Source organism: Lepidothrix coronata, unplaced genomic scaffold (assembly GCF_001604755.1).
Source record: "Lepidothrix coronata isolate B3197 unplaced genomic scaffold, Lepidothrix_coronata-1.0 Scaffold51, whole genome shotgun sequence".
Classification (NCBI taxonomy): Eukaryota; Metazoa; Chordata; class Aves; order Passeriformes; family Pipridae; genus Lepidothrix; species Lepidothrix coronata.
Window position 1 is genome coordinate 409,121 of NW_016690231.1, and position 60,948 is coordinate 470,068.

At 43.2% G+C, this 60,948-nt stretch overlaps 2 protein-coding genes across 6 annotated transcripts; one reads left to right on the top strand and one right to left on the bottom strand.

Annotated features, from left to right (window-relative positions):
• Window positions 1-16,171: 16,171 nt before the first annotated feature.
• CLDN5 (claudin 5) lies at window positions 16,172-17,039 on the bottom strand. Its single transcript, XM_017815620.1, has one exon. The coding sequence runs from the start codon at window positions 16,981-16,983 to the stop codon at window positions 16,333-16,335; it is 651 nt and encodes a 216-aa protein (XP_017671109.1). The 5' UTR covers window positions 16,984-17,039; the 3' UTR covers window positions 16,172-16,332.
• An 8,061-nt stretch (window positions 17,040-25,100) lies between these two features.
• LOC108497673 (septin-2) lies at window positions 25,101-60,689 on the top strand. Of its 5 annotated transcripts, none has more exons than XM_017815516.1 (13): window positions 25,101-25,208; window positions 30,980-31,031; window positions 32,085-32,184; window positions 33,644-33,730; window positions 34,319-34,442; window positions 38,627-38,761; window positions 39,226-39,343; window positions 43,515-43,616; window positions 44,406-44,551; window positions 45,548-45,631; window positions 46,555-46,612; window positions 52,699-52,792; window positions 59,750-60,689. In XM_017815516.1, exons 2-12 carry the CDS (start codon window positions 31,005-31,007, stop codon window positions 52,765-52,767), a joined length of 1,050 nt encoding a protein of 349 aa, XP_017671005.1. In that variant the 5' UTR covers window positions 25,101-25,208; window positions 30,980-31,004; the 3' UTR covers window positions 52,768-52,792; window positions 59,750-60,689. The 5 variants fall into 5 exon arrangements, with proteins under 5 accessions (XP_017671005.1, XP_017671007.1, XP_017671004.1 ...); XM_017815518.1 differs by lacking the exon at window positions 25,101-25,208 and adding an exon at window positions 25,669-25,692; XM_017815515.1 differs by lacking the exon at window positions 25,101-25,208 and adding an exon at window positions 25,838-25,937.
• The last annotated feature ends 259 nt before the right edge of the window (window positions 60,690-60,948 follow it).

Below are 60,948 nucleotides of genomic sequence, written 5' to 3' on the forward strand. Positions count from 1 at the left end.
ATTATTTTTCCCAAACAGAAAATGTGGCTCTAACAAGTCATTTTAAAAGAAACAGAGCACTAAGAAATCAACTTAGCCTCTAAATGTACAGTGATATTCCACCTGTAGCCGTGTCTGAATGCAGATAGAAACATTCCCTGAGGATTGTATTGAAGCTGCAGAAACTCCTTCTTTCACTGTATTTGCTTGCTGTAATTGTAGCCTCCTAATCAGCTCTTCAAATTATTTCTGCACTGCTAATCTGCTTTAGAGACCAATAAAAGTATGAAACAAATCCTTTGAAAGGTTTTAGGTTTTTTTAGCAAAATAAAATAATGAAAATCTTTAAATACCAAAGTACTGAAGTAGCTGAATAAGCTGATTTATACCATTCCTGCTCAGTGATTCTTGGCAGTTTTCTTTATGGGGTGATAAATTTAAACATAATTGAAATTGCACAGTAAGGACCTCATTTGATTGGAATTAAAGTGAATCACTCCACAAAAGAATTGTAGTGACTTACTTACCTTGTCATGGTTGCATAGTGGGTAAGAATTAATTCTTACCTCCTTTGCTATTTCTCTTTAGGAAAAAACCAGAAAAATTAAAGGATATTAGAAGTTTCTTGTCTGAAAGAGCCCCTGGGTCTGTGCCACTTGAACCATGGCAGTAACAGCCATGGGGGGAGGCCAGTGGGCCACTTAGTGCTGCCTCTCTAATGTCAAAAGCAGGTGCTGGGGAAGTGTATGGAAACAAAGCAGCTGCACGTGCTGCTTCCTTCCAGAGACAAACAAGAGCTCTCCCAGTCCTTGTGCTCAAGGACATCCTGGGCCAGGTGTGCTTTCTGTGGGTTTGGGAGCTGTCAGTGGTTGTCTGGGAATCTGAATGACTTCCTCCCAGATCCTTGCACAACTCTGGCCTGTGCAATATCTTTAGTGAGTACATCTGCAGCCTGGCCAGAAACTGGGGGAAAAACTACAACTTTTTAGTGCTTTTTCCACCCTGCCAGCTGCTGACTTACTTGATGCTCTGTAGTTTCTACCCCTCTGTGTACTCATCACTCTGTAACACCACTGTGTATTCCCCAGTCATCTCTAGCCAGTCTGAAGAATCACATCCTCGTTTCTCCTTTTACAGGAGCTGTTCTGTGTCTTGATTAACGTTGTTGCTCTTCTCAATCATTTTCAGACAGGGGAGAACAAAAACTGCAGACAATATTCAAGGTGTGAGTGTTCAAGCCTATGAACAGCAAACAGTGTTGACTGTTCTCAGTCCCTGTGTTTAATAATTCTCAACACCCACCTTGCCCCTTTGGCAGCTCCTGTGCCCCGGTCTGGCAGTGCCACTGCCCTGGCTGGAGCGACACCAGCACCTCGCTCATGGCTGTCAATGCTCCAGAGAGTTGCTGGTTTGGGGTTGTTTTTGCCACATGCATCACTTTACACTCAGCAATGCAGGAAGTAATCTGTTCCCTGGTGGTTATTTTTCCAAGTCAAAGCAAGAGCACAATTAGTCTGCTGCACGGAAAGACTGGTGGTAAAAAAAACATGTGAGAAAAAGAAATCTGCATCACTGAATGATACAGAAGTGTATGGAAGAGTAAATTCTGATCATTTGGTGACATAAGATGGCAAAAACATTGAAAGAACTTAATGGTAATATAAGAATTAATAAATTTTGTTTACAATTTTAGAACTGATATTTTTCTGGGAAAATTATTGTTTATATTTTCTGTGTTCTTGTTAATGGAAGTTAAAATCTCTACAATGATTTTTAAGCAAATTAATTTGCAAATGTTCACTATTTTTACTTGCTACTGTAAAACTTGTTATAAAGGACAGAAAATACTCCTGTGTTGAATATTTAGAGATATTAGGGAGTTTTCCCTTGATCTAGAGGAGTATTTATGTCTATCCTCAGACTGTCTTCTATGTGAAAACGTGGTTTATACAACAACATGGGCTCTAGTTGATGAACCAGATAGAATTTAGCTACAGTATCTGCTATCCTTTCTCACTATTCACTCTGACTACTCCCTCAGAGCCTTCTGCTCTTCTTTTCTGGCAGAAGCAGTACATCAGGGATGTTTCAGTCTGATGTTTTATCAGCTCTGTCATCAGTTTGAGTTGATGTTAGTAGATAGCAAATCATCACTTACAAACCTGACAGGACCCCAGGGAGCCGCTGCAGCCTTGAAATGCTGACTGGCCTCTGTGAGAGCTCGTTGGTTTGGTAAAATCCAACATCCCCAAGGGAGTGCCGGCAGGAAAAGGGCCTTAGGAGTGCCATGGTTGGATCTGTGATCCCAATGTCTTAAATATAAAGGGAAAACTAACTAATGTTCCAAGACATCTTTCATTCTTCGGCTTTTTTCCCTCATGTTTTCAGGACAGCATTTCCAGTCCTCTCTTGTCCATAAATACAAAAGAAATAAAACGTCACATCTCTCCAGGAGAGATCACTAATCACTAGTCTGGAGTGCCTCAGTTGTAAGGTCTGAAAGAGGAAGTTTTAAAATCAAGTCTCTTTTGTAGGGCAATTCTTTGAAGATGGCTTTGAGTTGAATTGGCCACTCAGGGTGTGCTAACTTGTGAAGATGGGAGTAGTGCAGAGCAGGATTTACTAAAAGGGAAGTGGAGTAGGAATCAGAACATAAAACCCCAGGACTGTTCTCAGAGCAGTAAACAACCTCATTTGATTGTTGATTTTATGTGTAACCTGTCAATCACCATGGTTTTGATTCTCTCATAGAAGGAATATTCTTGAAAACATTCCTTTGAAAGTTCCTTTGTGAGTAAGTCTGGCTTGTCAGAGGGAAAGAAAGCAGTGAAATGTTTGTTTCTTTAAATGGAAAAATTGAAGTCCCTCTTGGCTCTTGTGTACCATTGTTGGCTTCAAGGTGGTACTGAAAGTTCCCTTTGGATCAGATTCAAGGACTAAAAAAATGCTACCCAGGGTGGAGCTCAAAAGTGCCACCTTTATGCTCAAGCATTTGGGTTATAAACACTTTCTCAGCAGGAAATACTGCAGAACATTCACTAGGGAAAGCAAATTATATGAACTTTTATTTCAGACTGGACTCTCCTTCTCTTCCAGCAATTGCATTTTGATTTTTGTCATTCAGAAGGTGGCAGAATTAGAGAAGCAACACAAAGGTCAAACACATACAAAGCAAGCAAGGGATCCTTTACTCAACTGTCTGCAAACTGCTGCCATCCCCAAGTCTGACAGAGTGTGGGGTTCCCAGTCACTGCTGCTGGGTGACAACAATTCTGACTCCCTCTGCCCCCCGAGGCAGCTGTGGCTGCTGGGGAGCTCTCCTGGCACGTTACCTTGACATGCTGCCTGTTCCTGCCCTGTGTGTCTGGGCAATCCACTGAGATCTCAATAATGAGAGACAGAGTGCTCTGGTAACCTGAGATCACAGCAAGCATTTAGCACTCACTGCTCTGGGCTGTTCACAGGGACCTGAAGGCTCAGGAGGCTTCCTCAAACCAGAGACAGCTTCCCAGAGGAATCTGGGCAAGCCTAATCAGACCTCCTGATCCCAAGTAAAATGTATGCACTGGCTTTATCAAAACATGGTTCCTCTCAGTGCTGGATCTGGGTTTATTGTATGAAGAGATCTGGGGATTTTTTTATTCCCAGTTCAACAGCACTCTTCTCTGAAGTCTTTGTCACTCCTTTAACAACTGTAGATAACTTCTTAGGATATTCCTTCATGTTAATAACTAGATTTGCCTGTGTTAGACAAGCACTGTGATATTCTCAGTCCTTTGTGGTTTTTTTCCAGGCCAGTTTTAATTGAGATTATACCTTCCTGGCCTTGCTCCCTTACGACAGGGGCTGCTGTCTTTTTAACTGGGTGAAGCACTTAGAGTCATCTCTTCTCATTGCTGTAGCTTGTCTGTGCTCTCGGTCTCTGTGGTGTTGGTGTCTCTTTCCACTGTTTAGCTCAGTGGAATTTACTTTCATTTAATCATTCATTTGCAGCATGTCAGTGGAAAATCGGAGGTACCTGCCACTGAATTGGAAAGAATTCACAGGGACAGTCAGCTCTTGGTGTGTTTTTAGTTGCTGAAAGAAGTCACCAAGGGGCTCTTGAAATAAGTATGCCATTAATAATGACCTGCTGTCTGATCTGAGAGTCTGGCTGGATCAGGAATGGAAATGTAAAATGGTATTTTCTTTAAGCATTGTTGTGGTCAGTGTAGTAATTCAGGACTCAAATAACAAGACTGTAGGATACATGTCAGGTTCTTACACTGTCTTATGGCAACTGTCTGCCATAGCAGTCTGCCTGAATATTTGAAGTTGTAGCTCTTTTCAAAGGATTGGTGCATTCCTTAGTATTTCTGTATTATGTTACACATAGCATTGCAGAACTGGAAGGAAAAATGACCTTTGTCTCTAAATAAGTTCATTTTCAAATTGATACAGTCTAGGATAAGTGGAGGTAGAGAGAGGGGTATGACTCCCTTCTGTGGCTTGGGAAAAGCTCCTCTTTGGTGGGTTATAGCCTCCTTTTTGGTGGTATTTCAGAAGAGGGGAATAAACAGGACTTGATTATTTAAGTCATTCCTCTAAGAGACCTGGTCTGTATTTTTAAAATACTGCCAAAGTAGGTCTAATCAGCATGGCATATTTTTAATATTAGGAGGTAGGAAATAATCTTATAATACTGTATGAATACCTACAATTATTCTGCTTCAAGGGATGATGTTGAGAAACCATTGGTACTTTTAGGATCGTGTTGGTTTGTGTCTGCTATTGCAGTTGTCACAAACAGATCACCTGAAAAGTCACAGGATTTGGGCTGGGGCAGTTGGCAGGACAAAGCTCTAAAGAGATGGTAAAGAATCTTCCTTTAAAAAGGGTAACATTCTTGATCTGTGCAAGGCCATGTGCCTTATGCCCCCAGAACAGACTCTGTGAACAGCAGCTCTGGGGCTGAGCATGCTCTGAGCTCTGAGCTGACCTTGGACCCCTCCCATGTTCCTCTGCTCAGACACAGGCACTGACCAAAATTTCCTCTCCTTGTTGTACAGGATGACATTCATCTTTAAGAAAATTAGCATTGTAAGTGTTTTCCTGAGGCTGCTGTGTTTCCTTCGGGGAAGTCTCTTTTAACTGGAAGTGTTATATTATATGGAAGCTGTTAAAATTAATAAATTAAATAAATAAAAAGAGATGCTCTCCAAACAGTTTTCTTCTGAGCTTTCCCGATGGTGAACTGTCAAGTTCCAAGAAACTCAAGAGAGCCTTGGGCTGTGTCTGGCTGATCCCTCATGGTGGGGAGGTGTCTGGGGAGCTTTCCTTTACCCACTGGCAGATCTGGGATGCTGCTGCCCTGCAGTCTCCTGAGCCAAGCCTGCTCTCCAGGCTGTTCAGGGTGTCCTGCAAACCCTAGAGCATGGAGAAGAATTCACAAGTAAATGGAAACAAGATCTCAACCCTGACAGTTGCAGAACTAGTGCTGTAATACAATTCTGCAACCCGATGCTTTAGCTGAGAATTCTGGGATGAGGTTTGGTGGGTGCCACACTGCACACACTGCACTGCTCAGAGAAATGCCTTCTAAACAGAGCTGGAGGTTGTTCAGTGCATTTACACTGCCCATGTCTGACTGCCTCAGTTAGGAGTTCATTGCTTACTAGGTTAGATCAATATTCAGGTTTAATTTAATCTAAAATCAATGGTTCAGATAACTAGTGCTAGACTAGTTCAACACTCAGTGCTCACAGTGGTGTCTTCCTTGGGAAGTTTAAGTCACTAAAGGCAGCATCTGCCATCTCAAGCTTCACTTTCTCATTTGCCAAAATCTTCATGGCTGAAAATGTTTCCTACTCTAACCACAAAAACCCCAGTAGGTTCTTCATTATTTATAGTTGTTGTCATTAAAATGCATTACTCTTTAGGTTAGTGGCACTGCAAGTGTGTGCTGTCAGAGCAGCACCACTCCTGGACTGTGTAAAAGTTACATTTTGAAAAATTGGGCACAGTCCTTTCAAGACCCTTATGCACATGTCTGTTCTAGGGAGGGAAAGAGTGTCCCCCTAAAACACCCTGAGGACAAGCCAAACCAGTCTCCCTCTGCCTGCCTGTTTCCTCTCCTCCTGAGGTTTTTCTGCCCGTGTTATCTGCCTCTAATGTTTTGCTGAACTACCTTCCATTCTTCCTACCAAAGGGCTGAATCTCCCTCAGTGTTTAGGTTTCTTTTCCTGTTATTTGGCAGTAGTTTGTTCACACCCAGAAAACCAGCATTTGCTCATGCAGGGCTGTTGGATAGGGTTACCTGCTTTGCAAATCCAGTCTGTGCTGCTTCAGGAACATGAAGAAGGGGAAGAGTATTGTTGTTTCAGCTGGTTCCACTTGCAGTGGAGCTGTGTGAGTAGATTAGCTGATATCAGTGTTAAGGACAGAGTAGTTAGAACAATAACTTAATGAACACATCCTCTTTATGAGACTTTTTCCTTGCAAAGGCTACTGAATTCTGACTCATTTTTCTGACTCACACTGAATTGCTGGCTCCTACTGTAGAATATCCCCTCAGCCAACCCCCTGAGCACAGCACATTGTCAAAGAGACAGAGCTTTCCAACTGTTGCATACAAAACTGAGAAGGGAACCTGAAAAGGGCTGAAAATGACAGGGTGAAGTGCAAAAATAGAAAATAAAGAACTAACAGGAAAAGAGGGACTGAGTAACAATAGAGGGCCAGCAGTAAATCCGGTTTGCCTTTCTAGCTCAGGAAGGTGTCTTGGAAGCTGTATTTCAGGGCACCCCCTGGGTGGTCAGCAGAGCTCTTTGAGTGTGTGAAATGAAATGGAAAACAATAGCTCAGCAGCAATTGCTTTTTTCCCTCTGATGAGGTGTTCCTTGAATTGCCAGCACGACTCCTGCCTGATTTAGCAGTGAATACAGCCAGGCATTTCCTGAGATGACAGCACTACATGGCTGTTAGAAATGCTAAGTGAAAGGTTCTGCTGTGAATAACCAAGGAAAGGGAATGGGATATGGGACTGTGTCCCACTAAACTGCCTCTGCAACAAAAGGGGAATGAAATGTAGCACGGGGACCATCCAGCCAGTCTGAAAACCCCCATCTCTTTGCACAAATGGATGATAGGAGCCAACAAGATCTTTTTGGAAGAGATATATCTTTTCTGGAATGGTTAAAAGCTGATGCCAGCATTGTTTGTCTTAATTGCTTGTCTTTTTTTTTCTCATATTATCTAATAAACTCTCAACTCTCTTCTTCATGGGGAATTTTTGCCAGCAAACATAGGTGTTGTTTGTGCTCTTGGCCAATGTCCCATTCTGACAAGTCTCCACATATGAATCTATCTGCTCACTCATCTGTTCCACTATCTCCAAATAAGCAATAAATTATTCCTTTTTAGAAAGGGTATCTTGTCTGAGCCTTTCCAAGACAGCAATACAGTGTGTGGCTCCAAGAGTACTGCACTGACTTGGCAGAAACTATTTAGGAATTGCTGCTACTCCTCCTCCTCCCTGATTACAGCCCTTAGGAAAAAAATGTGATGACCCCTCATTTTTCCTTATTCAGCACATATTTGTGGTCTTTTATTTCATTAAACCTCAAACTGCTTTTGCTTCCTCTTTGCCTCACCTTCTTCCTTCATCAGGGAGGATGTTAGAGAGAGCCTCACTCAAAGGGACAGGGACCCAAAAGGACATGACTGTGACAGATCAATTAGTAATTAGCTAAGCAGTATCAAGTCTCATGTCATGCCATCTGTATTTAGGAACTTGTGCTGGGTTTTATCTGGTGTCCAATCACTCATATTAGTTCTATCCTTTTGTTTTTAGAACAAAAAACATGTATGTTGCTGAAATCAGTCTTAAGGCCCTCTCCCTGTCCAGGACACTCACCACCTTACCCACACACTGTCCTATGTACTGCTTTCTAGTCTGTTAAAAACCCTTTCTTATTGTACCTTCAACTTGGATACGGTTCTGAAACAGATCAATTTTAGTTCTACGTTTGCATTTTAAGTTAATTGAGCTCTTTAGTTTTTGCCTCTACCCTGGAAACACTCCTCTCCATTGCCAGACTCATTCCTGTTACCATTTGTCAGGGTGCAGTGTCTGTATTTTCCTGTCTCCCCGGGCACTCAGTTTGGTGCCTACAGCAGGATCGTGTCTTACCCCACTTTTGCTCATTATAAAGCACTTTCATTACAACTTTTCTTTTTATTCCTCTGCATTAAGACCCTTCTGTTTGATTCAAACTCACTTTGAGGTCGTGCAGTGAAATTCCCCAGCAGTTGAAACGCTCCTGTGTTTGTTGTCCTGCCTGCCCGTGTTGCTGTGTGGAATGCTCAGAGGGTGGGCAGACAGAGAAAACCACTGCTTATTCTTCTGTGGGTTTGCTCTCAGCCAGCTGGTGTCCTTAACCAGTGCCCTCCTTGCAGCAAATGTGCCAGTGCAAGGGAGGGGACAGACTGTGGCTGGTCCATGACTGATCCTGTGGGATCTGTTCCCTTGGGTTTCATCACTGCTGTTCTTTGCTTGCTGTCACATCTTTTCTGAGACGATGGTCCTTCAGTTCTGTCTGGAGCCTTCTCTGTAGCTTTGTTATTCTTGTGATTCTAGACTTTGCCAGGGTGGCTGAGGTGTCTGGTCTGCAGGTGTTTGATATGCCCATCCCCATCCTTTCCTTACAGAAGGGACAAAATGCAGTGTTGGGTCAGGACAGGCCCAAGACATTTTGGTTCAGGAGAAGAATTTCAGTTTGCCCTTTTCTTCATAGTACAAATTCCTGGGTAGCAACAGATACTAAAACTGAAATTCTCAATTCCATATTGTGACGTGACTCAGACTTCAGTAACTACTGAGGGTGAAAAACTTTGTCTTACAATTTACTGCCCCCTCCCACCCTGCCTTTGATGTGGACTTGTTTTCTACACCAGTGGAGCTCAATACTTGCAATCTACCAAAAGCCATTTCTGCAAGGCTGTGAATGCATTTTGCAGACAGCAAGCCAAGAAATCTACCACCTTGTGAGAGAGGCAGGAGACAGAGGGACTGTTCTTCCCAGCACTGATGATCAGCCTTTGTGGCAGATGGCAGCATGGAATGAGCCCAGACAGTGTCCAGGTGCGAAGGCAGGATTGCTGGGCTGAACTAAAAGTGCACGTTACAAAGAATGTAATCAGCTCTGGAGGAATCTGGGCAGGATGCCATGGATAAGAGCTTTCCTTTAGGAGGGACACTGTAATGATGATATGGATGACTTGGATAGTTGTGGTCATTAATAACCCCGAGTAGACAAGGGGTCTCTTTTAATATTATCCAAACAACAGCATTTTACCCCTACCCTTTTAGTATGATTTTGGCTTCTGGGAAAATCCAGTATCTATTTAGTAGTGCCTTTGGTTTCTTCCAAAACCACCCAGTGCAAATAGTTCTTTCTCTACACTGCTGCTCAATCCACCTAGTTACAGACAGACAAAGATTACATAGAGAAATTATTTCCATATATCTGAAAAAAGACATCAGTGTGTCTTATATCTTTTTAAACAACAAAAACCTCTCTTCCGTGGCACAATCTGTGGGAGTTAGGACTTTTAAAAAATTGGCAGGTATTTGGGCATATAGATATTCTCAACTGGACAGGACAAAAGAATCAGGAGAAAATGGGACAGCTGAAAAGTAAGTCGAGGTTCCAAGAACCTAATGGATTCAAGTAGATGCTAAATTTTTAAAGCTTCAGCCTTACATGTCAACATTTTAAAATGCCAGCAGTATAACAAAAATAAAGTAAATGTAAACAGTGAAATGTATTATGTTGCTTGGATCTTGGCAGTCATCTCCAATGAAATAATAGCAGGAAATTATAGAGGAAAAAAATGGTGAAATCATTCTGCAGTCATTGGGTATTCTGGTGAGTCTTCTGTGTGGAGATAACATTTGGGTTTATTTGCATTATAGAATGAAAGATTGCTGTTATAATTGGAAACTGTTAAAGGTTTTGTAGCTCGGGCTAAAGGTTATCCAGGCTGCTGCAGCAGATATCCTAATTCTGACAAAAGATACACAATAAGGACAGAACATTAAAACTGGAAGAGTAATCTAAAAATACACACAGTGCAGGAATTCTGCCGTGCTAGGCACTTGTTAGCCCCGATAAGAACTGTGATTGTTGGTTTTTTCCCCAATCCCTCGAATATGTGAAGCTGTATTGAAAGTGAATCGGACCATTTTGAGATTTCACATATGCTCTTGTCAAGAAGTGCCTATTTTTCTTTCCTGAATGATCTTTTGTGCCCAAGCCTAAATTCTCTAGGGGTTTAACCTTCTGTGGAAGTGTTCTGATAACAAATACAGTTGATGCTAATGAGTTGTGTGTCAGTGTAACAGAGAGGGATGGATTCAGCTCAGAATGTGTTTGAGAGTGGGAATGGAGCCCACAGGTACCCACGTGTGGTTAGAATAGCTGTCACAGTACCTGGTGAGAGACCAAGAGGAATGTCACTCTGAGCTCTGTCGGATAACCTGCTTGGCTGAAACTTCAGAACATAGGTAGCTGAAATCCAAAGTGCATTTAACATTCCAAACTACTTTTGCTACCAGACTAAAATTGTTGTTGAAGGATCTGGTTTGGTGCATCTCTTAGCTTTTAGTGCATTTGTTAGACCCATGGGAATCTTCTGCTCATCTTAAAAAAAATGTTCATTGTGGCACAGCTGGTGCTGGAATGTGTAAGACCTAACCTGTGCCCCGTGGAACGTTTGCAGGATGTGGCCAGTGATGCACAGGGTGTTACAGCTGGCACCGAGTTCACAGCTTGCTCTCTGGATCTCAGTCACTTTTGAAAGGGTTTATCTGCTGTTTGCCTGGAAAAATCAGCTGTTTTAAACATTTACTTTTGTTCTCCTCTGTAAATAAACATGAGCTGGCTTGGTCTCCTTTGCTGTGTTTGTGCACACCAGAGCAAACTCCGCCGGGCTGGAGCAGCCTGGAGGGTCCACCCGGAGGGAACTTCCCTGGCTTTGGAGCTGAGGTGTAGCAAGGGATGGATCCACCACTATTGCTGTCCATAATAGCACTGAGGCACTTCAGCCTGCCTAAACTAAGCCTTTTTTCCCCAAAAGAAATAATAACTTGTGTGAATGACATGTCAGCTGGGCTTCAGGAACACCTGGTACCTGCTTTGAATTCCCTGCCAGCTGCTGCCAGGGCTTGAGTCAATGGGAGCATCCCTTGCCATTCGAGATGCTCTGAGGAGTACCAAAGTACAAAATGCAGCTTATTTTATTTTCTGCCTGGTTTTCTAGTTAATCAAAGTCCTTTTGTACTGTTCTATACTGGGTATTGGAGGTGGTCTTGCTATTTACTCTCCATTATTAATGTAATGAGATTTGTATGCCTTGTTGAAAAGACTGTAGGTTGTGGAGTTAGGTGTGTTTTTCATTTTTGTCCTTTTGTAAACTGAATCCAAAACAGCTAGATAGTGGTTTCAAAGCCTGTTCTTTGCTTTAATTAGTGCTGTAGGTACAGTTCCCCATGCTGTATGATCTCACTGTTCTCAAATCAAGTAGCTAAAGGCAGTACTTCAGTAAATGTATCAGTTAACTCTATTCAGGATGTTTAACATCCAAGCTCATTCATATATTCACTTTTTTATGTAACTCTTAAGCCAGACTGTGATGCTGATGAGTATTTTCACGTTATAAGTGGTAAAGTTTGCGTGATGTGCTCCCCCATTATCCTCAGCTTGTTTAAACAGGGTGGTCAGCACCCAAAGTGCAGGCAGAGCTCTGCCTCAGGGCAGTGGACGAGCGGCCAGGGTGCAGGGAGAGGACTGGCACGAGCCCTGGGCAGGTGCCCTCAGCATCACATTGTGCTTCCATGATGAGTCCTGCTACTCACCACCTTTCCCTGCCAGACTGTGGCTCGAAGCTACATGGTGAGCTTTGGAAGGAGGGGGAAGCTCGGGGCTGTAAACAAAATCCCAAAATGCCCCAGGCAAAAGACACTTAAATTGATTCATGATGTCTCAATCTGTGTCTCAGGAAAGGAAAAGGTGATGCAAGGCTTGTGTATCCAAGCAACTGCAGAGCCCCTGCTGTTGCCATGGGAGGTTTTATCAGTGAGGCAGTGGTTGAAATTGTCCTTTTCTTATAACTGAAGATTGCAGGGGGAAGGAGGGGTTTTCTAGACAGAGAGACTGTTCCTGCAGAGAGTCAGCAAGGAACAGTCTGGAGCAGTCACACACACAGACACACACAAAGGTCTGATCTGAACAAGAGTGACAGAACTCAGTTATTTCCAAAATATAAATATGAGACCCTCCTGAGGCTCTGCTTTTGGACTGATTTGTCCTACCACAATCAGGCTACAGACAACAAAGGCAGTATTTGTCCTGAATTCATCCGCTCTCTCCCAATTAATCTAATACAGCAGGAATATTTGCTGTGTCTTACCAAGCAGACTTATAAAAGCAAGGGTAAAATGTTGCAGTATGTCCTAAAGAGCAGATGCCCCACAAACATCTTTGTGCAGGAAAAGGAAACATTTCCTTAAACATCCTGCAGCAAACGTGACTGATTGAGCTTCCTTTTCCCTCTGCCTGTTGCATTTCCCTTCTTTGCACAGACAGGATCTAACCAGATTTGCAGGGTATGAACTGCAGGTTACTTTCAAATTCATAACTATGAAATGGTTCGTTTAGCAGGACAAAGGCCAAGCTGACAGACACCCTTTTTCCAGCTCAGCATGTGCACAGCAATGGGAGGGTGGCAAGGAGCTTTTGTTAATCTCAACCCAGCTGGCAAGAATGCTGCGAAATCAAGGCTTTGAAGACGTTTTTTCTTCATTTTTAAAGGTACAGTCTGTTAGAAAAGCTTGAAAATCTTGCAAAAAAAGTAATCTGCAAAATACTGAAAGTCCTCCCTGGCAGTCATGTGACTTAGGCAAATTTCTCCACTTGCAATTAGCCTGGACAGTTTCCTTTACCAGTCATTATTTTTGCAGGTTCTATTCTGCTGCATCTGTGAAAATGTTTTTCCCCAGCTTGAATACACTTTTGAAAAAAAATAAATGGTTGGCAGAAAGGATTAGGGTATTGGTCAGGTTGAGGCTGATCCAAGCAGCAGCAGGATTTTTTTGCCTTTTAGTTTAAACGTGTAGGAATTGAAAGCTTAAAAAGCTTCAAGCTTAGAGCTGTTCTGAAAATAGCTGGGGCTCACACTCCACTTCCTAATGTGCTCACATCACAAGACCAACTGCTGCTACTTGCTCTCTTTTGTCTGGGGTTCAGTGGAGAGCTGACGTGCTGCCTGCTCTGGAGGGAGCAGTCCTTTCTTCTCCCCCAGAGGTGGCCCAGCTCTGCCCTCAAAGGTAGCCCAGGGCAAGGCTGCCCTTTGGGCACCAATGTCACACCCATCTTCCTGAGCCCAAACAATCCAGTGTCTTCCACGAAAAAACAGCATCTCTGCTCAGGGATTGGTTTACATGTTTTTATTTTTATGAGAAACATAAATACAAAATAAAAATAGTAAACAAGTGCTGTAGGCTTTTTGTTGGGGTGAGGTTCAGGCCTGATCCTGAGCAGTTCCAAGCTTTTAAGTTCAGGTCCAGGTCTTTGCTCTTAGAAAACAAATCATAGGGCAAACCAGCTGACTTTTACCTCGAAGCCAGTGCTATTGGTAACAGTAACATCTGGGTTATCTTGTAAAGCACAGCGACAACTAAGAAGGATGAGATTAAATATAAAAACATTTTCAAAGATGGGCCCCACTTCCTGCAGTATTGTTGGGTGCTGCCCCACTGACCTCAGCAAAACCTTGTTCCACCAGCAGTGAGTTATTCTGCCAGGATGATGCTGTGTCTGGCAGCACATGCACAGGTAGCACTGGCTTCTTCCAAGAGCTTTTGTGTAATTGGTTCAGATTTTGGTTACAAGAGGATCCAGCCCTGCCATGACACAAAGAAATGTATCAAGAAGTTTGACTTGTTGAAGAAAATTCCCTTCTAAGGTGTGGGTTTCCCTCCCTCTACCACAGACACCAGTTTTGGTTTGATTTGAAATTCTAGTGCAGCACTGCCCAGAAAGATCTAATCTTTCAGACAGACCCCAAATTCTGCAGCACTTCTGAAGGCTCTGCTCTACAGAGACGTGCAGACACGTCTGTCAGGGGGGTTTAGTTCTTTAACTGGAGACCAAAGAGCGAGGTCCAGGATTTGGGCTGATATCTGTTGGACATCAGAGAGCTCTGAGTGAAGGTGTAGTGTGTCTATGGGCTGGGTGACAAATACAGTTGGACATTATCATTTAAAGTAAAAAATAATCATGAAACAAATAAAGGCACCAAACCACATAGCAAGCCAACTTTGGTAGATTTCTTGCAAAATATATGCATTTAAGTACATTTTTACAAGGTTTACAAGGTTACACTGTTTAAAAAAGTTGAAATGATGAAATATGGAATATTTCATTCTTGTACCAAAACTACATATCACATCATAACAAAAATATTACAGCTTTTATTTAAATGCAGACAATATAAGAACTGCACCTCTTTATAGAAAAAACCTAATTGTAGACATATTGCTCTGCTTTTGTGTTCTCTGATGGGCTCAGACCCTGCTATTTATGTCTTAAAAAACTGAAATCAGTTATCTTTAAAAGGGTAAATCATGTGCTCAATATTCAACATCACAATTTGCAGGGGCAAGGCTTTAGTCTCTCATTCTGGTCTGTGATCATGTTGATACCCCCGGGGTTTTAAGTTTGCTAAGCAAGGCAGGAACACAGTCCATGTCAATCTGTCACAGCCCCACAGTTATGATTAGTCCACCAGTCTTGGAGATATCAGAAAGATAAGAGTTAATGCTCAGGTCAGGTGTGCACTGTACTGCTACACGACTGTGAGGGACCCATGAGGTTGTAGTGTTGTGTTCTGAGGAACATAAACAGCACATTTCCTCACTGGCTCTTGGCAGAAATCTCCTTATGGCAATGCAGAGGCTGCCACGGGCGGGAGCAGGATCCTGTGCTGATGCACAAGTAACTCCTGTGGAGGAGTTTCACACATCCCCCTAGCCCCTCCCTTGAAAAAACGTTTGTCTCTGCAGTGTAAAATGGAGAAGTGTAAGCTGGTATTCCAGGCTGTGGCAAATTTCTGCAGGTGTTGAGCTCAGAAAATTAGAGTTATGTTGCCCGACGTATCTTCCTTCCAGTCTGCAGTGTGTTACTGGGCAAGGCACAGGAGCTGAGAGCTGTGAGAGCCAGGACTTCACATCTCCTGATCAGCTGACATAAAATCTCAGTCAAGATATTTTTGGTAAAATTCTTCTAGCAATTTTTTGCTTGATTTGGTAAATGAAGGAAAGCACGTGTTAACAAAATCGTCGTGGGGAGCCAACCAAGTGCACGTCCAACTGAGCACACAATTCAAAATTGGCAGCAAGCGGGGCTTGGCAAGAAGGCCACAAAAGCATCATCCCCCCAACCATCAGTATCTGGGGCAATTTTTATGCTTCCAATCTCCTGTAGTGCAGATGAGAGGAGCAGAGGCCCTGCTGGAGCCAGGACATAGAGTGATCTCCCAGATCTCTGAATCTAGGCCTCGGATAATTCTGGCAATGAGTTCATATTCAAGTAAAAACAGAGCATAAGCTGATGGAGGAAAGGGGATGAAGACCCTCAAGGGGTAACCTGGTATAATCTGGTTTGTACTCCACTAAAGGACAGCAACCACCTGAAATCTCTTTCAAGGTCTCAAAGACACACAGACCAACTCACTTCTCTGAGGGACTGAAACAAATGAAGAAAGTCAAATACCTTTCTCCAAACAACCAGCGGGATTAAGGATCAAGGTTAGTGACATGCTTTGGACAGGATCCCTAGTTTAGTTGCCCAAACAGAAGATCAAAACCCCCCTACTCAGTTAAAGCCGCAGCGGGAGCCGCCAGACGCGGGCTTTCAGGAGGGAGAACGCGGATGGGAATCTCCTCCTGGGCGACAGCGCACACCCGACGCCGGTCCCAGCAGCCGAGAGGCACCGGCGGCGAGAGCGGGCGGCGAAGTACTCACGGGTCTCGGGGCATCGCCGGGGCACGGCCGGGAGCGGGAGCCGGGCGGGCGGCGGAGCCCGGCCGGGATGTCCCGGTGCTGCCCCGCGGCTGCCGCGCCGCTCGGTCACCCCGGCCGGGGACGCGCTGCCCGCAGCGGAGCGGCCGGACCCGCCGGGCGCTGCCCTGCCCGGGGCCGCCGCTTCACGGGGTGCCCGTTCGCAAGAGCCTCCGGGCAGGGGAGCGCTGGCGCTCCCGGCCCGCGGCCGTGTGTCCGTGTCCCCGCGGGGCCGAGAGCGGCGCGGCCCCGCTCAGACGTAGTTCTTCTTGTCGTACTCGCCGTTGGACGTGGGCCGCCGCGGCGCCGAGTACTTGACGGGGAAGGAGGTCTCGTCGCGCTGGGAGCAGGAGCAGCAGCAGATGAGGCAGCCCCCGAAGAGCAGCAGGGCCGTGGCCGCCCAGCCGATGTAGAGCGCGGCCCCCATCTCCCGCTTCTTGGACGGCGGCACGGTGGGGTCGTAGAAGTCGCTGATGACGATGTTGGCGAACCAGCAGAGCGGGACGAGCACCAGGACCCCGCAGAGGATGTAGATGGCTCCGCCGGCGATCACGATGCGGGACTTCATCTTGCCGGGCCGGATGCAGTTGGTGCACTGCGCGCCCACCACGGTCACCATCAGCGCCACCAGCCCCAGCAGCGCCACGACGACGGTGAGCGCCCGGCCCGCCTGCACCTCGGGCGGCAGCGCCAGGATGGAGTCGTACACCTTGCACTGCATCTGCCCCGTGCTCTGCACCACGCAGTTCATCCACAGCCCTTCCCAGATGGTCTGCGCCACCACGATGTTCACGTCGATGAAGGCCGACACCTGCCACATGGGCAGCCCGCAGGCCAGGATCACCCCCACCCAGCCCAGGATGCCCAGCCCCAGCCCCAGGATCTCCAGCGCCGCCGAGGTCATGCTGCCGTCCCGGGGGCTCCGCGGGCAGGACGGGGCGGGTGCGCTGCGCTCCCCGCGCTGCCGAGCCGGCTCTGAGCGCCGCGGCCGCGGGCAGCGCTATTTGAGGGGCCGCGGGGCGCCCGCCCTCCGCCCCCGGCCCTGCCCTGCCGGGCAGCACCGCCCGCCCCGGGGCACGGGCAGGGCCGGGGGGGCGTGCGGGGCTCCCTCCTGCCCGGGGGGTCCCGCCGGAGCCGGGAACGCGTCCCTCTGCTCCGGGAGGAGCTCGCGGCGACGCTGCCCGCTCCCAGTTCAGCGCGGGGCTGCAGGCGTCTCTTCGCGGAGTTCATCTGCTCGAATTCCTTTCGGTGCCGTTATCTGTGTGTTTCCTATTTACTGATAAAGTCCGCAGCCAGACCTTCGGAGAGGTCTTGCCCCAACGCAGGCACCCAGCAGTGTGGAAGTCCTGCTTATCAGAGTCTAATTGATCATTTCCCAGAACACTAAGCGTGCTGACTGACCTGCACAGCTTTCTCCTGCACACTCTGACAGGCAAAAATAAAAAAGCACGACCAAACAGATTTCACAGATTATTCTGAGTTTGAAGGGACCCACAAGGATCATCAAGTCCAACTCTTAAGTGAATAGCCCATACAGGGATTGAACCCACAACCATGGTACTATCAGATGTCTGTACTTGAAGACAGACAAGCCCCACTAATTCTGACAGAAAAAATACCTTCAAAATACATTTTTTAACTAATTAGTCTCATATTCTCTACTTAAGTGAGATTAAAATAGATAACTAAAATACTGTGGCATTTACCTACACGTTTGCTCATATTTCTAATGTTGCTCTTCCAGAATAAAATATTCACTTACAGTGCTTAGGAACTACCCTGAAAATGGAAGAGCTTTGAACGTGGGATCTGCAGGTCACCTGTCAGTACCAGTAGACAAATTCTCAGTTTGGTCCAGGAAGAATAATTGCTCTTAGCTCACACCGAGTGTGAAACTTTTTTTTCTGATACTGGAGCCAAGAGCAAAGCATACCATTTAAATATGTCACCACAAAGATCCCAAACTTGACTTTACTCTTTTAATAGTTCGAGTACATTTTGAATCTTTATGGTTTGTTGATCAGTTACGTGCCCATATCAAAAAGGGTGTATTTACAAGAGGTTTCATTGTCAGGCCATGCAGACATTGTAATTGCTACAGTCTCTTCACGGCCCACTAGTGTTTTGGATTGCTCTTGCAAAGCAGCCTTGGTTCAGTCCCTGCAGGCAGCAGCAGCTCACAGCCTCCGAGGCTGGCAGGGAGTGCTCGTGGTGGGAATGCTGTGTTACAGTTAGAGAAAGAGAACCGACCCCACCAGCTGCTCACAGCACTCACAGCGAGCTGTGCCCCAGGGGCTTTCCACCGGCTGCCCTGAAAAGGCTTGTTTTGATTGCAATAAGTTTAAATGTTTTAGACAAAACTGAAAGTTATGTTCACACTGACTTTAGAATTGGTTTGGCTTTTTGTGGATTTAGTTTTAACTAGCCCAAGGTATCCTAGCGTAGAGGAGATTGCAGAGTTTGAAAATAACACATTTCCTGCCCCTACATAAGTGGTTTTCTCTGTTGCACAGTAACTTACAGCATGTTTTGTGGCATGCAGAGGTTTGTGATGGAAATCTTGAGGCTGATATGAGTGCAGCATGAATGGAAAAGTCCACATGAGAAGCAGAAGCAGCAGAAGGAAGGATAAGCAAAGGTTACAGGAATCACATGGATTGCCAGCTGGGGATGTGCCTGCTGAGGTGACACGGGGCAGCGCCCCGAGTACATCCTGAGTGGTGACTCTTCTGCAGAAGACCCTGGCATACTAACAGGAGGATGACAACAAGGTCACAGTACACTGGATGTGGCCTTTCACTTCTTTTTTTTTTTCCCAGCCAGGAGACAAGCTTTTAGCCACAAGACACCCAAAAAAAGGAAACCAAAGAACATCAGCAGCTTTGTGGACTGCGGTGTAGGACATGCTGACACATGACGACTGCAGCCTTCCATTGATTATCTCTGCAGGAGGAGCTGTAAACATTTCTGGCATGGAAAATGTCTTCCTAACAAAGACTGCCTGGCAAATGGAGTTCAGAGGATTTATCTCCTCTTCGAGCTGTATATGAAATACATACAGTTTACTTCAATTATTCAAAACTGCAGATTCCAGTGTGCAAGTTCAGGAGGAATGTGTGACTGGGGCTGTGCAGTCTGTCAAACTGAGGCTGCTTACAATCACTCAGAAGAGTCCCTGGTGTCAGGGAGGGGAGAATGTGCAAAAGAACCATCCACAGAGACAGAGATATCTCAGAGGTGAACAGGAAGAAACCCAGAGCACAGACTGAAACGGAATAACATCTGTATTTATGATGATAATAACGATTATATAGAAAACGGCACAGAAGAACAATCAAGAAAGGGGGGAGAAATGCCAGTTATCTTAGCCCACAAGCACAGGAAAGCCCCACCCTTGCCACTCGCCCGGGAGCACGGAACTCTGAATTTCCTCCGATAAATGGCCTGTGCCGCGGGAGGCACTGACGGGGCCGGGGCAGCTGCCCGGGCCCTGGGGCTGAGAAGGGAAACCACTGCAAGGCTTGTTTTACCTCTGCAGCCCTCACCCCACCTTTCCTTGCTACCTGTAACCCAGCAACTGATTCCTACAAATCACTTAATCCAAGGCAATTATTTCTCTGGGGAAATGCACGCTTAATAATCACACTGGACCTTTCTGCTTACAGGCATTTCCCGTGCTGGTATTTCACCTTTGTCTGTTTGTTCCTTTTCCTTACCCCAGATACTAGCTTTTATCCTGGTTACTGGCAACAACCTCCATTTTCAATTTCTCCATTCCCTGATCCCAAAGGTCTGTTGCACAGACTACCTTCGATGAGCCCAGGGTGCAAGGTGCTCCCCCTCTGCTCACTTCACTTACTGCTACCTTGACTGACTCAGGCTGGGGGGCCTGAGGACCCCACCAGCTCCAGCACAGCTGCTTTCTGATGGGTGTTAGTGTCACAACACTGAAAATTAAACTCTCAGAAATGAAAGGGTTCTATTTGTTAAAAGGAAACACACATCAGCATGATGTTTTCCTTGGGATGTTAAGTAAAGAAAATCACCACTTATAAGTTAAATCCTTGCTGCAAAAGTCTGGATTCCTTTAAACTCCAAAGCACAATGTTCTTGCAGCAAAATAACTCTAACAAATGACCATTCATGTAATTCCATCTATTTCTGCTCCAGCTGTGTATTAATTAAATTATTCTGGGGGGATGCTTAGAGGGGCTTTACAGCCCGTGAAAATGGGCGGAAGTGGTATTCAAGCTGGGAACAATTGCACAGGAGCCATGCTATAGCAAGAGGGGCTTTGGGATTAGAGGTGATTGTGTTCTTGCTCTTTTCCTGACATAATCAGGACAAACACCAGGCTCAGAGTAACTAGGAGGGCTGCTAAGGGGGGTCCAGGCTCTCCCCACATTGCTTGTCCTGGGGTGTGACCCCTGTCCCATGGCACAGAAGTGCTGTGCCCTCCAGCCTTGCCAGGGCTGTGCTCAGCCCCAAGGCATCTCACCAGCAATGCTGGCATTGATTTGCCTTTGGGCACCTGAAATGTAGTCTGCAGAGCACACTTGGTTTATAACTTTTGGAGTGTCCCTTACCCAAGTGTTTCTGCTCCTTCTCATCCCTAAAATATTAAGCATCTAGAAGACAGAGAGGAAAATGACATTTAGGATCAATCTTATGCACAAACCTAGTATTGTTTGTGTGAATAAGATGGAGTGTGAGTCAAAGGATTAATTGAAAGCCCAGTGATCTCGAGAGAGCTTACCATAACTTTTGGATCAGACATAAGCAAAGGTGAAGAATTAGGAATCCTATTAGAGATTGATTTTGTGCCATATTTTGTATTCTAATTAGTGCTGGAATAAAGGCAAAGAGATTTACAAGTACAGAGTGGTTAGGCAAGGGCTGTTCTTTATTTAGAAAGCTTGAGGTTTCTCAGTGAAGATTACTCCTTTCTGAATTATCCTTTAAACTCTAACTCTTTTCCTAAGAGAAGAGATTTAGTTAGAGTTTGAGTGCACATTCCACAGTAAGATAGGGCTTCAGGAAGTCCTTGCATGTCAGCAGTGCCAACGTGTCTTCAGACCAGTGTTACACATCAGAAGACTGGCACACAGGAATGAGTCCTTGTCAAATGAGCAGGTTATTACAAAATGAAAGTGCACAATTTCACCAGAGTACTTATTTAAAGATCATTTATTTTGGAAACAAGCAGAAGTGGTTTACATGAAATTGTTACTTCCTCTCTTAGATCATCTTTTGAGCAAAGAGAAACAGTGATTTAAAAGTCAGCCAGAATTTTGCAAGAGGAACCAGTAGTGCTCAATGACTGGTGCTAATGATGAAGAATCCAACACTTTTTTTAGTACAAGTGTTGCTGCTGCCCTTCGGGATTGAGAAGTGGGTACCCACGCTGCTGTTCCCCCTCAGTGGTGATGTGACAAGGCTCAGGTAAAAGAAGGAAACAGATATATAGTTGGGACAGTAGTGAAAGAGGTGATAAAGGCTTCCAGCCTTCATATATTTGCTTTATATCCCTTTCCAAACAGTTGCCCCAGCCCTGCTTTACACACCCCCTCTGCCTGGAGGCAGCAGGAGCCTGGGTCTGGCTGGGCCACACACGGTGGGAACACTGAGACAGTGTTACAGCACTTTCCTCACACAACGAGGGAATTAATTGGGCTAAACCATCATCAGAACTAAGTTCCACATCTTCCTACTTGAATTCCTTTACACGCAAACTTCTTGATCAGCATTTGAAGCTTCCCAGTGCTGGAATTATCTCCGTGTCTGTGTTCTAAGAGCAGGCCCTGATGGGAACGTTTCTGTCACCCCGGTCAGGACCAGCTGGGCTGCACTGTGAGGAGCTGTGCACACACCTCTTCAGCTCCTTGTTTCCTGAGTTTGGCTTTCCAGAGAACACTGCAGTGTCACTGGACACCATAACTGTGTCAAGGGTGTTCAGGACAGTTGATGTGGTGAATGAGAGCCCTTTCCCAAAGCCTGGAATGTCACATCTGCAGGTGAGCAGAAAAGGTTTGATCATCCTGCTCACCAAAAGATCACACTGCACATGCTGAGGCCATGCCACTCATATGGTTCTCTTTAATGCCATGGACAGATCCTGGGAATGTGTTAAAGCCTGGCTAGGCAGGGTGGGGGCTGTAGGAAATACACATTGTTTCATGCCTAATGCTCCATCCTACTGCACGTTTCCTTCAGGAGAACTGCAGGCTGATTCTGTCCTCTCCAGGGTCTGCCTCCTTCCACAGATGGTGGTGTACCAGGATCCTGGCAGATCTCTCTCCCATGGAATTTTTGGGAAATCACATGGTGATTGACAGACAGATGTCAGTCTGTAAACAACAGTCAGCAAGGACAAATGCCATTGTTTTAAATACACATTGCAAATGTTGAAAGTAATCGGTAAAGACATGACCATGAAATTACTGAAACCCATTCAGGGTTAGTGATGGGAAAGGTACTACATTTCTCTTGTGTCCCAGGAAATCTGCATTCCTGAGCACACCTGGGAGGTTTGGCACATCTCCTCTCATTGTGAGTGATTACTGCTCAGCAGTGCTGATCTATTCTTCACAAGACATGTCTGAGTCAAGCCCTGGTTTTGGGAAAAACATGCAAAGTAGCTTGTGTCAAGAGATCCTGGTGCATCCACAGATAGGGGCTTCCTGTTTGTGCCCTGCCAGAGCTCCAGCTTTGAGCTGAGGGCTTCAAAAGGGCTCAGCAGAGACCAGCTTTCTGTGGGCCTGATACTTCTGATTGCTGACACAGCACATCTGTAAAAATACAGAAAATGTGAGATGTTAGAGTGGTTCTCCCTGTTAGTGATTCCAGATAAAGCCCACAGAAGAGCATTTTGATCAAATCAGCAGTTTACCAAAGATGAACAGACAGTGGGAAGTTTGCCCTTAAATTTCTGCCTATCAGCACACCCAAATCCTAAAATTAACCCAGGGAATATCTAAGTTACTGTTTCTGACATCCACTACTTTTTTCTCTGGTAATCCTTTAACAGAGGATGTCACCTACAGTGTGCAGCTCTTGAGTATTTATTTCTAAAAGGCTTGGACCTGGAGCCATGTACTGTAACTTGGCAAAGCACACACAAATATTCTGAATCAAACACCGACTGAAATCTTATGGAAATGAAAAGAATTTATGCATATGGATAAGAATAAGTAGTTTAATCTGGACTTGAGTAACTTTATCTCCAGGGAGGATTGGGAGAGTTCAAGATGCTCAGTGTCTTACAGTAGTGGGCCAATAGCTTCATGAATTGCTTTTGTAGTGCAGCCATCAAAGCAATCACACAAAATTTAGGCTCAACTTTCAAACATCCAGCTATGTGAGGAACAGACTGAATTAAAAGATAATCAAGTTAAAAGGGATCCTAAAACTGAAAAAAGACAGTTTTATTTTGTCTAAGCAGCATAACTTTTTTTTTCTTCAATGTAAAAGAAATAATGCCAAGGAATGTGGAGTTGTTTTATCTGTTAAAACTCAATTTAGCTTTCAGTTATATGGTTGTATTTATTTTATTATAATCAGTAAGACACCATTTTCTCTGGTAAGGACCAGAACAAAAGACACATAATGTCTTTTGCTGAATGGATGAGGTATTTCTAATGTGCTAAGATGTGACTCCACACAAAGTTAATATTTGAATTCAAGGAAGGACTTTAATTGTGCTTTTGAAAATGTAAACCCAGATGTATCAGGAACTTTTATAAAAGGCATTGGAACTTCCAAGGGAAGAATTAAACAAAATTCTTTCAGAAATAATAATTCTGGGAATGAGTGACTCACAGTCACTGCTGTTCACAGCATGAACTTTTCTAGACTATTTAACCATTTAGGAAGAACAGTCTCCAATAGAACCATTTCTTCCGTTTGGACTCACCCCTAATACTGAGGTGAGAAGCAAGGAACATGCAGGATGTGTTTTGTGGGCCTGCATTTGCTGTAGGTGTCTGCAGTTCTCAGCACTTCTTAGCCACACACCCCAAATAGTTCCAGTTCTGCTGCCGGGAGTTCCTACAACTGTGGGTTCATAGGAGTCTCGTAACAGGTTACAAAATAACAAAAGCACATTTTCTCCAAGTTCATAACACTCTGTAACACTGTCACAGGATGCTCTGCAATGCCAGAAGTTGAGATGGGTTCAAAAAGCAAGAAGAAAAATTCATGGAAGAGGGAACCACCAAGATAAAACCCCTGGCTCAGGAAGCTGCCGAGCTCCAGAGTGCAGGGAGGAAACAGGCACGGAGCTGCTTTTATCTGTTCCTCAGCATCTGCTCCTGGGCCCTGCAGAGCCTGTAGCTGACCTCTGCTCTTACCCCAGCTGCCCCTCCCTACATCACTGTCTGGCACAGTGGCACTTTTGGGGAGGACTGGGACTCCCCTGAAGGTTCTGTGTGACAGTTGGTCAGTGATCTGATCCAGCCATGACCTGGGAACACCACCCCTATTGCCTCAATAACGGGCTTTTGGAACCACCGGGGGCTGCTTCACCCCTTGCACTAAATCCTGCCACAGGAAAGGAGTGACAGGCATGGGAAAGCGCAGACTTCCACTTGACTCTGGGTCAATGGCAGTCTGTGGTTTGGCATTGTCTGTGTTAATATCTTATAATTTCTTCAAATGGGAGTTATTTGTAATAGCAGTGCATGTGTGCAAAACATTGTGTCCATCACAGTGTTCTAACTTAGTGAAAGAAAAAAACTGCCCTGGTTGTTCCTCTGGTGATAGTACAAAACACCTGTATGGAAATCCATGGAGTAATTTTAAATCATACCTTAATTTCTAAAGAAGACCGAAATTCCGTCTTTTAACTCCTCCAAGGATGTACTGTGTAACAGAACTTGGTGTTACAACATTACACTCTGTCCCAGGAAATGGGACTTGGTTGTGCTTTCGTTGGCTTTTATCTGGTTCTGACTCAGATTACATCAATGCACAGTTGATAATATGAGCACAATGTGAATTAGCAAATAATGCCAGTCTGCCTTCAGCAGCATTTGTTTCACTTCCACATTTTCCTGTTGTGAGCTGCAACCCTGTTTGCTTTATGGATGGAAATGCAGAAAGAACAGAAATGTGCTGTTGGTGTTCAGAATTGTAAGTCAAAGGATTTCCTGCGGGGTCACACATACAAACTGCCCTCTGCAAAACGTGTGGATGGACTGCCAGGAACTTTCCTGGACATAGTTCTTGCAGGTAGAAGGCTGGAAAAAGCCTTTCCTGAACTTCAGCCGACAGTGTTTTAGCTTGGACAGTGTTGAGTGTTTGAGCTGTGTGACAGTTTCCCCGTGAGGAAGTGATTTATTCCTGTACGCTGACTGCGGGTATCGCTGACAGCCCAGGTGGTTCTGCTGGAGTCCCCCCAGCCCCTTGGGCGGTGACACCGTCCCTGAGCCCGAGGGAATGCCGCGAGGAAAGGCCACAGTGCAGTAAAACAAGGACACTGGAACTTCTGCACAGTGCTTGGGAGAGAAATTTGCTCCCTGTGCTGTGAATGAGCAGCTGAAAACCAACCAGCTGATGTTCCCCACGGCGTGACAGCCAAAAGCTGGATTTCCCCGTGGCTATTCTCCTACCCCAGGTCGGGGCCCTGCTGCGGGTGGATGAGACGGGCCCGGTCCGCCAGGGCCGGGCAGGGGCCGCTCTGTCCCTCCTCTCGCTGCTCCCGCGCCCGGCCCGGACCATAGAGCGGCGCGGGGTAGGCGGGCGCTCGGCCGCGGTGGCGTGTGGGACGCGGGCGGATCGCGGCCTGGCGGGGCGGCGGCGGAGCGGCCGCGGGCGGAGGGCTCGGGGCTGAGGGCTCAGCACTAAGGGCTCAGCGCTCAGGTGAGAGCGGGGAACGGGCCCGGCCCGGCCGGCGCGGCCTCCGCCCGCACAGCGCCCCGGGGCTCGGCCCGGGCGGGGCTGGGTCGGTGCCGCCGGTGTGGGGAGGGAGGACCCCCGAGCCGCGGCCCGCGCACCCCTCGGGCCGGAGCTACCCTGAGGTGCGGGCACGGCCTCGGCCGGGGATGGAGCGGGCAGTGCCGGCCCCGCGGGCGTTCCCGGGGTGCCTCGGACCCGCCAGGATGGAGCGGGCGGTGCTGCCGGAGGGCACAGCGCGGGGCCGGGGGCGGCCACAGACCCAGCACGGCTTCGCTGCTTGGGTTTGGTTTTGTTTAGCCAAACCATTATTGTTCACGTGCAGGTCGGAGACTTCGTCGTGTCACGGGACTTAAGCGTGATTTGGAAGTGGTTTAAAATACCAGCTTATCAGTTCGCTATGCGTTGCCAGCATGTACACAATTGTACCTAAATTCTGTGGGTGTGAGGCAGAGCTACCTGTGTCCTGATGAGTGATTGTGGCTAATGTGTTTGGCTTTTTCGTTTGAAAAAGCCCCTGCTTTTCACGTTTTCAGATCTGTTACCCAATAATTTTCTGACACAGTAACTGCAAAAATACAGTCCAAAGCTGCCTGCATAGGAAGCACATCATTCCTAAAGCTGGTCGTTTATGAGAACAGTATCACTGCCTCCTTTGTGCTTTTTAAGTCACCGTGTTCACTGATATAACAGTAAGGAAAGAAGGTGTCTAGAGTAAAATGTTACTGTTGAAATGGAACTTTAAATAAAGTATTTGGGATCAGAGCTTTAGATTCACACATTGCTTTTTCTTGACCAGTGCTCACACAGGTGGGTCCCCCTAACTTGCCCAGTCCTTGCTCCTTTTGCTGTACATGTGTTCTGGGAAGTCACAGGCATGTTCCAGGTTTTGATGCATTCCCAGTAATAATCTGTGTGGAGTGTCCTTGGTTCAAATCCAGCACCAGAGTGAAGTCTGTGGGACTCACGAGCACTGAGCTCCAGTGCAGAGCCAGAGCAGTGGCTCATGCTTGGAGTGGTCTGTCTGCAGAGGTCACAGCTGGGTGGTGGCATTTGCTGTGAATTCTGTGCTGGGGGAAGTGATACAGTCATTTTCCTGAGTGAGAGTGATGCAGAATTGCTAATGTTTAAAAGAGAATTCCTTCAATTGGTAACACCTGTTTCTGATGAGGAAAATGAAATCATCTGTGATTGTTGATCTAGGGGCAGTGATGGGGGGTTTCCCCCCTCAGAGATGAGGATGTGGCAGGAACAAAGCACGGCACACAGAACAGGCTCTGCTGGACACACTTGTTTGATAGAATTCAGTGATTCACACAACTTGGAATGAGTAAGCTACCAAAAAAAAAATTAACTGCCTTGTATTTGTATCCCTGTATCCAGCTTGGAATACAGTGAAAAAATGTCTAATTTTCAAGTAACTTCTTTGTTTCTCTATGTATAAGACACTTGGCAAAGTTATATTTTTTTTTTCATTCTTATTGATGTGCTTCAGTGCTTGACTCTGACATTTCTTCCTGGGGTTTTGTAGAGAAACCACAAATACTGGTATTTCACTGGCATATTCCTGGTGTTTCTCTGTCTGCTTTGAGTCTGAAAAGTGACTTTAGAATGCTGATGTTTTTGAGACCATTTCCAGCCCTGGGAAACCTGTTAAAGTCTTTACTGCTTTTTGTGGTTCCTTGTTAGGTTATTAAATACTTCTGAAAAAGTATCAGAGTTGTATAATCTCAGATGGAAAGAAAAACCTCATTTGAGAAATCAGGAGGGCTGTTCTGCTTGTAGAGATGGTTGTAAGGTCGCTCTAAAGTGATGATTTAAAAATGTTGTTTGATATCCTTATATGGAAACACTCTTTGTACATGTTTCGTGGCACTTTCTTTGTGTGGTTCTTATTAAGAAGCTCCCAGTCTGCCTGTTCCTAACAGTTTACTTCTTGCATCCTGACAGGAACAAAGGAAATGACCCATTTTCCTTCCCCTCTCTTTCTCTCTCACTGGAATACTGTTCTCAGCAGAAGAGGGAGGGATGGCACGTTCCAGGGCTCTGTGTTTGCAGAGGAGGAGCTGGAACTGAACCTAGTGGCAGTTTGCTCCCTTTGGTTGCCAGACATCACATTGTTCAGGGTAGGAATTTGTTGGGATCCGAAATGAAACTTTGCTACATTATGCCCCATTGGAAGACAGATCTGGACATTGCTCTACTGGAGCACAGTGTCCTTTTCTCCTTCTAGGCCTGCTAGATAGGGCCCAGAATTATTTACAGATAAAGTTTCTCTGCTTTTTGCAAGTTATTGCAGTTGCATCTTAACTATTCCTTTCTCTGTGTACTATTTTGCGTGTGCTGCTTGGCTTATCTTGTACTGATTGAAACAGGACTCAGAAAACCTAAAGAGAACAGAACAGGCTCTGGTTTGCCTTAGTTATGTTTTTTGTATGTTTTATTCTGGAAAATTGATGAGAAATGAAATATTCCAATTTCCGGTTGAGGGCCTGCCCAGAGTGTAGTCAGAGGCTCAGCTCCCCGTGGTTTTGCAGTTTGCCTCAGCTGTGTGCAGGCAGTTCTGGATTCCAGGGCTCGCTGATGCCCAGCATGGGCTGGGTCAGCAGCACGTTCTCACTTGGAGCGGCGCCGCCGATGCTGCGCTTGTTTGGTGCTGGAAGGAGATTTAACATGAGGCGTTTTGCTAGCGATAAACTTTTGATTTGTGCTGTATGGGAAAGCCTCGGGAGGACAGCACGTGGTCATCCGGGGAGGGTGGTTGGTTGAATGATTTTCGAGCAAACCTCACGAGGGCAGTATTAGGAACTGCAAAGTGTGTCGTGGCTGAGTAGCTGAGCTCCCAACTGAACCCCGGTGCCTTATTAAGTGTTGTGGAACAGCAGGTGTTTTCTGTGGGTGGGGGTTTTTTGTGTGTTTGTTTTTATGGTTGAGGTAACTTTTAGTTAGAATATTTCTGTTCTAACATAATACAGTGGAAATGACCAACTGGCTGCCTGTGGCTGCAGTCATGATGTGATCAGAGCAGCTGTGCTGCAGCTTTGGCTGCAGAAACTTTTTGGTCAGAGGAAGACACAACGTGAATATGGTTTGCCCTGTAGGAAGCAGGTTTTGTAAGTTATATTTATGGAACAAATTATTGTAAATTTAGCTTCTTGTGAGAGACTGATTTTGAAGCCAAACGTGTCATAGTCAACTGACAATGATTTTGACTCTTCTGCTTCTTAATAAAGTAACTTGGGTGATGCCATAATGGATGTGACTCTCCTGTCAGCTTAAAGCAGAAGCAGTTAGACAATTTGCCATACATATTGAAACCTGAATTGTTCCCCCTCCTATCTACAGGCAGCTGGTTTGGGGGTTTCTCATCTGGCATCACTGTGGGAGATAGGCCAGGTCTATCTACATTAGCACTCAGTGGCTTTTTATGAGCTTTTCTAAACTCTTGAATTATGTTACTGATTTTATAGACAAAGTGACAGCAGAGGTTTGCAAACTTAGAAACAAGATGTGGCCAGAGCAATGGGTTACATCTGTCAGTGAGACTGTGACTGTCTTTAAGGATCTGGAGCAGTGGTTGGCTGGAGGCTGGAATGAGCCCTTGCATATTGGTCAAAGAAAAATAAGCTCTCTTTTTTCAAAACCATTCCTAAGGGCTTCTTAACAGTTTCCCAGACTGTTTTGAGGAATACCTAATTAGGGGCTGCCAGAAGATGGTTAGGATCAGGACCTCCCTATTTTCCAGGCAGTGGATGTTTTATTAGGCTTTCATAGCAAGGAACCGAGCTGGGTTTGGGGGAAAAGTAGGCCTTGTTTTCTTCCAGGGTGGCTGGCATCTGCACAGCTGCCAGGACTTTAAATGTCTGCTGCAGGGCAAATGAAATGCTGTGGGAGCTGAAAACATGTTTTCTTTAAAACTCCAAGTGGTAATTATGCTAACTTTGCTTTTGCTCAGTCCAGAGTGTGTCTCTGCTAGGATTGGACTGTCAAAATGCCAGTCTCAGAAAGTGTCCTGTATCCTGCTGAAAGGGCTCCTGCTACCCCCCAGGAAGGTGTTTGTGTCTGAGCACACAGGTGCCTGTACTGGTCACTGCAGCCCAGGAGCTGCACTGCCAACAGACCAGGCTGGGAAGTGCTCCTGCCACTTGTGCACTTCCTGCCCTGCTCAGGGGCTGCTCTGGGTGAAGGGGCCTCTCTACTGCCCTGAGAACTCACCTACAGCTCAGCTGTAAATAGAGAAGGGCTTGCCAAAACCCTTCTTCGGGGTGTCTGAAGCCAGAGAACAAAGCTTTTGGAGAGTTCTTCACCTCAGGGTGAGTTTCCGTGTCCAGAATTGGTCAGCCAAGTGTGTCCTTTTCAGCAACAGGACTTTGAAGTGACTGGGAATAATGTTATGTTCTGACCCTTACCTGGGAATCACGAGTGTCCTGTTCTCATGGGAATTACTGTGTAATTTTTAGACAACAGTTACATTACGTTCACTGGTTTGTAAACCATATTTAAGAGAAATATAAGTCAAAAGGGTAAAAATTGAAAGAAAAATGACCTCCTTAGTGCTGCTATATCCCAACCGTGGTTGGGAACAGAGAATATTTGAATTTTGGGTTTCATTAGCTAAGTGCAGAATCAGAGAATTAAAAAAGCATTTTGTCAGGAGTGCCATGCGTACTCAGCATTAGCTCTCAGTAGACAATTTTCCTTCTTTAAAGACAGGATGGATGAAAGTTTGTTATGATACTAAATTTTAGTATTTTGCATTCTAAAGGAATATCTTTGTTTCAAAACTTTTAAGTATTGAAATGAAGTATTCTGGTTTTGATAATCCTGTGTAACTTCTTTCAGAAGCAAACATTTTGATTGTGGCCTCTTTATTGTGGTAATCCTTGAGTATGTGACATTTCATTCTACTAGAATAAAATGTGATTTTTATAAGCAGATGATCAGTTCAGAATTAAAATCAGTGTAATCTTCAAGTCAGCTAACATGCACTATGGCTTTGTTTTCCACAGTGTCTGAAACTTGGAGTGACGAAACATGTCTCAGTCAGGTGAAAAAGTGAAGGTAAAGAGATGGCTGCATAGCCAAAATTTTGTTTAGAATCTGTTCAACTTCTGAAAATACTCATAGTTTTAATGAAGTGGTAAAATTGTGAATAAATGATACCTTATTGCTGCAGATGTGTTCCTTAAAAGGAACCGTTTAGTAGAAACAGAGCTTGCATGTGATTCTCGTAATAGGCTTCCTGGTGTTTGCCTGAGTTTGCTTACACAGTTAAATTGGTACTTTTACCTCAGGAAACTTCATTTGACAAACCTTCATTTCTAATGTTTTTGGATTGTTAGCAAATAAATAATTACCTTTTAAGCTGTATCCCCTCTGCCCCACTGGAAATGTCTGGCATTGTATAAAAAATGTTCTCATCATAAATTCATCTGTGAAGAAAACCTCTGATTCCAGGTAGTTCATAGGTCCCTAAATCAAGTGGCTGCAGTTCTTGTTTAGGCTCCTACCAGGTTTTCAGTCAATGGATAACAGATGGTGAAGCAGCCTGCTCTGTTTATAGCCCGAATCTCTTTGATAAAGTTTTTCAGGCATGTTTCTTTTTCCTGCTTTTGTGTTAGAAGTTAAAGATTGTGAAGATAGGTGAGCACCTTAACAAGCCAAAGATACATCTCTGTGTAACTGTGTCTTGGAAATCCCTACACGAGTACAATGTTCCTGTGTTTTACCTGGGAGCATATACATTGTTTTTAGAGAAGATAGTAGCAGCAAATACTAAATTTTAACAGATTTTTTTTTCTATTTTTAGCTGTATTTACATCTTAAGATTGATAATAGTGTGCTCTTGCAAGCTTGCAGATGTTGATTTTATGCAAGGGGAGACTTTTGTTTGTGTAGCCCAAGGTACTGACTGGTTTCTGTTGATACATCAGCCTTGGTCAATGGGCCTGTGTCAGGGTCTGCCTTGCTACAGCAGCAAAAATAGTTTCATTCTCTATTTTTCCATGTGCTTTTTATACCTCTGCCCCTTACTGTGTAGAATCAACTGAACTTGTTTTCAGCTTTGAAGGGGGAGAAGGATCTCATTTATTCCCAACGTTTGTTTCCTTGCAGTTCTCTGACTCGGCGGGGTACGTGGGCTTTGCTAACCTGCCCAACCAGGTTCACAGGAAATCTGTGAAGAAGGGCTTTGAGTTCACTCTCATGGTGGTTGGTAAGTCACTTCTTTAAGTGTTTTTGACTGCTGTACAACAACAGTGAAATTTCTTTCAGAGGTGTATCTCTCTTCCTACTTAGCAATTGACTGTTACACAGAAAAAAAGCTTTGAACCTCTATACTTTCTAATTAAATCTCTTACCATTTTGTCCTGTTTCGTAGGAGGGAGTATTTGTAGTGATTAGGGGTGATGACTTTGAGCCAGCAGGACATTTTTGTGTTCCTGACTCATTGTCAGATGATGGGGTGGTTGTTTAATCTTCCTTTGACTCTTTTTCCCCGACTCAAGGCATGAATGCACATGGTCAGTATCTTGCTGTTGAAATGGTGATGCTGCTGTTCAGTACTGACTCACTTTTGTGTCAGAGTTAAACCTGTAATTTAAGAAATAATAAATAATAATAAACCCTGCCTGTTCTGTCAGTGAGCACCTGTGTCTTTGATGGAGAGTCCTTTAGGCACAAGGGTCTCCCAAGTGACATGTTGAATTATATCTGCATTGAATCAGTTTAATGTTATCCAAGTGCAAAGGGAGCCCACAGTACTGTCACTGTTCTGTAGCAGTTATTGAAAAATGAAAATGAGAAGAGATGCAGAACACTTCCATCTTATTCTCTGTGCTCTGTAGTACTGTTTAGGATTATTTGGTGGCAGTGTTCAGCAGTATTTGTGAGATAAATAGGTAATCTGTGTTATGTGTAGAGTTCTTGTTTCATGTAGTCTGTGATGACAGATAACTTTTCCATCTCCAAGATCAGATTAGTAGCACCTCCAGTAATACGACCAATTGTTCTAAATGCTGACTCCTTTGATTCCTTGGGCTAGGAAAAAAGTTATTTTTTTGAAACTCAGATTTAGTAGTTACATTTACAAGTTTATTACTTTGATGTATGACTTGAAGTTACAGAATTGTGAAACTTCTCAGGTGAATTTTGAATGGTTTTGGTTTCATGGAACGTACTTAGGCTCAGCTCTAAGGGTGGAAACCCTGACTCTTAGTTTGGGGTTGCTTTACTCGTTCTCCTTCCTAGCACTGTTCCAGGTTCAGTTTCTAGCTTAGGAAAACCATGAAGCTCTCAGAAATTTTCAATGGGAGAGCTACAGCTCCCGATTTTTGTAAGTTTAGATGAAAAAGTTTTAATTTCCCTTAAGTAACTGAACTGTCTCTAGGTCTACAGCCAAAGTGCTGCATGACCTTTCAGCTTTTATTGTGACATTTATTACAGTAAACTTAAAATTTTCATGTAACATTCATGAAAACACTGGAGCCTTGTTTTTCCGGTGTTTTCAAAGTGCTTAGCTGAACCTTTGATGTTTTTATATCAAAAGCTAGGGTGGATCCTGATGAACAAATTATTTTTCCTCCATAATGTGGGCCTGAGGAAGGATGAGGGGTTTTAAAAAGCTTGGAGTAAGACATTTATATGCTTAATAACCTGAATTGTTTTGTTTGTAGGTGAGTCTGGCTTAGGAAAATCCACTTTAATTAACAGTCTGTTCCTGACTGATCTATATCCAGAGCGTTATATTCCTGGAGCTGCAGGTAAATGTGCTTTTGCAGTTCCTCCAGCACACATCCTACAAAACTTCATGTTCTTTCAGTTAACATTGCTTCATTCTGATAGCCTCACCCATGACACCCTTTCTTCATGCTGTCTACATGTATTTTAATCCTCCAAATTGTATTTTGTTGAGTTGTCATTTTCTCATTTTTTTTTCCTTTCAAAGACTCAGCTTTTGTTTCTTCACCAGTTGTTATTAAAAACAAAACCACCCAAGCCTTTTAGGTGTCCATATACCTAAATGTGGCTTTGCTCCCATTTCCTCTCTTGCTTTTTGCCTCTAATGCCTTAAATCCTGGTTTTGACAGTCCAGCATGCTTTTGAGTATTCAAGTTTTATTTTTGCATATTGTTATGAGTAACCCCCCTTTTAGTTTATTGCTGCTTTTTATTTACAAAGACGTGGTGTTAAATTTTACCTCCCAGCTTGTTCTTTTCCTCTAAAATATTTGATGTTGTGTAGGTTACAATACACTCCAGATGGCAGTTCCTCCTCTCTTGCTCTATCTTGCAGGGCTTTCTGCAGCAATTGATAGGCATAATAACAATGCAAATGTTCCTTTATTTTAGAGAAAATAGAGAGGACAGTTCAAATCGAAGCTTCCACAGTAGAGATAGAGGAGCGAGGGGTGAAGCTGCGTTTAACAGTAGTTGACACACCAGGATATGGAGATGCCATTAACAGCCAGGACTGGTATGTGTGGAAATGCTGCTTTGTTAATAGAGTGTGTGTCTTCTCAAACTCCACTCCAGTGTGTCTGTGCCCTTCTACAACTTCCACTTTCAATTTTCTAACTGCTTTCTCCTGTTTTTAAGAGGTTTGGTTGGGGTTCTCCAGGCTCTGTATGATTCTGCCCCAGAATCAATGGCCTTTCCTCCTGTAAGGCTCTCTGACAACTGCAGTCAGCTTTTTGTCTCCATGGCCATTCCAATAGGGTGGAATTATGGAGGCAGGAATTTTCTGTTTGTCTTTTACTTTCTGTGTCTCTGGCCATCCGGTTTCCATGTTTTTAAGACAGTACTCTTCATTCCCTGTCCTTCATAGGTACTATTAGCAATTTGGGTAGCTGCTGTTTTTTTTTATGATGAAGTTACTGCTTAGCTCTCTCTGGCCTAAATGTTGCTGGTAGTCTTTAAAGGGTGAAGTAATTGTCAACAGATCCACTACACAACATACAGAATTGCCTTAACATAAGGGTCGTGAAAAAAGACAAGGGTGAAATAGGAAGGAACTGGGCAGGTTGTAACAAAATTAGTTCATAAATGTAATTTCCAAATAATCATACTCAGGCAATTCTCTTTTGCTGTGGAAAACTGACAACTCTTTTCAAATAAAGGTGAGATGTATTACTGTGCTTATGAGGATGCCTGAATCCAGTGCAACTGGAAGCTGAATTTTGAGCATCCACATGATTGTCTTTTAAGAAGTGCTAACAATATTTATTTTGCTTAAATATTGACACTTGACACTTTTTTCCTGGTGGTGGTGGTAAATCAAAGGCAAACAGTGTCACTGTGCAGAGGGAGGAAGCGTAAAACTAATACAGGTTGATTTGAGTCCTTCAGTATGAGTTAAAGGGCAGGAAAGAGACAAATACCTGATCAAATAAACATCTATAATGCTAATAGACTGTGTTGTAGTCTCTCACTGACAGAATGCTGTGTTATCTGGAGCATTCTGAAGAACACAGTTATCAGGGTTTTTCTCTTCTTTCTAGGGTGTGTATGTAGGAACACAGCAAAAGTGAAGGCACTGAAGTTCCATAAGACACAAAATGAAAGTTTGAAAGTGAAGCTCTAGTGAGATTTTTATTTTCCTCCCACTTTTCCTACTTTAGTAAGTTGAAAAAAAGTTGAACTTTTGGAATAACACAAAGGCATCTCTCTGGACTGCACCACGGTCTTGCTTATTTTGTGCACTGTTGACTAGAGCTTCCTTCCGCTGCAGCCAGAGCTGAGCAGCCTGTGCATTGTGTTACTGAGAGCTCTTCCTGTTGATTGTGTTCTAATGCCCTTTGTTTATTCTGTTCAGATGTTTCTTAGAGACCTACGTGTTGGGATTTTCCCCCTCTCTTTTTGGAGGCTTGCTGAATAGAGTCAGTCCATGGTGATTCAGACCCAGGAGAAAAATTTACCATTTTGTACGTGGTTTTTTGGGACAAATCTTAAACATCAAGATACGTGACAGGAACAAATAGTGCTTACTTACTGCAAAACAAAAAGATGTAGCTAATGACAGCTCTTTAGTCTAATTTTCTTATGTCACACAAAAAGACAGTGAGTCATGGCAAGTGTCATTTGACAAAGTCTGTTAATCTTTCCAGGATGTCCCAGGGACTCGGATGGACAGACTCTTTGTTCTGAACTGCAGTGAAGGCAAACTCAGTGCAACCACCTTCCTTCCTTGGTAGTTCAGAGGAAGGAGCAAGTTTGTGTTCTTGAACTCCAGTTTGTGTTCAGGAGCATTTCCTGCAGTCATGGGTAACCGGTGCATGGTGCTGATCGTGAGCCAAGATTTATAAAGCCCTTTTTTTGGGAAGGCTGCAATTTGTGCAGACTATTTGTATGTCAGGGTGATGAATTTTACTAAGGCTATTTTTGAACAGATGTCCTTGTACCTAAAACAGGGTGTGAGGGAAGGTGAAGGAGAACCACAGTTAACCAGAGTGATAATTTTTTAGATGCTGTGTGAAGCTTTAGTGCTAGCTGGGGTTCTGTATTGTACAATCAAACCACACCCAGAATTGCTCATGGCAGCAGTTTAAGCATGTTTGGAGAACAGCAGAGTTCTTTCTGGTCGGAGGTTTGACACGTTCAGCATCTTTTCCATGCATGAGTATGTAGGGGTCATGAGAGGAGCATGTCCTTGAAGTAACATCTCTCATGAGATAGAAGAGAGAGGATCTAATCAGGGGAGGAACAAAATTGCTTGACGCACAGATTTGGTGTGAAATCTGGCCTCAAGAGGAGGGCTGACAAAACCAGCCAGCAGGTGAACTTGTTAGATGCTGCTGATCGTAGGCTTTGTGTCACCTTGCAGTGTCACAGGTCATTCTTTGAGAGCTGCTCTCTGGCTGATGCTAAATTTTTGAGTTTGTTTTTAAGCTGTTTTAAATGATATTCTGTGGGTGTTGGCAGCTTGATAATATCGCCCATTTTCCCCCCGTGGGTTTAAATGCAACGTTGTGTTGTTTGCTGTTCTAATCCAGGATGTGCTGTCTCCTCAGCAATGACAGCACGGGGTATCAGCCAGGTGTTTCCTGGCAGTCAGGAGGTACAGGACACTGACACCATATTTATGGGGAAAATTATAGCTGTTAGAGCTAGAGAGCTGCACGTAAACCAGTGATATTGCCAGAGAAATGTGTGATAGTTCTTTCCCATTGTTAGTGCTTGGTTTCTGACCTGTATGTCTTCAGTCTCATTACCTTTTACCAGCTAAGAGGAGAAGTATCAAAGATCAACAGGAACATAAGCCATGTTGTTGTATTCCAACCCGTTTAGGTATCAAGATGCAGGCTTTTAAAAGAGCAGCACTAAGGTCAAAACCCCGTAAATTCCATGTTTTGCTGTGTTGTCCCCCAGTATGACTTAGAACAGCCAGATCTCGCAAAGATGTAAATGTGTGTGTGTGTATATATATATATCTATCTATATATATCTATATCTATATCTATATATCTATATCTATATATATATATATGTGCTGCTATGGATTTATTCCTTCTCCATCCAAAAGCTTACTCAACTCTGGAAAATCAAATTCCCTCCAGGACCTCTTCCATCATTCTTATTCCTTTTGTTTATCATCTTTACAGCCGTGCAGCGCTGGGTTGACTGTTGCCTGTTGAAATATTTGCCAGCATTCTGGGTTCATTTGCCAGATCACTGATTTTTCTTCTATTCTCTTGTGTGTTTCCCCCTTAAATGTCTTGGTCAAATTGGTGCTTTTTCAGCAACAGAAATATGGATGATCCTATTTTTCAAGTCAAGCTCTCTAGTTTTTCAAGTCAAGCTCTCTAGTTTTTCCCCAAGTAGTTTAAGACATGTTCATGACACACAATCATTTGCCTAATCTTATCTACATCTGTGTGTTCATTTCCCTTCCCCTGCAGTATTTAATATAAAGTGTGCTTTTGTATTAATGATGTTTGCAGGTGTCTGCATGCTCTGGAATAGCTTAAAATCATCTTCTTAGTAATGCGTTGTGTTTTCGCTCTCTAGTCACTGCTCTTTGTATCTCAATAGTCAGTGTAATCAGATTTTGTGTTCCTTTACTTCTTTGTAGGGAATATTTTAAATTGCCTTCAACTAAGTAGGAATTACTTTTCTTTGTCAACAGAAAAGGATTCTGTAAGGTAACAAAAATAGCTTAATAAATCATGTGATGCTTGAGCGCATGACTTGCAAATGTATTTGTATTTAAACAGACTAGAATACCAGAATTTTCATAGGTAACTATAGAAACCTGGTTCTAGGGTCAGGGTTGTAAATGGAGAGGATATCCAGGATATGTCATTTGTCAGCTGGTTTAAAACCAAATCCTCACCCCCTGCCCCCAGAAAAAAAGGCAGAAAAATCCTTGGTCTTCTGTTCCTGTCTCTGTTGTCTCAGCACTGAGTGCTTTTTTCTGAGCTTGCACTGGAACTTTTTATCCAGTGAACACAGTGGCTCTAGGCAGAAGTAGGGAAATATCTTTTGACATTATCAAAATGTTTTTCCTCAGTACTAGGTACAATGCTAGGAAGTTGAATTTTTTGTAACAGAAATGTTTTTAATAAAAGTGTGATTCTCCTCCTGTTCTTATCTTTTCACAATTCTTCTTTCATTATTTTAAAGCTGATGTAAGATGCCTCTCTCTCCCCTCCTATCCCACAGCTTCAAAACAATTATCCAGTACATCGACAACCAGTTTGAGCGGTACCTGCACGACGAGAGTGGCCTGAACAGGCGCCACATCATAGACAACAGAGTCCACTGCTGCTTTTACTTCATCTCTCCTTTTGGGCATGGGTAAGAAAACACCCTGGAACTTAGGTTTTTTAGGGTATTATAGCTTGTTCATAAGTCTGTTCATTACCTGAACTGGTAACTTAGCTGTTAATTGAGTTGCTTCCCAGCCTGTCAGTAAGCCAATGCAATTAAAATGGTCTTTTGGGGATTAATGCACTCCTCTGCTTTGTCCCCTTTTTGACTTTTAATATTGTTTTAAATGAGTCAGTGTTAATATTGTTTGTCTCACAGAAACATAAGCACTTTTAATATGCAATTTATCTTATAGTGACAATTTTAATTACAACTAAAGCTTTACACGACCAAGGTGATAAGCAAAGGGCTCTGACTTAATTTGTTATGGAGATACTGTTTATGTAGACACTTGAAATAAATAGTCTTTAATACGTTTGGTCTGTTAAAAAAGCAAACAACACAAAACTCCATGCCTTTTTTAAATCTTTTTTTCTCCTATTTGTTGGCAGGCTGAAGCCATTAGATGTAGAGTTCATGAAGGCCCTTCATGGAAAAGTCAACATTGTGCCTGTGATTGCCAAGGCTGACACGCTGACACTGAAGGAGAGAGAGAGGCTGAAGAGAAGAGTAGGTCTAACACTGGTCATGAGAACAGAGCAACCCGTGTTAAAGCCACAGAAAGTCATTTCAGACTAAAGAGGGGTGAATGATATTGGCCAAGGACATAATGTTCAGGAAGTGTGAGGTGGGAAATCTTCCCTGGAGTCTGATGTGCTTTATCAGTTGATTCAGACCCAGTGCATTAATTTGTGAAGTCTTAACAGATTTGAACCCTGCAATCCTGTGAATTTGTACGACTTTAATAACTTACCCCTTGAGCAGTGTAGAGATAATTAGTACTTCTAAAATGCAGTCTGTATTTTACACCAGAGTAAACCTTTTCATGGTAAGATTACATCTTAATCTTCTATATTACCTTTTCATGACAGTTGTTTTGTGATCCTCTGGCTTCCCAGGGTCCTTTAGAATGTTATTGGATCTTTATTCCAGGGGTTTTCCTGTGGGAGTGCTTTTCTGTTTTCTTGAAGGGGGACTACAGTTCCATTTAACTGGAAAAATAGTATAGTTAAAATCATGCCTGCAAAACAGCACATGATCTGAATTCACCCTAAGTTAGTGGATTTGTTTGGGGCTCTTTTGGGTGAACCAGTGCCACGGTGACAGGTGTGAGCATGGTTTGTATGGGCTTGTAAACAACTGCAGTTCAGCATTGCTGTTGTGTTTGTATAAAGCTCAGTGATGGCAGAAAACTTGCCCAAGAAATGGAATAAACCCTCTATCTGAGGAAGTTAAAAGTGGGGACAGTTGTGACTGAATGAACCTTGTCTGCAAAGACAAACATCCACTGAAGGGGGGGAGAGGTATTTATAGAGAAGGGACCAGCATATGGGGAACAAGGTGAAAAGAGGAAGGAAATTAAAAACAGTCCATTTGTTGAGATAAAAAGGACCTCTAGGTCTTGCTGGGAGAAATTCTGTCCAGGCTCTTGAGCTTCTATTGTGTTCCTCCACAAATGCTGTAAGGAGATGACAGGTGCACTGTGTGCAAATTGAAAGAAGTCATAGGGAAGTAATAAAGCAGAAATGTGGCTGATTATGCTGGGTTTTTGCCTCTCTTTTTCTGTGGCTGTACCGACTTGGTGAAAGATTTGTATCTCACAGTAATATTGTTTGCAGAGCTGCTACTTTTTATGAAGAAACTGTATTTGGTCTTTCAGCAGGGAACTCCAGCTCAGTTTTCATAGGTGCTTACTTGTTAGTTCAGCACTTGGGACCAGAATGGTGTTGAAAGATTCTAAGGAGGCATTTAAGTGGAACATTAATAATTTCCAGTATAATTCACAGGGAATTTGAATGTTCTGCTTCAACAGTTCAAATATGTAAAGTAAACTGAATAAAATAGGTTCTAACTACAGTCATCTTTCACAAAAGCAGTTCTTAGGTTAAATGAAGAGGAACATAGTCTTGCTAGGTTTCAATACTTGCTGTAATTTTTGGGGGCTCCTATCTGTGCTCTTTTTATCTGCTGCTGGATGATTTGTCTTAGGGTCAAGCCCAGCATGGTGGACGTGCTGTTTGACAGTCGCTTCTCTGTGTTGTTAACACTGGATTTTAGCTAAAACATGGCAGTAGTGCAAACAAACATTTTACATTTCCCATATGAATTGGGAATTGCTTATTTTTCAGTACACTTCTGGAAGTAATGTTAGATTGAGGGTTTACGGTGTGCATTTATTGTGGAAGATGGAGATGAATCCCACTGTACATATCCTGTGATGAACAGATTGATTTGAAGGCAACTTCTTGTGACCATATTCAGTGCTAATCCATGTCCAGCTCTTCCTACTTTGAACAAAGTTACTTTTAACTAACTGATCTTTAAAACAGTCTTACCTTGGGCATATGGACACCACATTTATGCATTGTCTGAGTGCAGCGAGTTGGATGTAGTGTGAGGGAGTGGTTAGGAAACAGGTAAACAAGTTTTCATTATTTTTATACTGCTGGCAAAGGTCACTCTGCAAACTGAGTTTATATTAAGTCAAATGTATAATGTGGTTCCAAAGCTTTGAAAGTCACAGCTACTGTATATTGTTCTAACTCAAGGCATCTTGGCCAGCAGAGCCTCTAATCAAGCCTAGGAATCAAAAGCTGCTGTGCTGACGCAGCTCCAGCCGTCCCTTTTTAGATGTTTCTGCCATTTGGCCGTCAATCTGAGGGCAAATGTTTTTGTTTTGCCGCTGTGGACTGAGCAGCAAGATTAGCTTATGGTGCTTGCAGAGGAAACCCAGCTTGGAGTAATTCCTGTTTGGTCTTTCTGGAATTCAAAGTTATTTTTTAAAACTCTTGAGTGGGAAGAAATGCAAGACAGTTTCACAAGCTGTGCCATGCAAGGCTGCTAAGGAAACATGCTCAAAAGAATGACTTCATGAGAGGGGAACTAATATTTTGACTTTTTCTTTTTTAATTTCCCATGGGAAGGCTAATCTTTAAGAACACAGAATCCTCCGAGGCCAATAAAAATTCAGATTTGAAGAAGCAAAATGCTGTTTCATTGTTAGGCCCATAAAATACAGTTTGTTTTTATTGCAATTCTTTTTCCTTTCAGGAAAGCACTAGGTTTAACAGCTGTAATATATTATTCTAGCACCCCTTGCTGTTGGCTTTCCCGTTATTGTTTCACTTGCATTTTATCTTCAAGATCTCAGCCAGGTTAAATGTGCTTTCTTGTTTTATGCAGCTTGAAGGCATCACACTGCAGCACTGCCCCACCTGTCCCAGCTGTGCATCTTTTATTATCATTTGGTGACAATTTAGTTCTCTTCCATTTTGCAGAAAGTAACAACGTGCATTGAGTTAAATGCCATTGTGTCAATGTAGCTGTTAATTGCTTCTTGGCAACACTTATTCCCAAATTTCTTTCTGCTTTAAAAAATGCTGCTGTCTGTGTAGGTGGGGGCTCATGATATTTTATTGAGTGCGGGGGATGTTTGTATACCTGGCAGGAAAACACTGTCAGGGGAATAGCTGTGCTTCAGACGTGGTCTTTCCTCTTCTAACGGTCTGGAGAATTGTTTGATTTTAAACAGCTGTTTGATAATCACATTCTGGTTGGACAAGTTTCATTTATACTGTAGCTGTTGGTTGCCATCACGACAGAGGATGGAGGAACCCAACAACAGCCAGAGAAGCTCATTAAGAGCTCTCATCTGTTTGAAGTCTGCTTGTACTTGTGTTATTGAGTTAATCTCCAGTCATATGTGTAGTAGTGGCATCACAAGTGCTTACACAGACTTTTCTGAATATTTTTACAATGACCTCAAAGCCCTCCCTGATTTTCCCAAAGTTTGTCCTCTCTCTGAGTCCATTAGTGCAGTAGTGCAGCTGCTTGGGTCAGGGGCTGTCTGGGGGTTCCAGTAGCAGCTCGTTAGGGAAAACTCCTCTAGGAAGTTTGCAGAGTCCACCTTTTCTGCTCTCCTCATACCCTTCACTGGGAGAAACTCTTGTCAGTGTGTTTGGTGCAGGGACACGAGCTGACTGTCATGTTTTCAGCAGTGTGGCAGCAGAAACATTCTCTTCAGTTCTGAAGAAAGGATTGACTTGTGCCACCTTTTGAAACTGCCCAAGGCCCAGAGTTATTTTGGCTGCTCACCCCTGTGGTGATTTCATTAGGAAAAGAATGTACACAGGAATATGGATACAGTGTTTTTATGTAAATCTCAGACATTAGTGACAATAAAGAAAACTGTTTAGGAACAGGTTTTTTCTTAGTGGATTTTTAATGACTTTCTCCAGTTTTAAGTAGATAATGAGCTTTTGTCTCTTTTGATTGAAGAGGCAATACAAGCTGTCTTTTAAATTTTTGTACACATTAAATGCACAAAAATATACTGTGGCATGGGCTGAGTGGTTTTGATGCTGTAACTAATGAATCCCTTCTCCAAGTTCGTTGCTTTTATTCTTCCTTCATATAACCTCACTTTGCTTTTGTCTGCTCTGTATTATGTGCCATGTGAATCTTCTGGCATTTTGTAATGATTTACTTGCTATGTTTTCTAAAAATGCATTTATCTTTTGTGCCTTTTAAAAAAATCTTTAAGCCTGTGTTATTTGGTACTTTGGACACTGAATCAGGTGCCTATTTGTGACAGACTAGTAAATCAATGATAGATGTTTTTAACTGAATACCTCTTCATAAAATAAGAATTTACTATTCTTCCTTTTTTGTAAACTTTCAGGTTCTGGATGAGATTTCTGAACACGGCATTAGGATTTATCAGCTCCCTGATGCAGATTCTGATGAAGATGAGGAGTTTAAAGAGCAAACTAGAGTTTTAAAGGCAAGTTTCCCTCCTAATTTATTATTTTGCTGCAGTAGTTCTTCAATCTACAATATGCCTAAGGGTACTTTTACAAGGTGTTGAAAATTCCAGTTATCTTTGGATATTGACTCTGAATTATAATCCTTATTATTCCAATCCCTGTTTCATCAGAATTCCAAAGGTAGTATTGTGACTTTCTCTTCTCTTCTAAGGGAAAAGCCAGTGTTCACCAGGAACTATAATTTGCAGTCTGTGTTCTGACTCAAACGTTTCAGCAAGCAGGGAGAGAGTGTGTGTTATGGTTGCTGTACTGATTAACAACTTTCCTCCTGTTAGATGAGATAATAAAGGTTTTACTGCAGTAATTTCCTCTCTGTGCTGTGGTATTTGCAAAGGTGCTTGAAGAATGTATCTGCAATTCTCTCTCCAGCTCCTGCAGTCTGTGTGTGCAGTGTGTTTGTGTTGGCTGTTCTCCATGCTGGCTGTGGCAGATGACACATCGTGCCCAGACTGTGCTGGAACAGTCAGGTGTTCCCAGAGCACAGCGTCATTTCCTTCTGGGCCTCTGCTCACACAACTGAGCCTCACAGAGCTACAGGTGTTCATTGGGAGAGGTTGCCTTGCCTAGAATAGGATTTATTGCTTTTCTGATGGGGAAGGGTTTTAGCAGAGAGCATTTGTAACATTTCTTTCCCCTCTCTCCTGTCTGTTATTTAAGGCTTTGTGCTTTCTTTAAAAAAAAAACAAAAGTACAGAAATCAACCGGCCAGAAATCAAACCAGTAACTTGTTTTTCTGTCTCAACTAGGCAAGCATTCCCTTTGCTGTTATTGGATCCAATCAACTAATTGAGGTGAAGGGGAAAAAAATCAGAGGCCGCCTGTATCCCTGGGGAGTTGTGGAGGTTGAAAATCCAGAGCACAACGATTTCCTCAAGCTGCGCACGATGCTCGTGTGAGTAACGGGACAATGGTCCCCTCTCTGGGGCTGACGTCACTGTGACAGTGACTGCACTTACAACAGCAGGAATCCTTAACTCAAAACTGGTTCTCATGGCAGTGCAGAGTGACATTTTAGTCCCCTGCAGCTTGTTGGGCTGCTGTACCCTCTGATCTCCGACTTCAGAAAATATTTTCTGTATTTTACATTGCCAGATATATGTGGGTTTATGCCTTTATGGGAACTGATTTGGTGGCTTTACTTTTCAGTTGAAGTTTTGTTATGGTGCAGTCGGTGGGCAGGGAGGCTTTTAAAATATTTTTCCAAGTGAAAAGTATTCTTAAAAGCAAAGTGCAATTTTCCTGGCAGTGCAGGAAGTGCTTTGTTAGATGTGGTGCCCCGCCCCTTTCTGATTTTAGCTGATACGGGTATTCTGCCTGCGTAAATGGCTTCCAGGGATTTTTTTTATAAACGATGTTCTGCTGTTGTTGGACATGGAATTCCATTGTGTCGTTCCCAAGTCAGTCTGGCTGGGCAGGGATTGCCCTCTGCTGGGCACTGGGAGCAAACGGGTTTTCCTCTTCCCTGACGATTGGAAGGCGTTAGGCAATGTCAGCTGTTGTGTGAGCCAAGCAGCTCCACCTAGTTCTGTTACAAATTATACTTAACAGCACTTCAGATTCATAACATACTTCAGGAATTACAGGATTTTTCTGAATAACTGTCTTTGCAAGGTTGTTAATGCTGCAAAGACTGGTGTAAACAAGTCACCTAAAGCAGTGGCTGAGAGAAGGACAGTGTGCTTTGGGTCTGGGAAGAACAATGCTGGGGGCACTTAGCTGTGAATTAAAGACCAGGGAGCTCTGGTGGCTCTATGGCAGGCTGGCTCTGTAAGGGTTTACTTCTCTGGGAAATGCATCCATTGGATAAAACAGAAATAGAAGATAAAAGGGGTGATTTTCTTTCCTTTGATGAGATGGACAGTGTTCAATGGCCCTTTGCCTGTTCCAGAACACACATGCAGGACCTGCAGGAGGTGACCCAAGACTTGCACTACGAGAACTTCCGCTCGGAGCGGCTCAAACGCACTGGCAAGTACGTGTGTGCTGCTGGGAGTCCCTTCTTCCACTGGGACATTGCACTTGCTCTTCCTCCCAGCTAATCCCTGGTTGTTTCTCATGAGATTCCAATCTATGGAATTACTGAAACTTGTATGAAACACTTCTGGAAGAGAGTAATGCACAGCAGGGTGCTGTGCTTACAAATGGCTGCTTGTTCTGTACCCATTCCCTTTTCTCTGTGCAGTGGGCTGCAGGCAAGGTAGGTTTTTATTAAATGATGTCTGCTTGGAGGAAGTAAACACGAGTGGGCACATTTAAATAGGCCCCAGCTTACCTGATCAGGTAGGACACTGCTGCTCCAGTTACTGCAGGACTGCCATGGTGGCTGTTCTCTTGCTCCTGCATATATAGCTGAAGAGAGAAGTTTTGACCAATCAGAATTTTCTGATAATGTCTGTTGGTTTTATGGAGTTTATTTTTTTTTTTTTCTTCCTGGTAAGATTTTTGTCCTTGGCAACTTACTGAAAAAAAAATGCATGTACCTTTCCTGCATCTTTATGGATAGTAACTGGTCCATACTCCACTTGTTCTTTAAGTATTCAGCAAAGCATTTTGATCTTAAAGAGAAAAGGAAATGACCTACGCAGCTTTTTATTGGTTTGATTTTTGTACCATGGATAGATAGTGGGGGAAATCTCTTCATTAAATTGCAAAAAAATCCGTATAGCAGTGAAAAAATGGAATTTTAAGAAATGGAGAGTGGATAGCAGGAGCTGGTGAGGTAAAGATGACCTTTTACAAAAGGGAAGCATGAGTTTAAGAATGTCCCAATTTCCCCTGTGCAGAGACATGTAGCCTTTTTTAACGTTACATTAATTGAAATATGACCCTTAAATCTGTTCTTAGAGGTTTTTAGTTCTGTGTTTTATACTATCAATGCATTCTTTTCTTCACTAGGCCTGTTGAAGAGGAAGTGGTAGACAAGGACAGAATCCTGCAGCAGAAGGAGGCTGAGGTAAGAGGGAACCTGTGAAGCTGTTCTTTGATGTAACATGCTGTGCTGCAGTGTCTGTGTGTGCAGCTGGAGCTGTGGAACAGCCCAGAGCAGGACAGGGGAGCTGCCCAGGCAGAGTTTGGGTCAGAGTCAGGGGCACTGTGGGTGGCAGCTGGCCCGTGGACTCTTGGCGCTAGGCAGGATATTTATCACTTCCCATTCCTGTGCTAATTTTCCATAAGAATATTTGCTATTTTAAGTATTGAAATCAGTTTATGTTTGTCAGCTACGTGTGCTGCTTTAAACAGTGTGTTGGGACAGACTGACAGTCTGAGGTCATTTCAGATCTGCAGGTACTCACTGCAAGCATGTTACCAGTACATTTCTTTTTATGGCTTGTGGCTATGGAGTAGAAAAAGGCTGTTGGGTCTCAAAACTTCCATGATAAAATAAATGTGAATATTTTTTCATCTTAATCCTGACTTAATAGTATTTCTGTTGCATCTTCAACATATGGATTTGGTGTTTCCAAACTCTGGTTTCTCACTCTGGTTCCAAGTTATTGCTAGGCTTTTCAACTTAGTATTTTTATGCTAAAGTTGTAAAGACTCAAACTTTTAGCCCAGTATTTAAATTCAAGGAGTACATTGCCAGTGCTTATAATTGCTTGCAATGTGAAAACTGAAGGCTTTCTGCCAATTGCAAGATAGTGTTTTTTTTTTAGTGTTTATCCTTCTTTTACGCAATTCAGCTTGGATCCAAGTCCATAAATGCAGGAAGGTGTGATTTAAAAGAGCATTGCGTATGTGCAGTGATTTGGAGTAAGAAATAAAGAGCTGCAAGCAGTTTTGTGTGTTTCTGAGGTGAAAGAATGACTCCCATACATGGAAATTTTTGAAATGATGTTGCTTTGGTCTGTGCATTTCCTTCTTCCTTTATAGCATCCATATTTAAAAATAGCTAACCCTGCTTAGCTATTGGCTAACCATGGCATATTGACATAAATAGCAGAAATGTTCCTAAAAGGAAACGCAGAAGCGGCTCATTATCACCATATTTAATGATATGAATTAGTGCAGATTGAATGAGCTGTGTATTTATCCCTGTATGACTCCATTCCAGCAGCACGAGCCCTGGGCTGGCTGTGCCCCCCCAGGAGTGGGAGCTGTGCAGTGTTGTGTGCCCAGTCAGTGCCTCCTGTGCCTGCTGGGTGTGCAGAGCAGCAGCCCCAGCAGCTGTCCCGCAGTCCAGGGGCCTGGACACTCTCAGGAGCACTTTGGGAAAATGCTTTTTGGTTTTCTTTTTTCTCCTTAGTGCTTCCGAGATTCAGGCAGTAGACTTAGAGATTTTAAGTCATGGCTGTTTCTCCTGTTATTTGAACTTTATAAATCATACATGTCTAATAGTTAAGTAGAAACTTGGGTATCCTTTAGAACTATTTATTTTAAGATTTATGTCTCAAAAAATTCTCCTATAACCATTTCCTCTGGAAACTCATGGTAGGGCAGGCACATTATTATATACTAGTCTATTCTGACCACTCTGTCTGAATGTATAGATAGAGTTTTAAATGTATATACATATATAATATGGAATGTGTCTTTTATGTAACATGGCTAAAGGGGTGAAATTTTGAATTTCTTGGAGGACAGTCTTTGGGAGTTTCCTCTGCGGCTAATCATCTCTGAATAATTGCTGCTGAAGTCGCAGAGGATTAGGTTAGAACTTGAAAAAACAAATACATTTTAACTTCTGCATTCTGCTGTCCCAAGGAGATCAAGAGGCTTTGCTGAATCCTCTGTAGATAAGCTGGTATGAAGTCCCTTCATCTCGAAATCATCCCTAAGGTTCAGACTGGGAAAAATCTGTGGAGGAAAGAGGCACAGAGGAAATGGGCTTGCATTCCATGGCCTTCACAGAGAAAACAAATATCCATTTCCCCTCCTGTTTTGCATTCCCATCAGTAACGGTGCTTGCAGTTCTATTTACAGTTTTGTGAGGTTTATATAACCTTGGAAGGAATGAATGCTTGGGCAAGTGCCAGGACCATCTTTATCAAGGCATCACTTTTGCTAAATGATCTTTTATTATGCCAAAGGATGTGGTCCCCAGTTCAGCAGTCTGGAACTGCTAATCTGTCATTTTGGATTTACTGCTCATCTTCTTGTGATTTTGCTCATTTGCAAGTGATGACCTGTTTTTCTGAGATGGGAAGTGAAAATAAGAATAAAGATACTCATGTTCCTTACTGTAAAGATGCAATACAGATTATTTTCATGTTGTAGTGCAAATGGGCACAAAGTTAAAGTGTGTAGTTTTGTGCCCTATTATTCCTACTCTGAAAACATCTCGTAATAAAAACCTTTCAAAGTTTCGAGAGGTAGTTCTTCCAGAAAACAGTTGGGCTGTGAGTACATGAAAACAGCAAGGACTGAGCTTTCTCTGGTTTCTCCAGTGAGCTATTCTGAGGCTTTTGGGCAAATCTTCTCTCCACTGCTTCCAGTGCAGTTGCTCAGCACTGGGCTGAGTGTGGTAGAAGGAACCACACTGCTGAAATTGTTTGCTCCTGTCCTTCCCCTTTGTGAGTGTGTTTAACCCTTTGGCAGCTGAGATGAGGAGCTCTGGGTCAGTGTGGGAGTCAGAGAGGGCACAGCAGTGGCCTGGGGGAGGTGAGGGTGTGAGGAGTGTGTGCAGGTCACTGCCTGGAAGTGCAGGGACATGTGAAAGTATTTTCTTGAAAGATAATGTGGAAACTTTTATGTGAAGAGACAGCACAAGTGCTACTGAAGGCTGTGTATCCGTGATTCCTGTGAGGGGCACGGATACCTTTGAGGAGGTGCATGGTTCATTTTTAACTCTTATTTTAAATGTTTGTTTCCTTTCTGTGTTGCTGCAGTAGTTACATGACAGTTTGAACTAAATTTTAGTCCTGACATGAGTAAATTAAGAGGTGTTTATGTCAAGGTTAAGTTTATTCTTTTGCCTTTTGTTATCTGAGAACTCACAGGAACGATTTGTTTTACCAGATCTCCAAACATTATTTCCTGGCTTCCTTTCCATGGTGTGCATTGGCCCTATGCTGTCATGTTGTAGCATCTGTTCTTCAGGGCCTGAATGTGAATGTATTAATGCTGCTCTTACAAGTGAGAGGAGTTGCTGCTGAGCAAGATCAAAGTCATTTTATGGCCTTGATGCTTGCAGTCCCCAACAGCAAAGGGAACACAGATGTGGATGTGACATCAGTGCCAGTCTTTGGTGTGATTCTTTACATTCTCCTCTATTAATAGCAGAGTTGTTTCTGTCTGTGCAGGAGATCCAGTAAGGTGAACATGAGCTGCTTTTGGTGTGTACTGTGATGTGGAGGAACAGCTCTTATGGCCCATCCTCTACTTGAGGAATTGTTACCACTTGAGCACAATACAGCTGGATTCTCTTTTTTTAACTCCACTCCTGAGCTGCCAGGATTCCTGCTGTGCAAACCATGTCCTGCCCAAGGTGTGCATCCTCCCTGAGTTCAGCACTGCAGTCCTGTAGTTATGGGACCAGGTTTTGCTGTGGTAACTATCGTTGCTCACAGGCTGTCTGCTGAGAATACTGTTGTGAAACTGGTAGTTGTAAGTTTGATTAGAGCTTGAGAGCCACAGTCTCACAGCAAAAAGCAACCATTATTTGCATAGCAAATGCTCAGTGAAAACCAGATCAAAATGCTGATGCAGCCCAGGATGCAGTGAAAAAAAGGTGTGCTTGAGTACCTTTCTGTTCTTCTTTTTTCTTTTTTTTTTTTTTGCCAGCTTTCCTTATGGAAAAGAAACTTATCTCCCAATGGCCATAGGAGACAACAGTGTGCCTGGTTTTGCTTAGTTTTTTTCACAGGCTTTGTGCCTGGAAGTTTTTCTACTGAATTACACTGAAATAGCTTCAGAAACTTGCCATTACTTAGCTAATGGACGAGACTGAGACTTCACCAGTAGGTCTCAAAAACTCCCCATGAGAATGGAAAAGGACAATCTTGTTACAATATTAATGTTAGAGCAGAGTAGGTCTCATGGGGCTTTTGTGCTGCCTACATTTGTGTCCTGTGCAGCATCTGATTTCTCTCATGGTATGGGCAGATTTTTATCCATGAAGGTTAAGAAAATGCAAGTCTCAGTGCTGTATTTAAGTCCTACAGTGATGCTGGCTATTAGCAGAGTTCTGTGTTTGAGCAGTCCCCATAGTACTTGGGCAGCAATATCTTCCCCTGTCATTACCGTTGGGTGGCTATTTTGGGAATGTTTCATGGCTCTGCTTGGAGTGCTCTTGGGAAAGCTCAAGTAGGAGAGCTTCCAAAAAGCTAGTTCTGTTCTGCTGGTAAATCTACAGAGAGGCAGTTCAAAAGACCAGGTGTCTTACATTTTTACAGATGGATCTTTGAAACTTCTTTTTTTATTGTATCATGGAATCAATGCAGCTCTCACTTCTGAAACTTTCTGCTTTTTTTTCCTCCTTCCTGCAGCATTATGCCATCTTTCTGATCAGGAGCTTTTTGGTTTGAGTATTTAGCAGAAAGATGTAGATGGGTTTATAATAATCCTTGCAGACTTAGCTGTATCTCATGCTGTTGCTGTGTGAATCTCCTTTTGTCAGAGGGCATCTCTGCTGCAGTCACAGGAACCTGAATTAGCCTCTCCTGAACCCTGTGCTGCAGCAAGAGGATAAGTACATAAGCCAGCTAGTTCTGGGCAAGCTCTGTTACTGCTGGCTATGCTGCAATCTGTTTTTTACTCCTTAGTTAATCTTCAGTTTCTTACCATTTCCTAAATCTGTATCTGAGACCAGGCAAGGAAAAGTGATGTGGGCACCTGCAATTTATTTTTTCTGTTCTGTGATGTTTCTTTCTGGTTTTTCTTGTTTTGTGGTTGTTTTTTTGTTGTTTTTTTTTTTTTCAAACAGCCCAAACCAACAGCTCAACACCATGTACATGCAATCAAGTATTTGTCTCAGATTCTTTTGTATTGAATCTGATGCAGTAATGAGTGTCACAATAGTTAATGTGGTTCGCTGGATGAAAGTACAGTATGATTGTTTAAACACTGTGTTTTGAGTTAGAATTCCCCCAACCTCCTTGCAAATAACTGAAAGCAATTCTCTACTTCAATAAGATGACAACTTGCTATACAAGCCTCAGATTTTTACATGACCTCCAATTTGAGATAGACTCATACTTTATACAATGTGCATGGAAATAGGAGCCTATTTCCTTCCCAGTTTGTAACATGGGACATTTGTAGTTCTGTATGTGAAGCTTCCCCACCTGCATTTGGAAGGAAGTACCAGTCATTTGTAAACCAAATTAGAGGTATTTGCATATACATTTTGAAAATCTGTATTAGTGATCTTTCTTCTTTCTTAGGAACATTTGTTCCAATTAATGTTATTTTAAAAAAACCCCAAAACCCAACCAACCAAACAAAAAAACCCCATTATGTATAACTGGCCTTTTATGAGATGGAAACTAACTTATAAGTGTTATAAGAAAATGCCTTAAGAAAACAATTATTTCCATGAAAAATCATCGTTTAGATGTAAAAAATATTGGTTCTTTATATGTTTAGTCTGGCTTTTCAAATTTTATAAACATCTTTCTGTTTCTCTTTTGTAGTAGTTTTTAAATCCTGGCTGCATGTTCAGCTGTTCCCGTTGCTAAAAATTTGCAGAGTTCTTTGATAGCCAAAGGCTGAGTGTTCTTGCATGGTTTTGTGCTTTGAGCACTTGTATCAGAGCAAAGCTGCTTCAGCTCACTCAGGTGCATGTCTGCACGCCAAAAGGACATGCCTTTCTTACTGCAGATTAAATGGAGATTTACAGGTCTGTAAACAACAAAAGATTTGGACTTTATAGCTTAATTTTCATTATAAGTATTCTTCTGTGAAAGTTAGATGTAATGAACTGAAGAGTGTGAGATGGGGAAAACCAAAGTATTCAATTATGTGAATTATTGAACATTTCGAGCTTGTGAGGAAGAAAACAGGATCTGCATTCTACCATGGAGGAAAAAGATGTATGGTCTCCTGGATTTTTGGCCTCCTCCTGCCGTGCTTTAAACAGTGGGTGTGTCTGTGTTGCAGCTGCGCCGCATGCAGGAGATGATTGCCCAGATGCAAGCCCAGATGAGGATGAAGCCCGGGGATGACTAAGGTGTTTGACACCTGGATGCATCAGGTATTGCTCTTCTCACTTGTTTCCTCCTCTTACATTAGACTTTCACAGTGGTTCTTGTTAATTTTGCACTTTGGACTTGCTTTCACAGTACTTACAGAGGAGAAATGAGTGGTTCTGGGTAGACTGGAAAAGATCTGTGCAAATGTTACCTTTGCAGCTGTTTTTAAGACCTGTAAATGCTTATCCTCAGTGCCTTATTTTTGAATCATGTGGCTTTGTTTCTGTTAGCACAAGCTGCTCAGAAAATTGATTTGTTTCTATGTAAACAAAAGTTAGGGTGTTTTGGGGTATGCAGGCTGCTGCATTTATAACAGTTTTCTCAAAGAACCAAACAGAATTTTACGAGCTGGTCATGTGCAGTGAGTACAGACTCCCTTGGTGGTGTGTGTGATGTATGAGGTGGGATCAGAGCGAGCAAAGAAAAAAATTCTTGTAGCAAATATTAATTCTTTCTTCAGAATGCAGCCCTTCTGATATAATTCTTCTTTTAAATGCAAGAAGGAAAAACAGAAGGATATGAGGAGTCTTGTTGCTTAATACTTCAGCTTAATACTCTAGTTGTGATTGCTGGTCTTGTGGAATGTAAAGCTTGAATAAAATGGATTATATTATCCCTTATGACCTCGTGGCAGCTGCCAACATTCCAAGCCTAAAATAAGGAGATTTTTTGTTGCCTTTATTTGAACCTTCAGTCTTCCTGTTTACATAAAGAAGAAAAAAAAGTTTAAGAAATAAACTTATTCACTGGATTCTGATTTAAGCAGAAGTTGATGGTTTTACTGGTAAGTTCACTGTGATCTTTGAGTGAAGTAGTTAAGGGAAAGAAGTAATGCAGTCTCAGGTTTCTTACTGTCACAGTTCCAACTGTTGAAGATAGAGGAGTCTTCACATCATGTTTTCCAACTTCCATCTAAGATGTGCTTTCCCAGAGTTGGAATTTAAACCCTGAGGATAATTTTGTGGCTGACCATGCAGTGTGTGCAGGAGCAGTGTCTGACACAGCCCTCATTCCCTGGGCAGGAGCCTGTTCAATACTGGGAAGTGTTTCAGTCTGAACTGAAGGTTCCAAGTTTTCATGGTGACTTTTTTTGTCATCACATGGCCAAACTCTGAGCACAGCAATGGCTGTTTGCTGCAGGACAGCTAGTGCAGTGTAAATGGTTGGTACTGTTTTTTGCAAAGGAGCTCAATTCTTTGTGCAACTTACAAATCAATTTTAATCACATGGCACCTTTACACTCGTATTCAGTCAGAAAAAACCCACTGTAGGTGTAATAACCTTGTCCATAGTCGTTTGCAGAGCAGAGGATGGCAAATGGTGCAAATGCATTCAGAGTTCTGTCTTGAGTTCCTAGATGCTGGCTTTGCTGTGAAATCAGGCTCTGGGGGCTGATGGGATGTAGTATTCCCACTGATGGCTAGCCAGTGATGGCCCCAGATTCCCTGTGTGTCACAGCTTCTGCAGTACTGGCTATGGTATTTATAAAGCTGACCTGGAGCAGAGTTTGTCCCAGGCTGAGTTTGCAGCCATGGCTACGGAAGCAAACAGAGTTCAGGCCATGCTGGTGTGCCCAGGGCAGTGTTACCCTGTGGGTACCTCACACTGCTGACCTGGAGTGCAGCTTGGACCACTGAGGGTGCTAAGCAGGGGAGATTTGCAGATTTAACTGTTCCCAGGATCTTGTTGTGATTCAGTTGGAACTGAATCTCGAGGAAGTTAATTGGTCTGAAATACCGAGTGGGGACAAATTTGGGAAGGATTTGAATGAGATCTTCATACATGGAGGTCCTGCTGTTTCTTTGGAATTCGCTGAGCTCCATTTCTGCAGCTGCTGTGGAAATCATGTTTGACAGATTGCTTTCAGGAAAGAGTTTTGAACTTATTTTTTGTTACCCTTGAGATGCTGCTGCTGTAAGTTATTGGCCAGTATGCACAGTCAGAACTGCAGTTGCAGTCCTGCTGAGCCAGGGTGTTGCTATATGATCCTGGCAGCATGTTGAAGTGAATCCTCACCCAGAACTTACCCTTAGGCAGGTTTCTCTCATGCATGTTAAGTGACTTTGCAGTTCAGGAGGAATGACGAGTTCAACCTCCAGCATTCCCATCAGATTTATTTGCTGTATTTTATTTAACTCACTATTTCTAGAGAAACCAGGAAACTTGTAATTAACACAGTGGTTAACAGAACCAAACTGACAACAAATTTAAATATACTTGATATCAATCTTTTTGTTCTATCACAGCTTATCTTGAACATCTCTTGGGTTCTAGTTTTACGACAACTTTAAAGGATCAGCTCTGCTACTGAATCCACAGTCTCTTCTCCAGTTGCTCTTTTGCACCCTTACTTATCCTTATACTGCGAAAAATATGTGACTCTATAGACAGTTTATATAAAATTTACTATTTTCACTCCTTTTTATTTTGGATACATACATATTTTTTTATTTTATTCAAAAGTCCCTTAAAATATTTTCCCCTACATAAAGCCCAGATATAAAGATGTTTTCAGGTATTTTGGGAAAAGAGAAGTATGGTGTAAAAACCTTCAGAGATGAGAGCTGGAGAATAAGCAGTAGGGTAATGAAATGTGCTGATATCCAAGTATGTGAAATACACACTTCTAGTTTCAGATGTATTTTGGGGTGGGGAGGAGATTGCTGGATGCTTTGGGGTTTTCTATAAGGAGTCTGGCATTGCAGAATGATTAAAAAGTGTTAAGCTCAAAACCTTGCCAAAAAGCCTGACAAGTCTGTATTCCCATGAGGTGCTGCACAGATGGGATGACTGGAAGGTCTGGTTTGCCTGATCCCTTTTGAACAGGGGCAGCTTTAAAGGGTTTATGGGGAGGGCAAAGGGAGAATTTCCTTCCAGCAGTCTCCTTTGCTCTCAAGGCTGAGGTACGAGGAGGGTGACAGAGGCAAAGATCACACACAGGGAACGTGCCCCAGGTTTCCAGAGGGATGGATGGACGGACAGATCTCCTGCTCTGGAGAAGCAGAATCCTGACAGGGAAGGAGGACGAGCGCTGGTGGAGCCTGGGTCAGAGGTGGGAAGGGAAGGTGATTGTGGCACTCTGGTCACTCCTGTTCCCATCTGCAGCTTTGGCAAAGACCTGTGAACACAGAGGGTGCTGAATGAGATCTTTGAGTGCAGCCTAACAGGGGTGCTGACCTGCCCTTTTATCTGTTTGCTCTAAACATTTCATAGCTTCTGTGTACAGACAGTGCCATGGAGGAGATTGTAGCAGGCAATGAGAGCACAGCTGGACACCAAAATATTCTTGGAATAAGCAGTAACAATTTTTTTTTACCCTAACTTTTGATAGATTCACCTTACTAATCTTTTTCAGATTTTTTTCTTCTAAAGCACAAGACTGCTCTAAAGGGTCGAAGCTTCTTATACTTGACAGTTCAAATAAAGGTTTGAAGAGAAAGATGGAAGGGGGAATAAGTTACCAAAACGTAAAACAGGCTTAATTTTATTTGAGTACTCCAATACAAAATGCTTTTGAAATAAGCCTGCAGTAATTCCAGGAGCATATTGACTAGTTCCTGAACTTGTCCATCTCAGATGAGCGATTATTATGAAAAGCTGGAATTATTTTATCAAATTAAGTGGTTGTTGGTGGATATTTCTTCCTTTTCCCTTTCTGTTTCTGAAAGTGTATCTCTTTGCAATCTGTTTTCCTCTCATTATTCTTACAGATCTGGTTTGTTGTCTTCACTCAACGTCAAGATCACACTGGGACAAGCCAGTGACAATAGCCAGGCTATGGAGAGCTAATACAGCCATCTGGAAATGTAGTTATAGTTAGGGAAATATGCTCATATGAAAAAGAAACCCAAGCATCTTGCACTTAAAATATCTGTAGGATGTTGAAAATTCTTTTAGTATAGGTTGTAATTTCCACAACTATTTTAAAGCCTCCTGAGCTTGCTAAAACTGATTCTTGATAAGAACAGTGCTGAAGACACTAAACAGCTCCTTCTTTCTGACAATGAATTGACATCATTTAACAGAACAACACAAAAGCATTGTCATAGCAACCAGCCTTCAAACGATGCTGCTGAATGCTGAATTGATCTGATGAGAAATGTCATTTGAGGGAATAGAGATCATGCTGTAGTTTTTGGCAGCTGAAATTGAGAACCTGGAGAATGTGAAGCTTGGGCAAATTTGTAATATTTGGAACAACTGCCTGGCACTGCCAGTGGATGTTTCTCTGGCTTAGAAACTAGAGCAGGAGGGCACCATTGTGCTCCAGCTCTTCTGACTGTGGAGCTGTTGAGCAAACCCTGCACTGATGGGCTGACACCAGGGGTTGTCTCCTTTAGAGAACAGACTTGAGAGCAATTGTTGTTGTCAGGGGTGAATGGAGTGATGTTTATTTGCTTTCAGTAGTGTGTGGATGCCTTGGGAAGGATGAAATCCCCAGTGTGGTGGCTGCAGTGGCATTCCCAGTTCTTGGGCATATGTGCAGTGGCACCTGGCACTCTGCCTCTTAGAGCCTTGATTGCCCAGGCGTGTTACAAGTGACATGTTCCACCTCTTCCTCTATGCCAGTGACACACTGCTGTATCCACTGCAGCTCCTGGATGCATGGGCTGATTGAATGATGGCTTCTGGCTTGCTTCCAGAGTTCTTGGGCATTTAGTGTGCCCGAGGGATGGGTACACAGACCTACCAGTTCTGTGCCAAAGCCTGAGGTGGTATCATGGGGAACCTGAAAATGCTTCAGAGACACCTTTTGCTGAAGAAACAGAGGAACATTTACAGTTTTGAAACTTGGAGCCTGATATTTGTGTGTGACTCATGGCTATCAATATCAGCATATCTCACTGCTGATCTTTAGAAAGCAGTTCAGAGGCTGGGTTTGTCACTGCCTGTGAACTCGGTGATGACATTTGCTATGGGGAAGCACAAGGGCTTGTGCAGACCAGCAAAGGAAAGGGAACAAACCTGAAGCAGTGAAGTCAACAGAGGGTGACTGAAATAGCAGAAATTCAAAACGTTTGGGGTGCAGGTAACAATGAGTCAAAACTACCTCACAGCAGGCACTGGTGCTGTCCAGTACTCCTCTGCCTTGTGGGAAGATGCCATTTCCCAAAGTTCCTGCTGATGATGGGACACTCAGAGGGGTGCACCTACAACATAAAATGGGTGCTACTTGAAGAAAAACAATTTAGGTCAGTGAGAAACTGTAGCTGCTTAGAAAGCAAATTTCTCTCCTTGGGAATTCAGAAATGAACACGTAGAGATGTCAAGTTGCCCTGCATTGTAGTTATGTTCTTGGAAACAGCCGAGGGGGAGGCAAACCCATTCCTTCCCAGGTTTTTGAAATGTTTAAAATACCAGACTCTGAGCAGTGTGACCAAGTGCTTCAGGGAGCAGGTGTACGTAGTGCTTGCTGGTTACACTGCTCACTGAGAAAGTCTTGTTTTAATGGCACACTGGAGAAATGTAGCCTCTCTCTTAAAGGATGGGATGAATTCACTTTGCAGCTGGAGGCATTTATTAACGCTGTGTTGGTGAAAGGAGCATGGGGGACTGTAAGGTTGGTCTAAGAAAGATGCAGATCAAACTTGTCGAGAACGATACCAACCGAATTGCATCATGAAATATTGTCTCACAAGGAGATGAGGAAGCAAGAGCAGTGAAACAAATCCACACTAAAACTCTACAAACATCCTTTGCCAACACCCAAGTGTGTTCCATGACCACATAAATGTGGGTGTCGTGTAGCTGATGCTGGAAACATCAGTGCACAGCTGTGCCTATAACCCCAGCCTTCACATTTACTGGAAATTCCAGTCTTTTTGTGAGTCTGACACACCAGGCACGGTTTCCTCTGGAGGTACCTGGAGCAGATTGGAGCTGGGCAGGCAGTGGCAGAAATCAAGTTTCTCTTTCATACTCGAAGCAGCAGTGTAGCACAACAGTTAATTTTGAATTTGCTTAGCAGTTTATGGACTCTGGCTTTAAAGCCTTACTGCTGGCTTGCTTGTTTTAGGTGTTATGGGAAGTGATGGACTTCTCACAAGGTGCAGGAATTGTGCATTGAGCAGAATCCCCATAGTGAGAATGGCCAAGAGCAATGCACCCTGTTGGCAGCTTTCCTTGCTCCTTATCCCAGGTGTAGTCTGGATGAGTGTTGCACTGTATTTTATAAGTGAGTTGACACAACACTGTTTTCTAAGATATTTCTTTTTCTCTATCCAGATGAATGTTTAAGCTATTTTTTCCTGTAAGGAATGAGTATTTTTGGGACTGGAGAATTTGAGGTGTTTCCCTGAGTTCCAAATCTGACACATCTTCCTAAGCAAGACCCGATTTTCAGGGAAAGCTGGAATTCTGCTTTCTTTGTAGCAGCCTTTTTGATTGGCAAGTAACTGTAGAAATTCCAAAACTGGAAGATACTTTTGAAAGTACAGACTGGTATCCCTTTTTTTCAGCCATAGGAGTACTGCTGTACAAATGCTGGGAAAAAAAATCTTCTTTCCTGTTTTACCTAAGCAGTGTCACAGGAGTGTTGGTGCATGACAGCAGCCTTGCTGCTCCCCTGGAGCCCTGTTGTCGGGTGGTTTGTGCTCCAGCAGCAGTGCTGCCTCCGTCACAGGCGAGGTGGTGCCTGGTGGGCAGTGCTTTGGAGATGAGCTGTAACACACTTCTGGTGTTCTTGCAGGCAGAGAGGGGGGTGGTGCTTAACAAAGTATGTAGCTAAAAATAAGTTCTCATTTATTAGCTCTGATTAGACATTTGTGATAAACATCTGGGGCCAGGCTGCTCAGCTGATCTCATTCTCAGGCAGGTAGGTCCCTGTGATGCAGGGACTGTCGCTCCTTGTTCCCTGGATTATGCTGCTTTCCTTGGAGGGACTCAGGCTGCCCCAAATGCTCTGACAGTGCTGACAGTTTGTCCTTTCTAATGCTCTTTGTTTTCCATTTTGTCCCCAGCAGCAAACGGGTCTCTAAGTGGATGGGTGCTCTGTTTTCTTTGCCCGAATGGGACCGTTCAAATGCAAAAGCTGGATGCCACAGACCAAGACCTGCTAAAACAAACACAAAGTCTGAAGAACGTGTTGTAAAACGGCTTGTTTTATATATCCAATGTTATTCAACTTACAGTGTATCTTTTTTTGATTCTTTTGGTAATGCTGTCTTCATACTTATAAATGTGGGTTTATTATCCTTCCTATATCTTTTTATCAGAAGCTGATAAGAGTACTCTGTATGGACTAGTCACTGTGGTGGGTTTAAGGAGTTAATCATGTATCTGATAGGTTGTTCTGAACAGTTTCGTGGTTAATACTAAGACTTTGTGGCCTGTTTACAGTAAAACGTGTGTTTGCACAGTATCATAACTTTCACCTGCCATTTTAAGTCATTATGTATCATATCAGTTTTTCAGAACTTTCTCTCTGCTTTTGTTACTTTTGGAGCTTCATCTCTGGTGATTTGCATTCGTGTGGTTGTATGAGAAAATGTCCAAAGCGCTGATGCTCCAGCAGTGGTACAGCAAAGCTGACTGTTCTGACTCGTGTGCCTTACTGTCCATGAACGCTGCACACACCACGGCTCGTGTGCTGCTCTGAGGGTCTGGCTGAGGGTCTCAAGTATTGATGGCAACAATTGTCACAGGCATTTCTGTCAGCTGAGCGATGGCATGTACTCAATTTTTTATATACCATAACACTAATTTTCATTCAAGTTTTGTAATAAATTGTATGAATGTGGAAAATGTTGATTTTTTTTTTTTCTGGGGGAGTTTTTTTTTTGTTTTATTTTATTTTGGCTTTTTCAAGCTAATCTATGAAGTGCTGTAATGCTGTCGTGCACGGTGTGTATTCAAAGGAATTGTGATGTTTGCTCTGAGGAATGAAGGCATTTTCTAAAATTTCTGTGCATATAAACTGCTTTGATTTCATTTAGAAACAACTTTAAAAGTGTTTTACCTGGAAGTTGGGTAGCAAGGCTTTGCATCCACTTTTTCCCAAAGTTCATTAGGCACCTACTGACGTCTTTTAGGTGGGTAAATACCTTGGAAAATCTGTTTGCACATCTTAGCAACATGCATGAATTTATAAAGTATTTCCTTTCCGTCATTACTGACTGTGTAGCTCTTTTCTGCATGCTTTTGTAGTCTTGTGTGTTTT

Bases quoted from the DNA above. Each gene is read 5' to 3' on its own strand.
- CLDN5 (XM_017815620.1), bottom strand. From the start codon at position 16,983: ATGACCTCGGCGGCGCTGGAGATCCTGGGGCTGGGGCTGGGCATCCTG.
- LOC108497673 (XM_017815516.1), top strand. From the start codon at position 31,005: ATGTCTCAGTCAGGTGAAAAAGTGAAG. The intron at 31,032-32,084 runs GTAAAGAGATGG...GTTTCCTTGCAG, and splicing joins AGTCAGGTGAAAAAGTGAAG to TTCTCTGACTCGGCGGGGTA. The intron at 32,185-33,643 runs GTAAGTCACTTC...TTTTGTTTGTAG, and splicing joins GTTCACTCTCATGGTGGTTG to GTGAGTCTGGCTTAGGAAAA.